A 72,089-nucleotide genomic window follows, 5' to 3' on the forward strand; every position below is an offset into this window, starting at 1 on the left:
GTTTGTAAATATTTTTTTATTTTTTGTAACTTAGTTCTTTTTTATTTTTTGTACTTTAGTTAGTTTATTTCATTGTATTTATTTGTAGGTATTGTATTTAATTAATTTATTGATAGTGTAGTGTTAGGTTTAATTGTAACTTAGGTTAGGATTTATTTTACAGGTAATTTTGTAATTATTTTAACTAGGTAGAAGGGAGGATGGGAGTGGGGTTGCCCCAAGGCCAGGCACACTTAGAAGAGGGATAGAGGGTGCACATGGGGATAGAAGGGGGGAGGAGGGAGAGGATAGGGAGGAACCCACACCAGGGACATCCCAGGGAGGGAGCCAGGCGGGCCAGGACGAGGAGCGTATGAGGTGTCCTAACTTCAGTTTTGCAGAAAACCTCGCTCTAGTCCAGGCTGTCCTGGAGAACCATAATGCCCTCTTTGGACAAGAGAAGGGCAAAGGAGTTGCCCGTAGGCGTAAAGATGCTTGGCAGAAGGTGGTGGAGGCCGTCAATGGTGTGTCCAAACAGAGGAGGAATGTGGATGGCCTAAAGAAGAGATGGAATGATTGTAAGAGGAGAGTCAAGGAGAAGATGGGCCAGGAAGCAATGTCCCAGAGGGCAACAGGAGGTGGGCCTCACTATGAGGCGGAATACAACGAGTGGCAGGAGCTGATTCGTAGGTCCCTGAGCGTCACAGCAGTCCGTGGACTTCCAGGGGCTCGTGACTCAGGGGCTGCAACATCAGCACAGCATGCTGGTGAGTAACATCCCACACACCAGTATTATATGTATTTGAGTTATAACATCCTATATTGTCACACATTCATGTACACAATGATGAGCATGGTATTTTGCTTACTAACAACAAAATATACAATGAGATTTAACATTAAAGGTACATGAAACCCAAATAATTTTATTTCATTATTCAGATAGAGAATACAGTTTTCAACAACATCCCAATTTACTTCTATTATCTATTTGTCATCATTATTTTCATAATCTTAGTTTATTAAATATCAATGCATATGGGTGAGGCAATCACACGAGGCATTGATGTGCAGCCACCAATCATCAGCTTATGAGCCTATCTAGAAATGCTTTTCAGCTAAGAATATCAAGAGAATGAAGCAAATTAGCTAATGGAAGTAAATTACAAAGTTGTTTAAAATTCCATGCTTGGCTAGCTGAATCATGAAAGAATAAATATGGGTTGCATGTCCATTTAATGCTACTTAACACATTGAAAATCATGATATGAGGTGGAATAGTGAAATACTAACATGTCTCAGAGTAACACAGGCCACAAGCCACATGTAGACTTTTCAGTAAATGGACACTATAGTCATCACAACCATAGTGTCACTTAAAGAACACATTACACAGAACTATTGTATGAAGCACATACATGTATACTTTGCATATTAAAACCCATCATATCACAAATCTCAATGTGCACATGCATGTTATAGAGTTTGACATGAGAATGTGGATAGGCCCTAGCATGTACATTGTATGCCCACATGGATATATATCTGACTGTACTAATCCCTCTCATCATTTGACTCCTCCACAGAACCTCCAGTCACCAGGGTGCCAACGCCCATGCATCCCCCTCCAACACCGGATCAAAGTATATCTCCACCTCGACCACCGGTCCAGAGAGTCCAGCAGGAGTATGCCAGGCATGACATGGGTTGGACTGCCTCAATTGAGAATCCCAATGTTATGCCGCCTGCTTTACAGGAGGATACCTGGCAGGAGCCCTGGCCGGAGGAATATTCCTTTGGCTTGGAGGGGGAGCCACGCCAGCCCCGAAGGGTAGATGTCTTTACCCCCCCACAAGAATATCATGCCACTCAGGGATTCTACCAGCAGGCTGAGTGGATGCACACCAGCAGCCAATGGGACTATCAGTCCATCCAGACATCTGCACCATCGGCAGCAGTTGGAAGAGCTCCACCAACTGAAATTCCTCACCCTGCACCCCCAGCTGAGATTCCGGGGCCTGCACCCCCAGCTGAAATTCCTCGCCCTGCACCCCCAGCTGAGATTCCGGGGCCTGCACCCCCAGCTGAAATTCCTCGCCCTGCAACCCCAGCTGAGATTCCGGGGCCTGCACCCCCAGCTGAAATTCCTCGCCCTGCACCCCCAGCTGAGATTCCGGGGCCTGCACCCCCAGCTGAAATTCCTCAACCTGCACCCCCAGCTGAGATTCCGGGGCCTGCACCCCCAGCTGAGGATCAAGAAATGGAACCAATGCCTATAGTCCCTGCTGGGGAAGAGCCCATGGATCCACTGACTTCCATGGGTGAAGAATACATTTCCCTACAGAGGAGGCAAACATTGACCTGTGAGAGTCTAACGTCAACCTGCGAGAGAATGCAGAGGGACCAACGCAGGTTCCATAGGAGCCAACAGCGATTACAACAGCGTTCCATGGAGCTGCAAAGTGACATGGCAGCATCTGTAACTGCTATGGTACAAAACCAATCACAAATGCTGAGAGTCATTTCGGACATGCAAATCCAGAGTGACCACAGATGGAGGGAACAGAACCAACTGTTGGGTGTGTTGGTGGAGCATTTCACCCACCAGCAGGACATCGCCTCAAGCATCTCATCTGTGACCAGCACTCCTACTGGATCCACACAACCCAGGAGAGGCAGGAGACCCACTCCAGGCCCCTCAGCCCCCCCATCTAAGAGGCCTAAAAGAAAATAAATCTTGTTCTATTTCATCCTAAATCTTGTCCTTGTTATTTACCATATAATTGTCATCCACATCCATGTGAGGTGTGTTTTAGTACAGTAATATTGTTAAAATAATACCTGTGTTGAAATGGGCAAAAAAGGTATTATTATCATGTTTCTGACATATTCCTGTTCGATAAACCACATCACATAGTTGTGTATGAACGGTACATATAGTAATATTCACTTCTAAGATGTAAATCAAGGTTTCTCACATCCAATATAAATTGACACGTTGGTATATATAACTAATAATGTATTTAAAGAAGGTGTGAACATAAGGTATAAATATCCATTATCCTCATTCTTAATAATAGTGAACTAAACATGAATGAAACAAATGAGAAATATACAGTAATTAGGGTTGTTAAAGGGACATGAAAGCAAAATGTTTTCCTTCATGATTTGTAAAGAGCAGACAATTATAAACAACTTAATAATTTGCTTCTATTATTTATGTTGCTTCATTCTATTGATATTCTTTGCTGAAAAGCATATCTAGATATGCTTGGTAGCTGCTGATTAGTAGCTGTATATAGATGCCTCCTGTGATTGTTTCACTGTGTGCATTGCTATGTCTTCATTAAAGTATATCTAAAGAATAACTGAAAATAGGTAATCGAAGTAAATTTTAAGGTTTTTTTAAATTATATTCTCTATCCTTAATCATGAAAGAATATGTTTGGGTATAGTGTCCCTTTAAGGGAAGGGGGTTGGGATGTAGTAGTTTCACTTACATGCAGTGGAAATCCAAAGTTTGAAATTCTGCAAGACATGATATATACACATGCAATGGTTGGTGAGGTACTGTCAAACATCATAATACATGTGAATGTTACAGTTTACTGTACTTATGAATAAGTAACTTACAGGTGAAGTATTCCCGAATGACATAATCCCTCACTTCATTCCCCCTCAGTGTCCCCCTGTCCACATCCTCAGGTACAGGAACCAGCTGCTGCTGCTGCTCTGGTCAATGTCCCCCAACAAACGTGTGTCCACAGCAATGTTGTGTAGAATACAGCAAGCATTGACAATGGAACACACTTTGTTGGGGTTATACTGTAGTGCTCCGCCTGTAACATCCAGACACCTGAACCTGGTTTTTCATAGGCCAAAGCTCCTTTCAATGACATTCCTTGTTCTTATGTGTGCCTCCTGGTACCTGAGTTGTGGCTCTGTAATGGGGTGCACCAAGGGGGTTAATAGCCATGGTCTGCAGCCATACCCTGCGTCACCTGTCATGTAACATATGTGTTTGGATTACTACAGGTACATCATGTGCTTTAAAGGGACACAACATGAATTTCATATAAAAGATAGATTTAATAAAAACATTACATTTGTGCATTATAAGCAATCTACTTTTATGCCAGTATTAGTCTAGACCAAAAATCTATTTTAAAGGACCAGTCAACACAGTAGATTTTCATTATCAAAAAATGCAAGATAACAAGACAATGCAATAGCACTTAGTCTAATATCAAAGTTATTTTTTATGACAATTTAAAGTGTTATGTATTTTGAAACTCCCCCTGTACCATGTGACATCCATCAGCCATTCACAAATGCATACACACTTATTCTTGCACATGGTCAGTAGGAGCTGGTGACTCAAAAATATAAAAGATACAAATACTGTGCACATTTTGTTAATGGAAGTAATTTGGAGAGTTTATTAAAATTAAAAGTCCTATTTGAATAATGAAAGTGCAATTTATACTAGACTGTCCATTTAATAAGAACCTGCAATTGTTATCAGCTTTATAATTTACTTAGATTAGATCCTTTTCTCCATTCTATAGATAACTTTTGATGACAAGCATATTAGATATGCTCAATAGCTGCTGATTGGTGGTTGCACATAGAAGCCTCAAATGATTGGCTCATATATGTGAATTGCTATTTTAAAAAAAATAAGATATCTAAAGAATAAATACAATGAGATAATAGAAGTGAATTGTAATGCTGTTTAACATTGTATTCTCTATCTGAAACATGAGATTAAAATTTGTGTTTAGTGTCCCTTTAGTAGAAATATACAGACAGAATGAAGGTACTCACCAAGCAGCCATCCTCCCGAGAGTGTTCCATTTTCAAACATATTGAATAAGGAGGTCTGGCGCAGGATGTAGGAATCATGTGCACTCCCCGGGAAGCCTGCATACACATGTAAGAATTTCAGATTGGTATCGCAGACCATCTGGCAATTCAATGAGTGAAACCCTTTCCTGTTAATATAGAGGATTGTCTCCTCATGTGGGGCCACGATACGCACATGTGTGCAATCAATTGCCCCCATGACATTGGGAATACCCCCCAGTCGATAGAAGCCTTGTTTAAGACGGTTCCATTCCTGGGGGGTACGGGGGAAATGAATGTATTGTTGTGTCTGGTTATCTAGAGCAGTCAGAACCTCCCCTAGAATCCTGGAGAAGGTAGACTGCGCTAGGCCAGACACAAGCCCCTCTGTTGACTGGTATGAGCCGGTTGCCAGGAAGTGTACAACACACAACAGCTTCTGCATACCAGTCAGAGCTCGGTTCCTATACGCTTGAGGGTCAATATCATCCTTCAAGACCTCATATAGCTTAATGAGGCTTGCAGAAGTCAAGCGATACTTTTCCCTGACCTCCACTTCTGTCATCCCAAACAGGGTGACCCTAACCCTGTGTACCCTTGGTGCTCTTCCCCTCTGCTGATGCCTTCGTCTTATAGGCCCTGCTGGCCTATGGGCAGCTGCAGCAACAGCAGCATGGGGAGCACCAGGAACAGGGACAACAGCAGGAGGAGCAGGGAGGGCAGCAGCAGCAGCTGGAGCAGGGACAGCTACAGCACCATGACCAGGGACCTCAGCAGCAGGGATACCATCCAAAACAGGGGCTTGTAGGGGTTCCAGCACTGTCTCACTCTAAATGCAATATACTGCAAGGGAAACATGGTGGCTAATGAGGGTGTGCATTTGCAGGTGTTTTAAGGCTGCAGGTGAGAGGTTGTGCTGTTTGTGATTGGTTTGACACACTTGCAGGGGCAGGAATAATAAATGCTTTTAAGAGGTTAACTATTTGTGAACAAGTTGCTGCTATGTATATTGTTAAGCATGCATTTGTTAGGCCTTCAGAGAGTTACGTTGGTTTCTAAGTCAGTGCAAGGGTTCCTGCACCTTCAATTTGTGGCGAGCTGAGAATGGAGTAGATTTTGTGAAATCTGCGCGCGTAAGTCCTTACGCCGTATATTGGATAGCAAATTGCGCGTGTTTTGTATGTCAGTCTATGGGCCAAAAAACTACGGGCGACGCCAGAAATCTACGCGCGTAACTTCTAGCTTACGCCGTATATAGGATACCAAACCCGCGCAAATATTGGCGTCGCCAACTTTTGCGGGCAACGATTTTTATCGGATCGACACCCTAGCCGTTAGTTTTTGTTATATTTTGTTTCTGTACTATATTTTCAACACTATTTTTTTCCCTCCTTGATTTGGACTAGCTCTGTTTCTGGCTATTTCTAGTGTGGATCCCCAGCGCTAGATTTGTGCACAAGGTTAACCCTGTATTATTCCCACATCCTGCTTGTTTTTAAAGGGGCACTAAACTTAAAATTAGACTCTCCTAATTCAGAGCATACAATTAATAAAACAAGTTCCAATCTACTTCCATCAACAAAATGTACACAATTTTTTTATATACACAATTTCTGAGGACCCAGTTCCTACTGAGCTTGTGTAAGAGTTCACAACATATACATATGTTTTTCAGAAACAAATCTACTTCTCATTTGAAATTCAGTTTTATTGCATTGTCTTTTTTTTATCATACATTTGTTGATTACTCAATTGTATTGTTTTTTATGGTCGTTTAAAACTTTGCATTGACAGCTGATATTCTGTAGGCACATATGTCTATGAAAAAAGAAGAAGAGAAGAGGCGCCAAATAGTGTGTACCGTTATGCTACAAGAGGCCAAGACCTCATATGAATCTTACTTACAAGATTTTCAGCACTTGAGAAGTGCCACATAAGCCTTCTGAACAATTAGCAGCCGTCCAGCTAGCTGTGCTAACATATATACCTCCAGTTACGGGCTGTATGAAAAAAAAAAACCCACAGAAGCGCCACAATAGTGTGTATCAGTGAGAACAATAACTGGTGCGCAAAGTATAAAATGTACTCACAAGATAAAAAGCACTTGATAAGTGCCACAAAGACCTCCTGGACACTTTACAGCTGTATATTTTATAATATTAAAAACATAAAATGATCATTGTTGGTAAATATATGCTTTTAGGCAATAGAATGTTCCCTTTGCCCTGTATTTGGCACTTGTAGACCATGGACCATGTGATAACCCATCTCTGTATGCTTGATACGTGTTGATTCATTGCGTTAATATTTCATGTCACGTTGCTATAATATGTTAATTCCATTTCTCTATTATTTATCACCAATTAACCACATTGAATGTTTTTTCTTTAATTCTTACATCTATGTAGTTTCATTATGCTTCTGCATATGAGATATTCATTTTATAAATGCTTGTATGCACTGTGTGAATCCTCAGCATATTGCATGCCTGATAGTACTACCAAGTTAAAATAATTATCACTTGCCTGTCTTTTTAAAACTGGTCAGCTGCCCTTTGTTATTACTAAGCAACAACAGCTTAATATTTAAATATTCCTGTTTCCAGATGAATTATCTATCTATTTATCATCTATCGGTCTGTCTTCCTGCATGTCTGTCTGTCCATCATCTATCTATCTATCATCTATCTGTCTGTCTGCCTGTCTGCCTGCCTGTCTGTCTATCTATCTATCTATCTATCTATCTATCTATCTATCTATCTATCTATCTATCATCTATCTATCTATCTACCTGTCTGTCTGTCTGTCTGTCTGTCTATCTATCTATCTATCTATCTATCTATCTATCTATCTATCTATCTATCTATCTATCTATATGCAGTTCTATGTGAGGAGACAAATAACTTCATGACCATGCTAATAAAAAAGGCTGCCTGCTTGAGGTTCTACGCAGTTTCCAGCTTAGCTTGGTTTTTATTTACATTCATCCACTTTCCATGCTGTTCTAGTTTCCACTGCACTCATATTTTATACTACTTCATGGCAGTGAAGTGCTCCTATTTATTCTCTCTATACATGCTCACATATGATATAACTGGGTTACTTGACCTCAGTGTGTAGGTCTTCAAATTGCTATATTCTTGCACAATGATGTGTACTACTGAAATTCACAATGTCATACTTCTACTAATACAGGTAACCATATACTCAATATGTATATATTTATTTTAATATTTTCTAACTTCTTTGATTAAACAAAATAAAACAGTTACAGTTAATGAGAGACACCTGCTCTGTTACATGAATGAGCTGTTATCAATAACATACTTATTTATATATATATATATATATATATATATATATACTAGTCCTAAAGCCCATTCAAACGGGCCATTTTGTGCAGAACAGCGGTCCCACCCCTTGCTCTCTCTCTCTCCCCGTCTCTTTTGTGCTCTCTCCCCCTCTCTTTTGTGCTCTCTCCCCCTCTCTTTTGCGCTCTCTCTCTCCCTTTCTTTTGCGCTCTCTCTCGCTCCACCTCTCTTTTGCTCTCACTCTCCCCCTCTCTTTTGCGCTCTCTCTCCCCCCTCTCTTTTGCTCTCTCTCCCCCTCTCTTTTGCACTCTCTCCCCCTCTCTTTTGCACTCTCTCCCCCTCTCTTTTGGTGCTCTCTCCCCCTCTCTTTTGTGCTCTCTCTCGCTCCACCTCTCTTTTGCTCTCTCTCTCTCTCCCCCCTGTCTTTTGCTCCCTCCCCCCTCTCTTTTTCTTTCTCTCCAACCTCTCTTTTGCTCTCTCTCCCCCTCTCTTTTACGCTCTCTCTCCCCCTCTCTTTTATGCACTCTCCCCCTCTCTTTTGCTCTCTCTCCCCCTCTCTTTTGCGTGCTCTCTCTCCCCCTCTCATTTGTGCTCTCTCTCCCCCTCTTTTGCATGCTCTCTCTCCCCCTCTCTTTTGCGCTCTCTCTCTCCCCCTCTCTTTTGCATTCTCTCTCTCTCCCCCTCTTTTACACTCTCTCACCCTCTCTTTTGCGCTCTCTCTTTCCTCCTCTCTTTTCGCTCTCTCTCTCCCCCTCTTTCTTTTGCGCTCTCTCCCCCCCCTCTCTTTTGCGCTCTCTCTCCACCCTCTCTTTTGCTCTGTCTCTCTGTCCTTTTTTTACTCTCTCTCTCATCCCTCTCTTTTGCTCTTTCTCTCCATTCCTCTCTTTTGCTTTCTCCACTCCCCCTCTCTTTTGCTCTCTCTCTCCCCCCTCTCTCCCCCTCTCTTTTATGCTCTCCCTCTCCCCCTCTCTTTTTATTTCTCTCCAACCTCTCTTTTGCTCTCTCTCCCCCTCTCTTTTGCGCTCTCTCTCCCCCTCTCTTTTATGCTCTCTCTCTCCCCCTCTCTTTTGTGCTCTCTCCCCCTCTCTTTTGCTCTCTCTCTCCCCCCTCTCTCCCCCTCTCTTTTATGCTCTCCCTCTCCCCCTCTCTTTTTATTTCTCTCCAACCTCTCTTTTGCTCTCTCTCCCCCTCTCTTTTGCGCTCTCTCTCCCCCTCTCTTTTATGCTCTCTCTCTCCCCCTCTCTTTTGTGCTCTCTCCCCCTCTCTTTTGCGCTCTCTCTCTCTCGCTCCACCTCTCTTTTGCTTTCTCTCCCCCCTCTCTTTTGCTCCCTCTCCCCCTCTCTTTTTCTTTCTCTCCAACCTCTCTTTTGCTCTCTCTCCCCCTCTCTTTTGCGCTCTCTCTCCCCCTCTCTTTTATGCTCTCTCCCCCTCTCTTTTGTGTTCTCTCTCTTTTTCTCTCTCTCCCCCTCTCTTTTGCGTGCTCTCTCTCCCCCTCTCATTTGCGCTCTCTCTCCCCCTCTTTTGCATGCTCTCTCTCCCCCTCTCTTTTGCATTCTCTCTCTCTCCCCCTCTTTTGCACTCTCTCCCCCTCTCTTTTGCGCTCGCTCTTTCCTCCTCTCTTTTGCGCTCTCTCTCTCCCCCTTTTTTGTGCTCTCTCTCTCCCCCTCTCTTTTGCGCTCTCTCCCCCTCTCTTTTGCGCTCTCTCCCCCTCTTTCTTTTGCGCTCTCTTCCCCCCCTCTCTTTTGCGCTCTCTCTCCACCATCTCTTTTGATCTGTCTCTATGTCCTTTTTTTTGCTCTCTCATCCCTCTCTTTTGCTCTTTCTCTCCATTCCTCTCTTTTGCTTTCTCTCTCCCCCCTCTCTTTTGCTCTCTCTCTCTCCCCTCTCTCTCCCCCTCTCTTTTATGCTCTCCCACTCCCCCTCTCTTTTTCTTTCTCTCCAACCTCTCTTTTGCTCTCTCTCCCCCTCTCTTTTGCGCTCTCTCTCTCCCTCTCTTTTATGATCTCTCCCCCTCTCTTTTGTGTTCTCTCTCTTTTGCTCTCTCTCCCCCTCTCTTTTGCGTGCTCTCTCTCCCCCTCTCATTTGCACTCTCTCTCTCCCCCTCTTTTGCATGCTCTCTCTCCCCCTCTCTTTTGCGTTCTCTCTCTCTCCCCCTCTTTTGCACTCTCTCCCCCTCTCTTTTGCGCTCTCTCTTTCCCCCTCTCTTTTGCGCTCTCTCTCTCACCCTTTTTTGTGCTCTCTCTCCCCCTCTCTTTTGCGCTCTCTCCCCCTCTTTCTTTTGCGCTCTCTCCCCCCTCTCTTTTGCGCTCTCTCTCCACCCTTTCTTTTGCTCTGTCTCTCTGTCCTTTTTTTTGCTCTCTCTCTCATCCCTCTCTTTTGCTCTTTCTCTCCATTCCTCTCTTTTGCTTTCTCTCTCCCCCCTCTCTTTTGCTCTCTCTCTCCCCTCTCTCTCCCCTCTCTCTCCCCCTCTCTTTTATGCTCTCTCCCCCTCTCTTTTGTGCTCTCTCCCCCTCTCTTTTTCTTTCTCTCCAACCTCTCTTTTGCTCTCTCCCCCTCTCTTTTGCGCTCTATCTCCCCCTCTCTTTTATGCTCTCTCTCTCCCCCTCTCTTTTGCGTTCTCTTTCTTTTGCTCTCTCTCCCCCTCTTTTGTGCGCTCTCTCTCCCCCTCTCTTTTGCGCTCTCTCTCCCCCTCTTTTGCATGCTCTCTCTCCCCCTCTCTTTTGCGCTCTCTCTCTCCCCCCCTCTCTTTTGCGTTCTCTCTCTCTCCCCCTCTTTTGCACTCTCTTCCCCTCTCTTTTGTGCTCTCTCTTTCCCCCTCTCTTTTGCGCTCTCTCTCTCCCCCTTTTTTTGTGCTCTCTCTCTCCCCCTCTCTTTTGTGCTCTCTCCCCCTCTTTCTTTTGCGCTCTCTCTCCCCCCTCTCTTTTGCGCCTATCTCTCCACCCTCTCTTTTGCTCTGTCTCTCTCTCCTTTTTTTTGCTCTCTCTCTCATCCCTCTCTTTTGCTCTTTCTCTCCATTCCTCTCTTTTGCTCTCCCCCCTCTCTTTTGCTCTCTCTCTCCCCTCTCTCCCCCTCTCTTTTGCTTTCTCTCTCCCCCTCTCTTTTGCTCTCTCTCTCCCCCCTCTCTTTTGCTCTGTCTCTCTCCCCTCTCTTTTGCTCTTTCTCGCCCCTCTCTTCTGCACTTTCCCTTCTCTTCTGCTCTTCCCCCTCTCTTTAGCTCTTTCCTATCTCTTTTTGTCTCTCCCCCTCTCTTTCTATTTCTCTACCCTCTCTTTCATGCCGACCGTACCCGGCCACGCCCCCAGGTGTGTTTGTCCTTGTGCTGTCTCTACTGCGCATGACAGCTTCGGACAAACACACTTGGCCTTTTATATAATAGGATATGATGCTCCATTAAATGTATAAGGGAGGATTAGTATCACTTGTCTTATCTATATTTTTGAGATTTGATTGGCAAGTAATTTTTTATAAATATAAATTAATCATCATGGAAATTATCATGAAATTGCTTTGTAGATGATATATGACCCCTTCAGTTAATATAAATCAAATATTAATATAAATCAAATGCACATATTTTGAGTCAGTCTACTCTGATTAGATCGTACTGGGTCTCATTAATAAAAGATATGGAACATGTGGTCTCTGCTGAGATGTTACTGGTCTTCTTGATACTACGTTTAAAGGGACAGACAACACCAGAATTGTTGTTGCTTTAAAAGATAGATAATCTCTTTATTACCCATTCCCCAGTTTTGCATAACCAACACAGTTATACACGTTTTACCTCTGTAATTACCTTGTATCTAAGCCTCTGCAGACTGCCCCACTTATTTCAGTTCTTTTGACCAACTTGTATTTTAGCCAATCAGTGCTCACTCCTCGGTAAATTCACGTGCATGAGCTCAATGTTATCTAAATGAAACACATGAACTAATGCCATCTAGTGGTGAAAAACTGTCAAAATGCATTTTGATTAGCGCGGCCTTCAAGGTCTAAGAAATTAGCATATGAACCTCCTAGGTTTAGCTTTCAACTAAGAATACCAAGAGAACAAAGCAAAATTGGTGATAAAAGTAAATTGGAAAGATGTTTAAAATTACATGCCCTATTTGAACCATGAACGTTTTTTTTATTTGATTGTCCCTTTAAAAAGCCCATTCCATTAAAATATGCTTTGTATTCAAGATAATAGTGTGTTATATTAAATTGTGCTAAACAATTACTTCTAGGTTACAAATGAAGGTTGCAGCACCATCTCTTGATAAATAGAAAAATCAGGTCACTATTATTTAAAATCTGTAGAAAGGCCATTGTTTCTCAATAAAACACCTGGCAATTTTCATTTAAAACAAAGTATATTTTGTCTTTATAATTGTATTATACAAAAAATGATTAGCCATCGTTTTTAAGATGACTTGTGATTTCCTACATATAGTATTTTGGATTTGTTAGGATGAGGTTAAATTACTGGTGTGTGGAATCATTTTTTATATCACAAGACTACATTATCTGGTGTTTACATTATTTTGTTCTATCTGATTATTTTATTATGTACAAAGCAATTGTCTTAATGCTGATATGGCTGTGTCAGATTTATTGAATTGTTTGAAATGTAAAAAAAAAATAATGAACACAAAAAAAAATTGATATTTAAGCCTAACCTTAAAGGGACATAAAACAGGTTGAGATCTGTGCATATCCTAAAAGGGCTAATTAATTAAAAATAGTTTGCATATAAAATGTTTAACAATTGCAAGTATTTTAAAATAATTTTCAAAAATAAGCAAAATGAATTACATAGCTAAGCTGCATGGAACAGCCAACTCCACCCACCCTTATCAGTGTTTAGACAAAGGCATTCGAATTTAACTGAGTTCACAGCTTCTATGCATGCTCCAGCAGATAATCCCTATGCACTTTTGCATTCTATCAAAACAACAATATAGATACAGCCATAGAAGGAAATGTGTGGGGGGAGTTAGAGTTTTTCAATTCAGAAACTAAAAAGAAAGGGTTAATGGCGAGGCACTGCAGTATAAATTTGCAGGTAAAGTAATTAAGGTACATATTATTATATTTTGTCTCTATCCCAACTTGCTTTCTGTCCCTTTAAGTATAGCTTCAGAGACATTTTGTTTTGCTTTTTACATTTATGTATACACAAACACACTAATATGGTGTTTCTCTCGGATAATGTAACTGACGTGTGATGAAAAGTGCTCAGTGCCTGTTATCTTGTAAGACTGTGACTTAGCATGAACAACAATAAGTTATTATTTGTTTAAATGTGAACTTTAGTAGCTACAGGGGACACAGACAGTCATGCCTCAGCTATAGCTACATCCATTACAACCAAAGTATTATTTATTGCTATAAACACTTCTACACTTCAGAAGAGATAAATGATACACAGCGAAGTGATCTGGACAGAACAGCTATGTGTGACCATAGACTATGACAAATATGTTTTGAAGGGAGAGGGGGGGATGGATCGCTATACATGATGATCGACAATACATAGAAATTGGTATCTAAGATGGCTGTCACTAAACTACAGCAAATATTAACCTTACAAGCTAACTGACTATTCCCTTCACTGCCAAGAATTTCAGGCATGTGGTACGCAGCTGCAGTTAGCGGCCTTCTAATTACCAAAAAGCAATGGTAAATCCATGCATGTCTACTAATTATGATCAAAGGGGATCCCAGAGAAGCTTTGCTTGTTGTATATCTGACCCTAATTTCCTCGGCAGAAGAATTGTTTCACCATATCAATTCCTTATGTTGTTTAGCAGCAAAAAAGGTGCACGAAGCAGCAGGAAATGGAGCAAAAGAGCTATAACCTAGCATACAGAGGTCGGAAACTAGCGTCTGAGTAACTGAACGCTACACGCCACAGGTATTCCCCATTTGTAGGAGGTCGCCCGGCAAGTGGAACGCTCGATCCGCGGTGGTGGACAGGCTGGAGCCTGGGAGAGCGTGTTACCAACAGCCGGTGAGATATAATTAGCTTCTTCTATTTTTGATCTGGGGTATAGTGAAGCCGAGAAGTGGTGTTGGAGTACAAATACCTAAGTGTATGACATACAAAGATTGTGCATAAGGAAGGGCTTTTATATATGAATACTTTCGAATAAGTCTTTGTTTTTCTAATCACCTGGCGGTTGTTTGATATTAAGACTAAGATATAAAAAACTGTACAAAGGATATGTTGGTCAGGCATTGGTTGAAAAAGGGTGAATCGTCTATCAGCACATTTATTTCAACAGTGCAGCAATTGGATTAATATATATTAAGATGAATCCTAAGGCATAACTTCTTGATATAGTCCAGAGGTCTACATTTAAAGTCTGTGTTCCGGTTCAAACCACAGTGGGGCTTTCTAAACAGACTAGTTGGGACCTCTCCTTTTGTTTTGCCTATTTTGGGTGGCAGGTGGTAAGCCACTTGAGCCAACTAGTTATTTCATTATGCAGCAAGCTCAAGAAGAAGCAGTGATGGTATTTTATTCTCTCAAAAAAGCGGATGAAAGAGATGGGGATAATAGAGAGATTGATCAAATATTTTCACAGGACAGAAACAATTTTGATTTGCCTATGCTATTTGATGATATGGAACGTTTGTTAATTAAAGAGAAAAAACTGAAATGGGAGATATGGACTCTGGAGAAATACTCGGCCCTTAATATGATACCAAGGGGGCTTAACAAGTTCCCTACTTTTGAGACAGAGGACTCTGAGTTCATAGAAATGTGGAACACTGTGCTTAATGATTGTTCTTTCAGGTTGATGAAATTGTTGATTACTTATAAGTCTAAAATGTTAACATCTGTAAGATCTGAGATTGTGGAAGTACATCTGTTATTGAATACCTATTCTTGCACAGTAGATTATCCCAATTTTGATAAAGTATTACAGCGAACCATATTAGAAGTGAAAAGTGAGATAGTTAACATCAAACATACTAAATTTATCAGAGATAAGGCAGATTAAGACAGCAACAAGATTTATATTTGGAACAAGAGCCAAAGATCTCAATTTAGGAGATCTCAGAATTTCACAAGAGGGGGTAGACGCAGCAGGGGGAGAAGATCCAGGGTCAGAAGAACTGTTACATTCTCTGAAAGTGAGGCAGATTCTGGTGGTGATAGCACACAATCAGAGAATGAGGATGGCAATTTTTCTCAAGAGGTTGTTAACATGAATACTGAATTTAATAGGAATGGGGGTCATATATATCATCAGAATAGGATTGGTAGTAGAGCAGGGTCTGGGAGAGGTAGAGTAATATACAATTCCTCTCGCTCCAGGGGCCAACAGAGTCAACAAAGAAGATATCAGTCCACATCTGACCATTCCTATCCCCCTGCCCAACCTGTTACCAATACAGTTCAGAATAGGGATGATGAGCTATTACAGTTGGAGCAGGTTTTTCAGGTAGGCCACCACCCCTGGGAAGGGGGAGGTACGACTTTGCAGGGACCCCAACAGGGGAGGTATCCATCTCGCCAGACGAGAGCCCCGTCAAAATACATACCGTCATAAATCTATCTAACCACATCCTTACTAACTACGAGGAAAGGGTGCTATCGCTTGGTCTGGGTTTTGTGCCAACAGTTAATTTTAATCTGTTTAAGACAATGTTGGACTTAAACAAGTTTATTCGCAATTTAACGTTGCGTAAACATTTTTCAGGGACAAACACAGACCAAGAACTAGCAACCAATGTGACAATAACCCAGGGAGGTCCCCTTCAGGAATTAGATTTTTTTTGGAGACATGTGATCTTATTACCCTGAGGGAATTGGAGAGAGAGGGAATACCAGGTTCTGAACAGCCAAACCCTGATAGGGTTATAAGATATAGGAATCCCTCTACCTTCTACCCTATCCAAAGTAGGGGTAACATCATAGAGACCTTCTATAGAAGGGTGGAATCAGATTTAAGGCAGTTAACCTTGTCCCAGGTAAACCCTACAAGGAATATGTCATTAAATGAAAGGAAAGCCCTCAAATCCTTGGAAGAGAATCCGGATGTGGTCATTAAGCAGGCGGATAAGGGGGGATCAGTGGTCCTCCTTAATAGATCGGATTACATCATGGAAGCTCTGAGGCAATTAGAAAATGTGGAAAATTATGAACATCTAAAACAAGACCCCACGCACAGCTTTCAGAGAGAACTTGTGCACCTTCTTGATGGAGCAGTGGAGGATGGACTGTTAGATGAGAAGACTTCCAAATATCTTTTTGTGGAACATCCGGTCATCCCCCTGTTCCATCACCTTCCGAAGGTGCACAAGTCACTAGAGAATTTCCAGGGTAGACCCATAGTGAATGGCATAAGATACCCCATGAGTGGGGCATACAAGCAGTAGCACATTTTTTGGAGAAGGGAACAACCCACAGTGAGTCATTAATTTCCTTTGTACTTGATGTCACCAAATTCCTGCTATCCCATAACTATTTTCGATTTGAGGGGGAATTCTACCTGCAGAGACATGGGACCGCTATGGGGGCGAAGTTCGCCCCCACTTACGCCAACCTGTTTATGGGTTGGTGGGAGCGGTCCCACGTCTATGCTGCTGGAAACCCTTTCAGATCGAAAATTAGATTATATATCCGCTATATAGATGATCTTTTGTTTATATGGAGGGGAAGCATGGAACAAGCACAAGACTTTGTTGACTACCTGGGCCTCAATGAAGTGAATCTAAGATTCACATTTGAGTATAGCCCGACCTGGGTACACTATTTGGATTTGGAGCTAAGGGGCTGGCCATCTGGGAGGGTTTCCTCACAGGTGTACAGGAAGCCCATTTCAGGGAATAGCCTTTTACACGCCAAAAGTTGCCATCCCAAACACATGCCCTACTCAGTGGCCAAAGGCCAATTTGTGCGTATCAAACACAATTGTACTTTACCCCAAAGCTATGAAACACATGCTGACGACTTGGAAAGACGTCTGCAACAACGGGGGTACAGTAGAAAAGTTATCAAGAGAGCCAGAAATGAAGTGAATAGCATTTCACGAGAAACTCTCCTTCAGGATAAACATATTTCAACAAAGAAACCAAATAACACACTGACCTTTGTGACAGACTACTTAGCCCAATATCCACAGATTTGTGTTATAATCCGCAATCATTTTCGGTTATTGGTGGCTGATGATGCCCTCACAGAGACGGTAAAGAAAGGCTGTAGGTTTTCCTACAGAAGAAATAAAACAATAGGTAATCTTGTTTTCCCTTCTCAACTAAAAAGACCCACCTCAGAGACAGGTGCATCTTTTTCTTGGCTCAGCCATAGGGGAACATATATATGCGGGTATTCACAATGCAAAGCATGTGAATACGTTCAAGTGGGCACCTCATTTTCCTCAATGGTCACAGGGGAAACTTTTGATATCTCCTCATGTGTGAATTGCAAATCTACATATTGCGTTTACCTCCTTTGGTGTGAGGAGTGTAATCTGCAATATGTGGGTTTGACCACCAGGGATGTCCGTTCTAGGATACGTGAACATTTGTCCACTATCCGGGTGGGCAAGAGTAGTACCACATTGGTGACCCATTTTGTACAAAAGCATGACAAGGATTGCCATTCATTAAAGTGGATGATTATTGAAAAAGTCCAGCCCCAGAAGAGAGGTGGAGACCGTTTCAAGGTCCTTTCAAGGCAGGAAATGTATTGGATCTTCAGGCTCCAAACCAAGAGACCTTGGGGCCTGAACTCGGAATACCATTTTATTAATTATTGGTCTTGATGTAATTACAACAAGATACCTGTCTAGATTCCTGTGAGCGTATCTGCAAGGTTCAGTATTGGTTGTTTGGCTTTAAACAACAATTTGTTATTTAGTTTCTAGTCATAGGCTTAGTTACAGATACAAATATGTATATATTTTTTCTTTTATTTTTGAGTACCAGTACCGTATAGTCAGGAGCACTTATGTGAGTGTAGATTTCCCCTTATGTATTTATTTATCTTTACATACACTAGTATTGGGAATGTATATATTTTTCTGGGGGCTTTTTACTCATTTTATGTGCCCTTAGCAGAATGTCACCTTCTCTTGTTATAGGCTAGGATGGATTTGTACCCTAATGTTTTGGACAATCTTTGTTCAAATGTAGTATCTCATGTCATAAGCTCATTTTTCATTTTCTTCATTTTTTAGTCACTTTTTGAGGCATAGTAGGATGCATTATGATTTATGAGACAGTATATATAAAAAAGTTTTTTATTACTAATAACTTTTATTTGGTATATCTATTATTCATTTTTGATAGAAATGATTTGTTATTTGTTTCAGTATAAATGTATACATTCCTATTGCAAGGTTTAACTTTTTTGTATGTTCATCCCTTGTAACAAAAATAATTTTATATATATGTGATTAATCTAAGCCCCCAATTGGACACTTAATGAAATTATTAAAGATATTTTTGCCATTCTTTAACATGTTGAGCAGAACACAATATAGCTTGAAGCCATGGAAGTCAATATACCTTTAAATTTCAATTAACTGTCTAACCTATTACAATGGAACACTGGGTATTTTAGTCAGTGTGTTTTCAGTGGTTTTAGGGACTATGAGTACGGCTCTCCTAGCCGAAACGCGTTAGTCTGTTTTTTTGGGGGTTACCCCACATTCTCTACCGCTTTATACTCTTTTTTAAATGTTATAATACTAATAAAGTACAAAGTTTTATTTTTTACCTATACGGTGCTTGGCTTGTTTCATGATTTTTTGATATATGCCAATTTACCACTAGCCAGCACCATCTGCATAGCCCACCGGAGCTACCATCTGTGAGGAGGAAGAAGAAAGTTTTGCCCTCTTCGGAAGGTTCAGTCTATGGTAACCCGAAACCTTTGCCTATACAACCTTGCCAGTACATGACTTTTTGAGCCTTCCGTTTATGCCTTTCTTTACGCTAACGAAAGCTTTCACACCTTTGGGGATCATTTCCAGCTTATGGGGTACTGCAGGATACTTTCAGTATGCCCCTGATACTTCCAGTATGCCCCTGGCTTACGCCGGTAGTGACACGCAGGATACGTCACTTTACTGGGTACCCATTGGACCGGAGCTGGGTGTGACACGCTGGATACGTCACGACACCGGTCCGTCTGAGTAACTGAACGCTACACACCACAGGTATTCCCCATTTGTAGGAGGTCGCCCGGCAAGTGGAACGCTCGATCCGCAGTGGTGGACAGGCTGGAGCCTGGGAGAGCGTGTTACCAACAGCTGGTGAGATATAATTAGCTTCTCCTATTTTTGATCTGGGGTATAGTGAAGCCGAGAAGTGGTGTTGGAGTACAAATACCTAAGTGTATGACATACAAAGATTGTGCATAAGGAAGGGCTTTTATATTTGAATACTTTCGAATAAGTCTTTGTTTTTCTAATCACCTGGCGGTTGTTTGATATTAAGACTAAGATATAAAAAACTGTACAAAGGATATGTTGGTCAGGCATTGGTTGAAAAAGGGTGAATCGTCTATCAGCACATTTATTTCAACAGTGCAGCAATTGGATTAATATATATTAAGATGAATCCTAAGGCATAACTTCTTGATATAGTCCAGAGGTCTACATTTAAAGTCTGTGTTCCGGTTCAAACCACAGTGGGGCTTTCTAAACAGACTAGTTGGGACCTCTCCTTTTGTTTAAACTAGGGGAAGCTCAACCATTTTCAATCACTTGAAAATGCATTTGTGTGAGTTTAGTGCCTCTTTGAGTCATTGGGGCCAATTTATCAAAGTCTGGCGGATATGATCAGCTGTAATAAATCGTGTCCGCCAGACATTGCTGATTGCCGACAGCATACGCTGTCGGCATTTAACATTGCACATGCAGTTCTATTGAAGGGGTGTCAATCAACCCGATCGTATATGATCGGGCAGATTGATGTCCACAGCCTCAGAGGCAACGGACAAGTTAAGGAGCAGCGGTCTTAAGACCACTGCTTCTTAACTCCTGTTTCCAGGGAGTCTGAAGGCTTGCTCTGTAACAGTTACATTAGGGGCAATACGGGCCTTGTTAAATCGGCCCCATTGATTCAAATGCAATCACCAAGTTATATGTTCTATTAGTATCTTGTAATTGTTTGAATTCTATAATGTAAGATTTTTGTAGGATTTTTGTTAAAATTAGTTGTATATAATTGCTTTTCCTATTGAAATTAACTGTAACAAATCCAAAAAAAGTATTCAGCCATAAAACATACGCACAAGAACTAAATTCAGCTGAATTTCTTTCTTGTTCACACCCTTAATAGAAACTAAACTTTTACACTTTCATTTTCAATATTTAAGCAACTAATAAAAATAAATCTACACACTATTCTCATGCTAATCTTTGCTTTGAATACATTATTTTGTTCAACATAAATTTACTGTTTAATATCCCTTTAAGGAAACTGGATGGGAGGAGTAGCTATTCAAACCCCTCAATCTTTGCGTCCTTAAGGCTTAGAAACTACCAAGACCCTCCGCTTGAAAATCAGTCACCTGCTCTTTCAAACGGTGTGTTTGTTTGGGAGGTATAAAGTATATGCAAAAAGTTAAAAAAAAATAAAGTTTAAAAAACACATTTGTTTTTCAAATGAGGGGGTCTCTAATTAGGGGACTTGCCTATTTATTTGAACAAAGGCTTATGGGTGCCCCTATGTGCAGATCAAATTTACGTAACTATACCAAATGACCCACATTTATACGAGGATAACCCCTTCTATTCATAGAGTTTAGGGGAAAAAACACACACTATTTTTCTATCCTTGTTTATTAAAATTTTAATTAAAAATACCTTTTTCATACCTTTTGTTGCAGATTGGTTGTATATATACACACATATAAAATAATGATATAGGGGCCTATTTATCAAGCCGTCAACTTACTTGCATTCGACGGCACCAATACGCTCACCTAAGATCGCCTAACATCGCTGCCGCGGACCTGAATACGCTCCCCAAAGTTACCAAAAAAGCTGTCAAAAAGCTGCGCACCAAGTATGGGGCGATTGAGCAGCGGACTGTTGTTAACTAACAGTCATCGATCTCGCTGCTCTTAGGCTTTTTCCCAGCTTTATTGGTATACTGTCACTAAACACCGCCACAATACTATACTGTTTTACCCCTAACTGCCGCTCCTGGAGCCCACCACAACTCGAATAAAGTTATTAACCCCTAAACCACCGCTCCTGGACCACAACGCAACAAAATAAACTTATTAACCCTTAAACCGCTGCTCCCGGACCCCACCGCAACAAAATAAACTTATTAACCCCTAAACCGCCACTCCCGGAGCCCACCGCCACCTAAACTATGTTATTAACCCCTAATCTGCCGCCCCCTACACCGCCGCCATCTACATTACATTTATTAACCCCTAATCTGCCGCCCCCAACGTCGCCGCCACTATTCTAAATGTATTAAACCCTAAACCTAAGTCAAACCCTAACCCTAACATCCCCTAACCTAAATATTATTTAAATAAATCTAAATAAAAATTCATATTATTAACTAAATTATTCCTATTTAAAACTAAATACTTACCTTTAAAATAAACCCTAAGCTAGCTACAATATAACTAATAGTTACATTATATCTAGCTTAGGGTTTATTTTTATTTCACAGGCAAGTTTGTATTTATTTTAATTATGTAGAAAAGTTACTAAATAGTTATTAACTATTTAATAACTACTTAGCTAAAATAAATACAAAAGTACCTGTAAAATAAACCCAAACTTAAGTTACAATAACACCTAACACTACACTACAATTAAATAAATTAACTAAATTAACAACAATTAAATAAATTAAATACAATTAGCTAAAGTACAAAAAACAAACACTAAATTACAGAAAATAAAAAACAAATTACAGATATTTAAACTAATTACGCCTAATCTAATAGCCCTATCAAAATAAAAAAAAGCCCCCCAAAATAAAAAAACCCTAGCCTAAACTAAACTACCAATAGCCCTTAAAAGGGCCTTTTGTGGGGCATTGCCCCAAAGTAATTAGCTCTTTTACCTGGAAAAAAAATGCAAACAACCCCCCCCCAACAGTAAAACCTACCACCCACACAACCAACCCCCCAAATAAATTACTAACTAAAAAAACCTAAGCTCCCCATTGCTCTGAAAAGGGCATTTGGATGGGCATTGCCCTTAAAAGGGCAGTTAGTTATTTTGCAGGCCCAAAACCCTAACCTAAAAAATAAACCCACCCAATACACCCTTAAATAAATCCTAAAACTAACCCCATGAAGATTCACTTACCGGGAGACGTCTTCATCCAAGCAGCAAGATGTCCTCAATGAATCCGGCAGAAGTTGTCCTCCAGATGGGCAGAATTCCAGACGGGCAAAAGTGGTCCTCCAGACGAGCAGAAGTCTTCATCCAGACGGCATCTTCTATCTTCATCCTTCCGACGTGGAGTGGCTCCATCTTCAAGACATCCGGCGCGGAGCATCCTCTTCCAACGACATCTTTTTGCTGAATGAATATCACTTTAACCCCTTAACGACTGAGGACGTGCAGGGTACGTCCTCAGAAAAAAGGCAGTTAATGCCTGAGAACGTACCCTGCACGTCCTCAGTGTGGAAAGCAGCTGGAAGCGATCCTGCTCGCTTCCAGCTGCTTTCCGGTTATTGCAGTGATGCCTCGATATGGAGGCATCCTGCAATAACGTTTTTAAGTCATCCGGTGCAGAGAGAGCCACTCTGTGGCCCTCTCCGCACTGGAGATCGGTGGCTACCTGCGTTGGTGGGTGGGAGCCGGACCGGGAGGCGGGTGGCGGCCATCGATGGCCATGTGGATGTGAAGGGGGGCGGGATCGTGGGCGGGGGTGGCTGGGGGCGCGCACGGGCGCGCGCGCGTGCACGGGAGGGTGGGGGCGGGCGCGTGCACGGGGAGGGAGCGGGTGGGAACCGCTACACTACAGAAAATGGGAAATAAAAAATATATAAAAAATAAAATGTTAAACAATAAGCAAGGTGGTGGGGGTTAGTCTGTGGGGGGTGGGGGGAAGCTACACTACAGAAAAAAAACAAAAAAAACAAAAAAAAAGCATTTTTTTATTGTAAACTGGGTACTGGCAGACAGCTGCCAGTACCCAAGATGGCCCCCAATAAGGCAGAGGGGAGGGTTAGAGAGCGGTTTTGGGGGGGATCAGGGAGGTTGGGGGCTAAGGGGGGGATCCTACACAGTAGCATATGTAAATATGCTAAAAAAAAATTCATTTTTTTTTAAAAACCCTTTTATTTTAGTACTGGCAGACTTTCTGCCAGTACTTAAGATGGCGGGGACAATTGTGGGGTGGGGGAGGGAAGGGAGCTGTTTGGGAGGGATCAGGGGGTGGGATGTGTCAGATGGGAGGCTGATCTCTACACTAAAGCTAAAATTAACCCTGCAAGCTCACTACAAACTCCCTAATTAACCCTTTCACTGCTAGCCATAATACACGTGTGAGGCGCAACAGGATTTAGTGGCCTTCTAATTACCAGAAAGCAACGCCAAAGTCATATATGTCTGCTATTTCTGAACAAAGGGGATCCCAGACAAGCATTTACAACCATTTGTGCCATAATTGCACAAGCTGTTTGTAAATGATTTCAGTGAGAAACCTAAAATTGTGAAAAATTTTACGTTTTTTTTAATTTGATCGCATTTGGCGGTGAAATGGTGGCATGAAATATACCAAAATGTGCCTAGATCAATACTTGGGGTTGTCTACTACACTACACTAAAGCTAAAATTAACCCTACAAGCTCCCTAAAAGCTCCCTAATTAACCCCTTAACTGCTGGGCATGATACACTTGTGGTGCGCAGTGGCATTTAGCGGCCTTCTAATTACCAAAAAGCAACGCCAAAGCCATATATGTGTGCTATTTCTGAACAAAGGGGATCCCAGAGAAGAATTTACAACCATTTATGCCATAATTACACAAGCTGTTTGTAAATGATTTCAGTGAGAAACCTAAAGTTTGTGAAAAAATTTGTGAAAAAGTGAACAATTTTTTGTATTTGATCGCATTTGGCGGTGAAATGGTGGTATGAAATATACCAAAATTGGCCTAGATCAATACTTTGGGATGTCTACAAAAAAAAAATATATACATGTCAAGGGATATTCAGGGATTCCTGAAAGATATCAGTGTTCTAATGTAACTAGCGCTAATTTTGGAAAAAAATGGTTTGGAAATAGCAAAGTGCTACTTATATTTATGGCCCTATAACTTGCAAAAAAAGCAAAGAACATGTAAACATTGGGTATTTCTAAACTCAGGACAAAATTTAGAAACTATTTAGCATGGGCGTTTTTTGGTGGTTTTAGATATGTAACAGATTTTGGGGGTCAAAGTTAGAAAAAGTGTGTTTTTTTCCATTTTTCCTCATATTTTATCATTTTTTTTATAGTAAATTATAAGATATGATGAAAATAATGGTATCTTTAGAAAGTCCATTTAATGGCGAGAAAAACGGTATATAATATGTGTGGGTACAGTAAATGAGTAAGAAGAAAATTACAGCTAAACACAAACACCGCAAAAATGTAAAAATAGCCTTGGTCCCAAACGGACAGAAAATGGAAAAGTGCTCTGGTCACTAAGGGGTTAAGTGACGTCATCCAAGATGGCGTCCCTTCGATTCCGATTGGCTGATAGAATTCTATCAGCCAATGGAATTAAGGTAGAAAAAATCCTATTGGCTGATGCAATCAGCCAATAGGATTGAGCTGGCATTCTATTGGCTGCAAGCTCAATCCTATTGGCTGATTGGATCAGCCAATAGAATTGAAGTTCAATCCTATTGGCTGATTGCATCAGCCAATAGGATTTTTTTTACCTTAATTCTGATTGGCTGATAGAATACTATCAGCCAATCGGAATCTAAGGGACGCCATCTTGGATGACGTCACTTAACCCCTTAATGACCACAGCACTTTTCCATTTTCTGTCCGTTTGGGACCAAGGCTATTTTTACATTTTTGCGGTGTTTGTGTTTAGCTGTAATTTTCTTCTTACTCATTTACTGTACCCACACATATTATATACCGTTTTTCTCGCCACTAAATGGACTTTCTAAAGATACCATTATTTTCATCATATCTTATAATTTACTATAAAAATAAATATAAAATATGAGGAAAAATTGAAAAAAACACACTTTTTCTAACTTTGACCCCCAAAATCTGTTACATATCTACAACCACCAAAAAACACCCATGCTAAATAGTTTCAAAATTTTGTCCTGAGTTTAGAAATACCCAATGTTTACATGTTCTTTGCTTTTTGTGCAAGTTATAGGGCCATAAATACAAGTAGCACTTTGCTATTTCCAAACCACTTTTTTCCAAAATTAGCGCTAGTTACATTAGAACACTAATATCTTTCAGGAATCCCTGAATATCCCTTGACATGTATATATTTTTTTTTAGTAGACATCCCAAAGTATTGATCTAGGACAATTTTGGTATATTTCATACCACCATTTCACCGCCAAATGCGATCAAATACAAAAAATCGTTCACTTTTTCACAAATTTTTTCACAAACTTTTGGTTTCTCACTGAAATTATTTACAAACAACTTGTGCAATTATGGCATACATGGTTGTAAATTCTTCTCTGGGATCCCCTTTGTTCAGAAATAGCAGACATATATGGCTTTGGCGTTGCTTTTTGGTAATTAGAAGGCCGCTAAATGCCACTGCGCACCACAAGTGTATTATGCCCAGCAGTTAAGGGGTTAATTAGGGAGCTTTTAGGGAGCTTGTAGGGTTAATTTTAGCTTTAGTGTAGTATAGTAGACAACCCCAAGTATTGATCTAGGCACATTTTGGTATATTTCATGCCACCATTTCACCGCCAAATGCGATCAAATTGAAAAAAAAGTTAAATTTTTCACAATTTTAGGTTTCTCACTGAAATAATTTACAAACAGCTTGTGCAATTATGGCACAAATGGTTGTAAATACTTGTCTGGGATCCCCTTTGTTCAGAAATAGCAGACATATATGACTTTGGCGTTGCTTTCTGGTAATTAGAAGGCCGCTAAATCCTGCTGCGCCTCACACGTGTATTATGGCTAGCAGTGAAGGGGTTAATTAGGGAGTTTGTAGGGAGCTTGCAGGGTTAATTTTAGCTTTAGTGTAGAGATCAGCCTCCCACCTGACACATCCCACCCCCTGATCCCTCCCAAACAGCTCCCTTCCCTCCCCCACCCCACAATTGTCCCCGCCATCTTAAGTACTGGCAGAAAGTCTGCCAGTACTAAAATAAAAGGGTTTTTAAAAAAAAATGAATTTTTTTTTTAGCATATTTACATATGCTACTGTGTAGGATCCCCCCCTTAGCCCCCAACCTCCCTGATCCCCCCCAAAACCGCTCTCTAACCCTCCCCTCTGCCTCATTGGGGGCCATCTTGGGTACTGGCAGCTGTCTGCCAGTACCCAGTTTGTAAAAAAAAGTGCTTTTTTTATTTTTTTGGGGCTTTTTTCTGTAGTGTAGCTTCCCCCCCCCACACAGACAAACCCCCACCACCTTGCTGATCTTTTTTTTTTTAAATATTTCGAAATTTATAAATTTTTTATTAAATCATTTTCTGTAGTGTAGCGGTTCCCACCCGCTCCCTCCCCGTGCACGCGCCCGCCCCCGCCCTCCCGTGCACGCGCGCGCGTCCGTGCGCGCCCCTGCTCGTCCCCGCCCACGATCCCGCCCCCCCTGCACATAACCAGGGCCATCGATGGCCGCCACCCGCCTCCCGGTCCGGCTCCCACCCACCAACGCAGGTAGCCACCGATCTCCGGTGCAGAGAGGGCCACAGAGTGGCTCTCTCTACACCGGATGGCTACCAAAGGTTATTGCAGGATGCCTCCATATCGAGGCATCACTGCAATAACCGGAAAGCAGCTGGAAGCGAGCAGGATCGCTTCCAGCTGCTTTCCAAACCGAGGACGTGCAGGGTACGTTCTCAGGCATTAACTGCCTTTTTTTTGAGGACGTACCCTGCACGTCCTCGGTCGTTAAGGGGTTAAAGTGATATTCATTCAGAAAATAAATGTGTTCAGAGCGCCTCAAATGGGCTAGGTGTTGTACAATGTGTAGAGTGTGTATTTAGAAATATTTTAATTGTAAATCTGGTACTTTACACAAGAATAAAACATGCCACTATGGGTACAGTGGTAATAAATGACAATAAAAACAATAAGATGTGGATCCACTCTTGTACAAATTAAATATTGAATATATCTATATAAAAACACTGAATATAAAATGATACAGAGGCAATAATAATGGTAACCCCAATAAAAATATGAGAAAGTTAAAATTCCAAACAATGTCTGAAAGAAATCAATCCAATGTGTGGATTAATAAAATGCAGTAAATCAAATGAATGGATTGCTGATAAGTCAGTGATCAAAGAAAAAAAAAAAAAAAAAAAGGAAAAAAGAGAACAAAGTCAGTGATTGTAATCCAAGAAACAAAATCCTAAAAAAGGCTAAATGTGAAGATCCAAATAAAAGTCAAAAGTTAATAATGTGAAGAAAAGGAAACCTTATTTTCCTAGTTGGGAGAGTCCGTCTGAGGTTCCTGATGGTGAGAATAAAGTCAAGGGTCTTTTAGGTCAAACCCAATTAATGGGCTAGTGTTCCTGTTCCTGATAGTGAGAACCTTGGGAGAAACTCCAATCCAAAAAAAAAAAAATTCTTTTTAAATCATAAATTAAACCTAAAAGCAAATAAAAACAACAATAGTGTAGATGGTACTAAAAACTTATATAAAATCAGAATAGTGCTTACCAGCTGTGGTCAACACATTTCGGCCTCCTCTAGGCCTTTCTCAAGACTCATATTCATTCAGCAAGAAGACGTCGTTGGAAGAGGATGTTCCGTGCCGGATGTCTTGAAGATGGAGCCGCTCTGCGTCGGATGGATGAAGATAGAAGATGCCGCCTGGATGAAGACTCCTGCCCATCTGGAGGACCACTTCTGCCCGTCTGGAGGACCACTTCTGCCAGATTTGTTGAGGACATCATGCCGCTTGGATGAAGACGTCTCCCGGTAAGTGAATCTTCATGGGGTTAGTGTTAGGATTTTTTTAAGGGTGTATTGGTGCCCATCCAAATGCCTTTTTCAGGGCAATGGGGATCTTAGGTTTTTTTTGTTAGTAATTTATTTGGGGGGTTGGTTGTGTGGGTGGTGGGTTTTACTGTTGGGGGTTTTTTGTATTTTTTTTTTCCAGGTAAAAGAGCTGATTTCTTTGGGGCAATGCCCCACAAAAGGCCCTTTTAAGGGCTATTGCTAGTTTAGTTTAGGCTAGGGGTTTTTTTTTATCTTGGGGGGGCTTTTTTTATATTGATAGGGCTATTAGATTAGGTGTAATTAGTTTAAATATCTTGTAATTTGTTTATTATTTTCTGTAATTTAGTGGAGGGGTTTTGTACTTTAGCTAATTGTATTTAATTGATTTAATTGTTGTTAATTTAGTTAATTTATTTAATTGTAGTGTAGTGTTAGGTGTTATTGTAACTTAGGTTAGGTTTTTTTACAGGTACTTTTGTATTTATTTTAGCTAGGTAGTTATTAAATAGTTAATAACTATTTAGTAACTATTCTACCTAGTTAAAATAAATACAAACTTGCCTGTAAAATAAAAATAAACCCTAAGCTAGCTACAATGTAACTATTAGTTATATTGTAGCCAGCTTAGGGTTTATTTTACAGGTAAGTATTTAGTTTTAAATAGGAATAATTTAGTTAATGATAGGAATTTTATTTAGATTTATTTAAATAATATTTAAGGTAGGGGGTGTTAGGGTTAGGGTTAGACTTAGGTTTAGGGGTTAATAACTTTAATATAGTGGCGGCGACGTTGGGGCGACAGATTAGGGGTTAATAAATGTAGGTAGGTGGCGGCGATGTTAGGGGCGACAGATTAGGGGTTAATAAGTATAAAGTAGGTGGCGGCGGTATCGGGGCGGCAGATTAGGGGTTAATAAGTATAAAGTTGGTGGTGGCGGTGTAGGGGGCGGCAGATTAGGGGTGTTTAGACTCGGGGCTTATGTTAGGGTGTTAGGTGTAAACATAACTCCCATAGAAATTCTCCCATAGAAATCAATGGGATATAGGGCAGCAGCGAACATAAGCTTTGTTGCTTTCAGACTCCCATTGATTCGTATGGCATCCGCCGCCTCTAGGGCGGCGGATTGAAAACCAGGTACGCTGGGCCGGAATAGTGCTGAGCGTACCTGGTAGAAATTTGCTAATTTGCAAAAGTAGTCAGATAGTGCCGAATTTGCATTCAGAACATCTGTAATGACGTAAGCATCAATCTGTGTCGGACTAAGACCGGCGGATCGTATGTTACGTCACAAAATTCTAGTTTTGCTGATCTGTAGGCTTTGATAAATAAGGGGAATCAGGCTCTCCAAAATTACGCTGCGGAATTCCAGCGTATTTGCGGTTGACAGCTTGATAAATAGGCCCCATAGTATCTGCTGAGTCTCCTGAATAAAATATAAATATATGTGGGTTTCTCACTGACAAATTGCCTGCAGTAGGTCTTAGAGTAGCACCTAAAAACTGAAAAACAGCTCAGTATAGGAGTGGAAATGGCTCAGCAGTTAAGGGGTTATATTAAACAGATAGTAAAGTCCAAATTGAACTTTCATAATTCAAATAGGGCATGCAATTTTAAACAACTTTCTAATTTACTTTTATCATCAAATTTACTTTGTTCTCTTGTTATTCTTAGTTGAAAGCTAAACCTAGGTAGACTCATATGCTAATTTCTAAGCCCTTGAAGGCCGCCTCTGCATTTGACATTTTTTCACAGATAGATGGCATTAGTTCATGTGTTTCATATAGATAACACTGTGCTCATGCACATGAGGTTATTTAAGAGTCAGCACTAATTGCCTGAAATGCAAGTCTGTCAAAAGATCTGCGATAAGGAGGCAGTCAGCAGAAGCTTAGATACAAGGTAATCACAGAGGTAAAAAGTATATTTCTAAAACAGTGTTGGTTATGGAAAACGGAGGGATGGTAAATAAAGGGATTATCTATCTTTTTAAACAATAACATACATACGGCCAGATTACGAGTTGTGCGTTAAGGTAAAAAAGCAGCATTAACAAGTCCTAACGCTGCTTTTTTACGCCTGCTGCTATTACGAGTCTTGCAGGTATAGGTGTACCGCACACTTTTTTGGCCTTAACGCAAAGCAACTTACGTAAATTTCGTAAAGACTTTTTTCTATGGGACTTCCATAGTGCCGGTATTACGAGTCTGCCTGGGAGGCCAAAAAGTGAGCGGTACACCCTCTACCGCCAAGATTCCTAACGCATTCTAAAGTCAGTAGTTATGAGATTTACACTACAAAGCTGTAGCATAAAACTCATAACTAAAGTGCTAAAAAGTACACTAACACCCATAAACTACCTATTAACCCCTAAACCGAGGCCCTCCCGCATTGCAAACACAAAAATAAAATTATTAACCCCTAATCTGCCGCTCCGGACATCGCCGCCACTAGAATAAACATATTAACCCCTAAACCGCCGCACTCCCGCATAGCAAACACTAGTTAAATAGTTTTAACCCCTAATCTGCCGTCCCTAACATCACTACCACCTACCTACATTTATTAATCCCTAATCTGCAGCCCCCAACGTCGCTGCCACTATATTATATTTATTAACCCCTAAATCTAAGTCTAACCCTAAACCTAACACCCCCTAACTTAAATATAATTAAAATAAATATAAAGAAAAATTCCTATCATTAACTAAATAATTCTTATTTAAAACTAAATACTTACCTATAAAATAAACCCCAAGCTAGCTACAATATAACTAATAGTTACATTGTAGCTAGTTTAGGGGTTATTTTTATTTTACAGGCAAGTATGTATTTATTTTAACTAAGTAGAATAGTTACTAAATAGTTATTAACTATTTACTAACTACCTAGCTAAAATAAATACAAATTGACCTGTAAAATAAAACCTAACCTATGTTACAATAACACCTAACTCTACACTACAATTAAATAAATTCCCTACATTAAAAACAATTAAATAAATTAAATACAATTAGCTAAATTACAAAAACAAACAAACACTAAATTACAGAAAATAAAAAAGAAATTACAAGATCTTTAAACTAATTACACCTAATCTAATAGCCCTATCAAAATAATAATAAAAAAAGCCCCCCCCCAAAATAAAAAAAACCCTAGCCTAAACTAAACTACCAATAGCCCTTAAAAGAGCCTTTTGCGGGGCATTTCCCCAAAGAAATCAGCTCTGTAAAAAAAATACAAACAACCCCCCAACAGTAAAACCCACCACCCACACAACAAACCCCCCAAATAAAAGCCTAACTAAAAAAAACTAAGGTCCCCATTGCCCTGAAAAGGGCATTTGGATGGCATTGCCCTTAAAAGGGCATTTAGCTCTATTGCTGCCTAAAGCCCTAACTTAAAAATAAAACCCACCCAATACACCCTAAAAAAATCCTAACACTAACCCCTGAAGATTCACTTACCCGAAGAAGTCTTCATCCAAGCGGCAAGATGTCCTCAACGAAGCCGGCAGAAGTGGTCCTCCAGACGGGCAGAAGTCTTCATCCAGACGGCATCTTCTATCTTCATCCATCCCGCGCGGAGCGGCTCCATCTTCAAGACATCCGGCGCAGAGCATTCTCTTCCAACGACGTCTTGTTGATGAATGAAGGTACCTTTAAGTGACATCATCCAAGATGGCGTCCCTTAGATTTTGATTGGCTGATAGAATTCTATCAGCCAATTGGAATTAAGGATGAAAAAATCCTATTGGCTGATGCAATCAGCCAATAGGATTGAACTTCAATCCTATTCGCTGATCCAATCAGTCAATAGGATTGAGCCAATAGAATGCGAGCTCAAACCTATTGGCTGATTGGATCAGCCAATAGGATTGAAGTTCAATCCTATTGGCTGATTGCATCAGCCAATAGGATTATTTCAACCTTAATTCCGATTGGCTGATATAATTCTATCAGCCAATCGTAATCGAAGGGACGCCATTTTGGATGACTTCACTTAAAGGTACCGTCATTCCAGAAGAAGACGTCGGAAGAAGAGAATGCTCTGCGCCGGATGTCTTTAAGATGGAGCCGCTCCGCCCCGGATGGATGAAGATAGAAGATGCCGTCTGGATGAAGACTTCTGCCCGTCTGGAGGACCACTTCTGCCCGTCTGGAGGACCACTTCTGCCGGCTTCGTTGAGGACATCTTGCCGCGTGGATGAAGACTTCTCCCGGTAAGTGAATCTTCGGGGGTTAGTGTTAGGATTTTTTAAGGGTGTATTGGGTGGGTTTATTTTTAGGTTAGGGCAGCAATAGAGCTAAATGCCCTTTTTTAGCTAGGCTTTTATTTGGGGGGTTGGTTGTGTGGGTGGTGGGTTTTACTGTTGGGGGGGTTGTTTGTATTTTTTTTTACAGGTAAAAGAGCTGATTTCTTTGGGGCAATGTCCCGCAAAAGACCCTTTTAAGGGCTATTGGTAGTTTAGTTTAGGCTAGGGTTTTTTTTATTTTGGGGGGCTTTTTTTATTTTGATAGGGCTATTAGATTAGGTGTAATTAGTTTAAAGATCTTGTCATTTGTTTTTTATTTTCTGTAATTTAGTGTTTGTTTGTTTTTTGTAATTTAGCTAAGTAAAATAAATACAAACTTGCCTGTAAAATAAAAATAAACCCTAAGTTAGCTACAATGTAACTATTAGTTATATTGTAGCTAGCTTAGGGTTTATTTTATAGGTAAGTATTTAGTTTTAAATAGGAATAATTTAGGTAATAATAGGAATTTTATTTAGATTTATTTAAATTATATTTAAGTTAGGGGGTGTTAGGGTTAGACTGAGATTTAGGGGTTAATACATTTAATATAGTGGCAGCGACGTTGGGGAGGTAGATTAGGGGTTAATAAGTGTAGGTAGGTTGCAGCGAAATTAGGGGCGGGAGATTAGGGGTTAATAAATATAATGTAGGTGTCAGCGATGTCCCGAGCAGCAGATTAGGGGTTAATAAGTGTAAGGTTAGGGGTATTTAGACTCGGGGTTCATGTTAGGGTGTTAGGTGTAAACATAAAATGTGTTTCCCCATAGGAATCAATGGGGCTGCGTTACAGAGCTTTACGCTGCTTTTTTGCAGGTGTTCAACTTTTTCTCAGCTGGCTCTCCCCATTAATGTCTATGGGGAAATCGCGCACGAGCATGTACAACCAGCTCCCCGCTGACTTAAGCAGTGCTGGTATTGGAGTGCGGTATGGAGCACAATTTTGCTCTACGCTCACTTCTTGCCTTTTAACGTTGGGTTTCTGAAAACCTGTAATACCAGCGCTGTAGGAAAGTGAGCGGTGAGAATAACGTGCAAGTTAGTAACGCACCCCTCATAACGCACAACTCTTAATCTAGCCATTGGTGTTTAATATCCCTTTAATAACTTCTCAATTTTCTAAAAAAATATATAAATTTTCCCTTTTGTTTCATTTTTATTTATTTTTTACCATTTTTGTGCTTTCCCATCGACACCATTTATATTCTTTAGCATTAAGTGTATTTGAATTTGTTAGCTCGCCAAGATTTCTATAGGACAAACAAATTGATTATTTTGATTACTGCCTGTGTGTGTTTAATTACAGTATCTGCAATATTTTAAAAGCTAAATTAATTATTTGTGCAGTTTTTTTAACAGTTTTGAATACAATGTTTTGAACTCAACATGCATTAGATTGACTGCCACCGTTCCCTCTAAGGTGTGCGCATGTTAAAGCCATTCACCTAGATTACGAGTTTTGCATTAGAGGCTGTGCGGTGCTAACGAGCTGTTTATGCTCACCACTCACTTACAGACAGCGCTGGTATTACAGGTTTTTACAAACCAGACAAGAAGTGAGCGTTGAGCAAAATTTTGCTCATTACCGCACTCCAATACCAGCGCTGCTTAAGTTAGTGGTGAGCTGGTGTAACATGCTCATGCACGATTTCCCCATAGGAATCAACGGGGAGAGCCGGCTGAAAAAAAGTCTAACACCTGCAAAAAAGCAGCGTAAAACTCCTTAACGCAGCCCCATTGATTAATATGGGGAAATAAAATTTATGTCTACACCTAACACCCTAACATGAACCCTGAGTCTAAACACCCCTAATCTTACACTTATTAACCCTAATCTGCTGCCCCCGACATCACCGCAACCTACATTATATTATTAACCCCTAATCTGCCGCTCCGGACACCGCCACCACCTACATTATATTTATGAACCCCTAATCTGCTGCCCCCAACATCTCGACACCTATATTATATTTATTAACCCCTAATCTGCCGCCCCAATGTCGCTGCCACCTATCTACATTTATTAACCCCTAATCTGCTGCCCCCAACGTCGCCGCCAGTATAATAAACATATTAACCCCTAAACCGCCGCACTCCTGCCTCGCAAACTTTAGGTAAATATTATTAACCACTAATCTGCCGGCCCTAACATCGCCGCCACCTACCTACATTTATTAAGCCCTAATCTGCCACCCCCAACGTCACCTCCACTATATTAAAGTTATTACTTAAAATTTAAAGTTATTAACTAAATTATTCCTATTTAAAACTAAATACCTATAAAATAAACCCTAAGCTAGCTACAATATAACTAATAGTTACATTGTATATATTGTAGGGTTTATTTTTATTTTACAGGCAAGTTTGTATTTATTTTAACTAGGTACAATAGTTATTAAATAGTTATTAACTATTTAATAACCACCTAGCTAAAATAAATACAAAAGTACCTGTAAAATAAAACCTAACCTAAGTAACAATTACACCTAACACTACACTATAATTAAATTATTTCCCTAAATTAAATATAATTAAATACAATTAAATTTAATTATCTAAAGTACAAAAAAAAAACACTACATTACAGAAAATAATAAACAAATTACAAGATTTTTAAACTTATTACACCTAATCTAATCCCCCTAACAAAATAAAAAAGCCGCCCCAAAATAAAAAAAGCCCTACCCTACACTAAATTACAAAAAGCCCTTAAAAGGGCCTTTTGCGGGGCATTGCCCCAAAATAATCAGCTCTTTTACCTGTAAAAAAAAATTACAAATCCCCCAACATTAAAACCCACCACCCACACAACCAACCCTACTCTAAAACCCACCCAATACCCCCTTAAAAAGACCTAACACTAACCCCTTGAAGATCACCTTACCGGGAGAAGTCTTCATCCAACCGGGCCGAAGTCCTCAACGAAGCCGGGAGAAGTCTTCATCCAAGCGGGGCGAAGTGGTCCTCCAGACGGGCAGAAGTCTTCATCCAGACGGCATCTTCTATCTTCATCCATCCGGCACGGAGCGGGTCCATCTTCAAGACATCCGACGCGGAGCATCCTCTTCTGCCGACGGCTAAGACTGAATGAAGGTTCCTTTAAATGACATCATCCAAGATGGTGTCCCTTCAATTCCGATTTGCTGATAGAATTCTATCAGCCAATCGGAATTAAGGTAGAAAAAATCCTATTGTCTGATGCAATCAGGGGGGATTTGTAATTATTTTTACAGGTAAAAAAGCTAATTACTTTGGGGCAATGCCCCGCAAAAGGCCCTTTTAAGGGCTATTTGTAATTTAGGGTAGGGTAGGGCTTTTTTATTTTGGGGGGGGGGCTTTTTATGTTGTTAGGGGGATTAGATTAGGTGTAATTAGTTTAAAAATCTTGTAATTTGTTTATTATTTTCTGTACTTTAGCTAATTTTGTTTAATTGTATTTAATTGTATTTAATTTAGGGAAATATTTTAATTATAGTGTAGTGTTAGGTGTAATTGTAACTTAGGTTAGGTTTTATTTTACAGGTACTTTTGTATTTATTTTAACTAGGTAGTTATTAAATAGTTAATAACTATTTAATAACTATTGTACCTAGTAAAAATAAATACAAACTTGCCTGTAAAATAAAAATAAACCCTAAGCTAGATACAATGTAACTATTAGTTATATTGTAGCTAGCTTAGGATTTATTTTATAGGTAAGTATTTAGTTTTAAATAGGAATAATTTAGTGAATTATAGTCATTTTTATTTATATTTATTTTAATTATATTTAAGTTAGGGGTGTTAAGGTTAGACTTAGGTTTAGGGGTTAATAACTTTAATATAGTGGCGGCGACGTTAGGGACGGCAGATTAGGGGTTAATAATATTTAACTAATGTTTGCGATGCGGGAGTGCAGCGGTTTAGGGGTTAATATATTTATTATAGTGGCGGCGATGTCCGGTTCAGCAGATTAGGGGTTAAAAATGTTATTTTAGTGTTTGCGGTGTGGGGGGCCTCGGTCTAGGGGTTAATAGGTAGTTTATGGGTCTTAGTGTACTTTTTAGCACTTTAACTACTGACTTTAAAATGCGGTACCAGTCTTGACAGGAGAGGGTCTACCACTCATTTTTTGGTAGACTCATAATACCTTCGCTATGCAAGTCCCATTGAAAAAAGAGTATACGCAATTTACGTAAGTGGATTTGGGGTATTTCCAAGTCTTGCCAAAAAAGTGAGCGGTACACCTGTACCTGCAAGACTCGTAATACCAGCGGGCGTTAAAAAAGCAGCGTTAGGACCTCTTAATGCTGCTTTTTAAGCCTAACGCACAACTCGTAATCTAGTCGATAGTTTTCTATCGAAAATTTATGTGCAAGGACATTCTTATTTTAAACTTCCGCCTCTCCTTTACCAAGCAGCTCTAATATATGATATTTAGAAGGGCCTTATAAATAGTTGTCAAATTCTTCAGGTATGTCCACTTACTGTTAAGACTTTTCTCTTCAACATCTGCTTAGATTTTAAGCTCATTATGTAGCAGGGTCCTCTGATCCATTTGTCAAAGTCTTCCTATACTTATCCTGTCTTTATTTTGGTGCCCTCTATATAGTACTGCTGAATCTGTTGCTACATAATAAATCAATATAGAGGTCTGTTCATAGATGTATGCACGAGCAGCAATTATGAACCACGTTATAAGAAAACTTAGGTTAAAGGGACATGAAAACCAAAGATTTTCTTTCATTATTCAGGTAGAGCACACAAACATCTTTCCAATGTACTTCTGCTGTCAATTTTGCTTTGTTGTTTTGGTATGCTTTGTTGAAGGAGCAGCAATGCACTACTGGGATATATCTGAACACAATATAAACAACTGGGGGAATATAGTGGCCAGTATATGAATGTCAACAAGTCCCCATTTAGAAATGTGTTGAAAAATGGGGATAAAGTGCTGGTAACTCATAAACAAGATGATGCGGTGTGTGCTAAGATGAATGCTGGACAAATGAAAATCTGCAGTTAAGCAATATCGCCTTGTTCCATCTTCTGTGTCCTGCCTGTATGTGTGTGCCGCTGTGAGCTTGGATGTACCATGCAAGTGACGATAAAGTCAGATAACATATAAATGTATAAATGTTCCAAGGCTGGAACTGCTCTCACGCAGTACAATAATATGCTTACAGCCTAATGGCAAAAGTTCCATGTACTCACAGTTAATTGTAGTAATGAAAGATATGGACGACTACGGTGATCCTGGGCTGCCTCGCCCCCTCTCACTCAGGGGTAAACTGTGGATCCGCCTAACACCGCTCGTCTCAGTCTCCTTTCAGTATTTCCGGCTTGGCTACACACATGGTGAGGACACTGACGTCACTCATCTCTCCGATCTGATCCGATGCGTGAGTGGCTCAGTAGCACACACCCTCCTCTTCCTATTGGGTGTTAGGTCCCAGCACTCGCTCCTTGATTATGACTCCCAGAAATGGCAGTTAAATATCACAAAAATAGATAGCAAATCCGGGGGTCAAATTAAAAATAAAACTTTAATCCAAAAATAGTTAAAAGTCAGGATCAACATGGGAACACCAAAATTGGTTTAGAAAACGCCTAATACTGTAGTTTACGCGTTTCGGCCGTAGCCTTACTCATAGCTCATGTTACACATACTCAGCTGTAAAGTTTAAAAGACCTCCCTGGGCTGTCATTGGTGTAAAACTTAATAGGCGTTATTTAACCCTATACTGTCAAACAGTATGTCTATAGTAAACATGTCTACTACATTGCTAATCTACCTGGATACTGCAATGATTTATAAACAAACTGAAAGTTTAATAATGCTAAACTTAGTAATTGATTGATATCAAAATAGAAAGAAACAAAAAATATTATTATTATTATTTCTATGAAAAAGCCTGTATAGCTTTGTGCCTGGACAACCCCATTTGGGGGATACAAAACATGTATCAATCGATACTTATATGTTTTAAAGGCACCTAGGAATAACATAATATTATTTTATTTTACTTTTTTCCCAGAGATAAGGAACACTCTTCATATGAATGGCTTGTTATATTAATGAGATGTTAAATGTGTTGTATATATCTATAAAGATCATATTATATAATATAATGTAATATATACATATGCATAAGTATAAGTACAATAAAGATACATGGTAAAATTAGAAAATGCAAGAGGGATACTTAAAGGGACAGTAAACCTTAAAATTAATGTTATATAATTCTGCACATAGTGCAGAATTATATAACATTATATTAGCCAAACTTTATAACACATAATATTCCCTTGTCATTTTTAACAAAAAACGCCATTTTACAGCTGCACTTAGTCTTATGGCGCGGTCGGGCCGGGCTGTGACTATACAGCTGGCCCGATGCGCTGTGTAAAAAAAGCAGACCCGCTCAGCAGAGCGCAGAGAACGGGTCTGTAAAACGGCTTTTTTTGTTAAAAATTAAAAGGGAATATTATGTGTTATAAAGTTTGGCTAATATAATGTTATATAATTCTGCACTATGTGCAGAATTATATAACATTAATTTTAAGGTTTACTGACCCTTTAAATAGACATTTAAATCATAGGTCTTAATAAATGTGTGAAGAAATAATTAATTGATATATATATCACTGTATAAGCTATTCCCAATAATTGATCAAATCATACTGGGAATTTAGACCACCTGGATGTCTGGTTTCCAAGTGGAAGATCCAAAACATTTCTCTTTTGTTTAAGAGTTTTTCTTTGTCTCCTCCTATTTTGGGGGTGACAACCTGTTCTATTGCATTCCACCTGAATGTTGATAGGCTCTTTTTGTGTTTGGTCCCAAAATGTTGCACAATTGGAGTGGTAGCTTTGTATACATTAATGGAACTAAAATGCTCCCTAATGCGTGATCTTATGTCTCTGGTAGTGAGGCCTATGTATTGGACCTGACACTGTATGCACTCTATCATATAAACAACATTGCTGGATGAGCAATTCAGACACCTTTCAATATCATAGATGTTTCCATTGACTGTAGACGAAAAGGTAGAGGTTATTTCGATGTAGTCACAAGGTTTGCACTTGTTGTGCCCACACTTAAACATGCCCTTATGTGTCAGCCAAGAGCTGATGATCTTTTTTCTCTGGTTTTAATTTGGAGGGGGACAAAATGTTGCCCAATGTACATGCCCTCCTATATGAACATCTCAGACCATTGTCTATGGTCTTAACCAATTTGTCATCGGCTTTCAACATGCCAAAATGTTTCCGCACTATACCACAGACCTGTTTATATTGGGCACTAAAGGTGGTTACGAAAGTAACCCCTTTGTATTCAGTGGTACTGTGTTTGACCTTCCTCCCAGTGAGTAAAGTACTCCTGTCAATTTGTTTTACTTCATTCAGGGCCTTATTGACATCTGAATTTTTGTAGCCCCTTTGTTTGAGACGTGCCACTAAGTCCTTAGACTGACTCTCATACAGTACTGAGTCTGAGCAATTCCGTTTCAAACGTATTTGTTGACCTTTGGCTATCGCATAAGGGACATGGTTAGGGTGGCAGCTTTTGCCATGCAACAAAGTGTTGCCCGAAAATGGCTTTTTGTAATTGTTTGTAATAATGCTGCCATCCTCCATGCCCTTTATCGTTATGTCAAGAAAGTTTGTCTCATGAGATTGAGTCTCAAACGTGAATACTAAATTCAGATCATTCTCATTGATCCAATTTATGAAATTCGAAACCAAATCAGTGCCCCCTTTCCAGATCAATAAGAGGTCATCAATGAAACGTTTATAAAAAACATATGGATTCGTTTGAGCATAGACGTGGGACAGCTCCCACCATCCCAAGTATAGGTTGGCATAGGATGGTGCAAACTTTGCACCCATAGCTGTCCCACATCTCTGCAAAAAGAAGTAATAATAATAATAATTTGTGTTCCTTTCTTTTTTGATATCACAGAGTCAATTACTAAGTTTAGCATTATTAAACTTTACAGCTGAGTATGTGTAACATGAGCTATGAGTAAGGCTACGGCCGAAACGCGTAAGCTACAGTATTAGGCGTTTTCTAAACCAATTTTGTTGTTCCCATGTTGATCCTGACTTTTAACTATTTTTGGATTAAAGTTTTATTTTTAATTTGACCCCCGGATTTGCTCTCTATTTTTGTGATATATCTGAACACCTCAGATAAGACAATGATAAGCGGAATCAGCAGCTAGCTCCCAGTAGTGCTTTGCTGCTCCTGAGCCTACCTAGGTATTTTTTAACAAAAGATAGCAAGAGAACAAAGCAAATTAGATAATAGACGTTTATTATTAGAAAAGATCTAGGGCTGAGGGTCGGGAATCCCTGCTGGAGACCTTTCTTCTGTTACTACACATGGAGAAGGCCTTTGACAGGGTGGATTGGCCCCATTTATTTAAAACCTTACAAGAATTTGGGTTGTCAGGTAGCTTTATTAATCTAGGGCTAGATTACAAGCGTTCAAGAAAGCGATATTTGCTCTCCACTTAGTAATATGTGAGTAATACAAATGACAAATTAGCCACAATGCAAATTCAACCTTGAGTTCACATTGCATGGAAGCATTGCGCTCACAAGAGTGCGCTTCCATAGGCTCCAATGGGAGCCTCGTTCTCATGCCATGAGACATGGCTGAGAACCTAGTGCAGCAAAGGGGGTAAGTTGCGCAGCGATGGGCAGCAAATGTTAAATATATACAGTGGGTATTGAAAAGAATCACCCCCCTTGAAAATAATCACATTTTGTTGCTTTGTAGCTTGAAATACAGACACAGATTTTGTTTATCTGGTTGTAATTAATCAGTGTAACTTATAACATCCAAGTGAAAGATATAACACCAACATGTCAGGCAAAAATAAAGACAATTCTAAAACAGAATCACTGAGTTGCAAAAAGGATCACCCCCTTGTGTCAGTATTTTGTTGAACCACCTTTTGCTTCAATTACAGCCTTTAGTCTGTTGGGATATGTCTCTACTAACTTTGCCCTCTCTTCTTTGCAGAACTGCTCCAGTTCCGTTAAATATGATGACGACCGTTTGTGGACTGCAGTTTTCAAAGTCATGCCACAGATATTCAATCGGGTTAAAGTATGGGCTCTGATAAGGTCATGCAAGGACATTCACCTATTTCTCCTTCAACCACTGTGTGGTAATTTTTTCTGTGTGCTTTGGGTCATTGTCATGTTGGAAGGTAAACCTTCTTCCCATCGACAACTTGCTGGCAGAGGGCAGCAGATTTTCCTCAAGAATTTGACTGTATGTTGCACCATCCATTATTCATTCTATCCTAAAAAGGGTTCCAGTGCCTGTTGCAGAGAAACACCCCCATAACAGGATATTACCACATCCATGCTTTTCTGTAGGTATGGTGTTATTTGGATGGTGAGCTGTATTTGATTTTGCTACAGACACGTTTGGTGTTGAGGCCAAATAATTAAATGTTAGTCTCATCTGACCATAGTATATGTTTCCATATAGCCTCAGAATCTCCTAAGTGTTTTATGGCAAAGCTCAGTCATTACTTCATGTGGCCTTTCTTGAGGAGTGGCTTTTTTCTTGCAACCTTTCCATACAAGCCACATTTGTGGAGAATTTGTGATATTGTAGTCACATGCACACAATGACCACTCTTTGTCATAAATTCCTGCAACTGCTTCAGAGTTGCTATCGGCCTCTTGGTAGCCTCTCTGACCAGTTTCATCCTGGCTCTTTCATCCAGTTTGGAGCGACGTCCTGATCCAGAGAGTTTCTGTGTTGTACCAAATACCTTCCACTTCTTAATAATATACTTCACTATGCTTCTAGGCATTGATAAAGCCTTTGATAGTTTCTTGTATCCATCTCCTGACTTATGCCTGTCAACAACATTATCCCGGAGATCTTTTGACAGTGCCCTGCCACCCATAGTTGATTGTTTGCTTCAGTTGCACTACCAGGGACTGAGATGCCCCAGGAAAGCTATTTTCATTCTGAGCTAATCAATATGCCCACAGCTGATCACAGTTAAAGGTCAAATGGCTTTGTGTGTCCTGTTGAGAAGGTGATTAGCTACACCTGATTGAGTTTACAAGTAATTTTAGGAGGGGGTGATCCTTTTTCCAACTCAGTGATTCTGTTTTTGAATTGTCTTTATTTTTTCCTGACATGTTGGTGTTATAACTTTCACTTGGATGTTATAAGTTGCACTGAGTAATTTAACTGGGTAAACAAAAACTGTGTCTGTCTTTATGTCATGCTGCAAAGCAACAAAATGTGATTATTTTCAAGGGGGGTGATTTTTTTCAATACCCACTGTATGTATATGATTATATACATATGTATGTATGTGTTAATATGTGTATATACACATATTAACACAAAAATATATATGCATATAAGTATATAGATATATATTTATTGGGAACACACAGTTCCCCATAGACCACAATGTAAAGACCCTGTTCAGTGCCGTTTTGTTTCTAACAACCCACACCATCCACTTTTAATCCCTAAACACTGCTTCGAACAGTTGTTTTTTACTAAACAACTGCAAGACTCTTAAATTTGGGGCCAATTGGGGGACATTTAAAAATTAAGTTAATTTTCTGCGCACTACTTGATACTGTGAGCTTGCGGCAGCAATAATCAGCCACTTGTAATCGTTGGCTATTTATCGCACGCCTCTAAATATGTGAATTTACGGGTGCGCAATAAAATAGTGCTCCACTTGTAATCTAGCCCCTAGTGGGTAAAATATATTCTAACCCATGCTCAGTTTTTATAGTTAATAATATACGATCGACTAGAATTGAGCAAGGTAGGGGTACACGTCAAGCATGTACCTCATCTCCATTATTATTTAACATCTCTTTAGAGCCGGCCCGTTAGCTATCAAAATTAAGATAACTAAAAACCCAGATAAGTGGTATAATCTGAACCTTTCTTCACAATGTTAACAAATGTGTTTAGATTTAAAAAGATAGATGCAGCTACCTCTCTCGCTTTCAGGGAGAATTCAGCTGGTGAAAATTATGTGCCTACTGCGAATATTATTTCAAATGCAAATGCTACCTTTCTTACTACATAACAAGGAAATAAACCTTATGAATAAAGCGATTAGAGGGTTTTTGTGGAGAGGGAGAAAGCCTTGCATTCCCCTAAACAGATTCTACCCTGCCTTTGAAAAGGGAGGTTTGTCCTTGCCCAGCTTTCAGTATTAGAATTGGTTAATATTGATTAGATTGGTAGTTGATTTGAAGCTGGGACAGGAACATCTATATACGGAAAAAGCAGCAGAGATTTATTTAGATTTAATAAAATTCCAATATATTCCGCATATGAAGAAGAAAAAAAATAACAAAAGAGATTAGAAATAATATTATGTTTAAGGTTGTATTAATGGCATGGGATATGGTACATAAATTGGTAAAATGGGATAATGGCTGGGTGAGACTTATCCCAATTAGTCAAAATTTTGAATTTAAGCCAGGGAATGAAAATTAAGCTTTTTAAGATTTTGCCAGGAAGAGGTATTACTGGACTTTAAGAATAAAAGAATTTAGATAATAAACATTTATTTACTTATCTACAAATCCAGCATTACCTAGAGATACTGAAAAAGGAAAAGGGAATCAGATCTGGCAAGAACATCTGTTAAAGGTAATTTTTCCTACACCATTTTTTTTCGCGGTGCTTGATGCAAAGAAAGATGTCGGAAATTTAGGATTCGTTCTTTGCCCCTCTTAAAATGTGTTTCTTGTAGATATATTATATCACAATGCAGTCTAGTAACGTCTCGGATTAAATGTGATCTTTTCTCAGGTATGTTAAGGCCTTTTGCATTTATTGTCATCACTGTCAAGTTATGGGTACTTTGGGTCGTCATTTTACTATGTGAGTGGGATGTTGAAAAAGGTAGGGAGAGAAAAAAAAGGGAGGGAGGTGAAAGGGGAGGAGAAAGGGGAGTTAAAAGAGCTTATAAGGCGAAAAAACAAAGGAATTGGAGAGTAGAGATAAGAACGGGCAAAGAAGACAGATATCTGTGATATTAAGCCCAGGTATTAGATAGTGTCTAGTATCTTCTAGATGAGGTTAAATGGGAGTGTAGTAGTTTTGGGAGAAAATACAACCTATCTTGGTTGTAATAGAAAGAAAGAATAAGAACATGTGGGGTCAGTATCCTCACACCCGATTTGGTTGTTATATTTTAGTGTTTTCCGGGTTAGGGCTAAATAAACCTGAGCCAGTCAGGTACTGTTAATATCCGGAGGTTTGTCCAGAATAAGAAGGAGCTTGTGTGCGTGAGTCTGTCATATTAGACACAGAATCATTATGTGGTGCACAACAGTAATTTAAACAATACAAAAACTTACATTAACAACATATCTCTATGCTTTTGTCAAACTTTTCTTAATATATTGTTACATTTGAACATTTGCTTAGAAGTAATTTTTGAAGCAAAATAAAGGTGCTATTAGATACATTTTCCTTTCTGGCAGGGGATGATTATACTTACAAACCTCTTAGCAGGAGTACTATATTATAAGCATAAACTAACAAATTGTAATATGAGTATATTCATCCTATCATAAACAAGTGCTTCTTAGAGACTACAACTGTAGCTTAAACATTGTAAAGACAGGTAATAATTAGATATACCTATATTTTCTTCATTCTTTCCCCCATACGTTGCTATATACAGGCAACATTCATCAGAAACATATGAATATTCTTTTACCCAGATTGTCTGGATATATTACAGCCTTTGAGAGTGTACCTGTAATAGACACACTAGGTCATAGTAAAGTTCTTATTATCTGTGTTACTTTTCTTGACAAATATAAGTGTGTCTGTCAACAACATATTAGGAATACTGTGCTATGCAAGTAAGTCAATAAAACAGTAGTTAAGCATAGTGATGTTGCGAACCTAAAAATTTAGGTTCGCGAACGGCGGACTCGAACTTCCGCAAATGTTCGTGAACCGGCGAACTGGGCGAACCGCCATTGACTTCAATAGGCAGGCGAACTTTAAAACCCACAAGGACTCTTTCTGGCCACAATAGTGATGGAAAAGTTGTTTCAAGGGGACTAGCACCTGGACTGTGGCATGCCGGAGGGGGATCCATGGCAAAACTCCCACGGAAAATTACATAGTTGATGCAGAGTCTGGTTTTAACCCATAAAGGGCCTAAATCACCTAACATTCCTAAATTGTTTGGAATAACGTGCTTTAAAACATCAGGTATGATGTTGTATCGATCAGGTAGTGTAAGGGTTACGCCCGCTTCACAGTGACAGACCAAACTCCCCATGTAACGCACCGCAAACAACCGCAAACAGTCCATATGCACAACCACGAGATAGATAGATTTGATAGATAGATACATTGAAGGCAACTTCAATTAGATTACACTAGCAGACTGATGTTTCACAGTCAAAAAATATTTTTTTTAAATATTTACTCTACTGTTATAACAAATATGATTGGTGGCACTAGTTGGCAAGTGGGCCTGGCACACACGCTGGGAGGAAGGCAACTGCAATTAGATTACACTAGATGACTGATGTTTCTCAGTCAAAAAAGTTTTTATTTTAAATATTTACAATACTGTTATAACAAATATGATTGGTGGCACTAGTTGGCAAGTGGGCCTGGCACACACGCTGGCAGGCAGGCAACTGCAATTCAATTGCACTAGCAGACTGATGATTCACAGTCAAAAAAGTTTTTATTTTAAATATTTACACTACTGTTATAACAAATATGATTCGTGGCACTAGTTGGAAAGTGGGCCTGGCACACACGCTGGCAGACAGGCAACTGCAATTAAATAACAATAGCAGACTGATGTAAAAGTTTTTTTTAAAAAAAGTTACACTAATGTTACAACAGATAGGAGTGATGGCACTCAGGATAGAAGTAGGCACAGTATGTGCTGGCAGCCTGACACACAGGCTGGAACTAGTGGCAGGCTGGCCTGGCAACTAAAATTAAATAACACTAGAAGACTGATGTAAAAGTTTTTTACAAAATTTAAACTAATGTTACACCAGATAGGAGTGGTGGACTGGCACTGAGGATGGAAGTAGGCACAGTATATGCTGGCAGCCTGACACACAGGCTGGCACTAATGGTAGCCAGGCTGGCCTGGCAACTAAAATTAAATAACACTAGAAGAGGACTGATGTAAAAAAAAATTTTAAAAAATATTTACACTAATGTTACACCAGATATAAGTGGTGGAAAAAAAGCTATTAATCACACTATATGATGTGGGCCTGACACACAGGCCTGATGGAAAATGAAATTAGATTACACTAGCAAAATGATTTAAAAGTTGTTTTTTTAAATTTACAATAATGTTAAGCAGATATGAGTGGTGGCTGGCACAGCAATTAACCACAGTATATGCTGTGTAAGCCTGACACACAGGCTGGCACTAGTGGCAGGCTGGCCTGGCAACTAAAATTAAATAACACTAGAAGACTGATGTAAAAGTTTTTTACAAAATTTAAACTAATGTTACACCAGATAGGAGTGGTGGACTGGCACTGAGGATGGAAGTAGGCACAGTATATGCTGGCAGCCTGACACACAGGCTGGCACTAATGGTAGCCAGGCTGGCCTGGCAACTAAAATTAAATAACACTAGAAGAGGACTGATGTAAAAAAAAATTTTAAAAAATATTTACACTAATGTTACACCAGATATAAGTGGTGGAAAAAAAGCTATTAATCACACTATATGATGTGGGCCTGACACACAGGCCTGATGGAAAATGAAATTAGATTACACTAGCAAAATGATTTAAAAGTTTTGTTGTTTAAATTTACACTAATGTTAAGCAGATATGAGTGGTGGCTGGCACAGAGCAATTATCCACAGTATATGCTGTGTGAGCCTGAGACACAGGCCTGATAGAAAATGAAATTAGATTACACTAGCAAAATGATTTAAAAGTTTTGTTGGTTAAATTTACACTAATGTTAAGCAGATATCAGTGGTGGCACTAATCACAGTATATGCTGTGAGCCTCACACACAGGCTGAAAGCCAGGCAAATGCAAATAAAATTACAAATAAAAAAAAAAAAACGACTGAAGTTATAGCCCTAAAAAGGGCTTTTTGGGGTGCTGTCCTTACAGCAGAGATTAGATGAGTCCTTCAGGACTGTAGTGGACACTAAATACACTAGCCTAGCTATCTATTTCCTTATAATGTCAGCAGCAGCAACACTAAAGCTCCTCTCACTAAGAAAGCAAGATCGTAATGAATCTAAAATGGCTGCTGCCAAGGAGCTGGGAGGGTCTGTGAGGGAGTGCCTGCTGCTGATTGGCTCAAATGTGTCAGAAGGCTGTGAGATACAGGGTCAAAGTTTCCTCAATGATGACACATAGGGGGCGGATCGAACATTGCATATGTTCGCCGGAAACTGTTCTCCGGCAAACAGTTCGCGACATCACTAGTTAAGCATTGTATGAACAGTTAATGATGACTTACAAGTATTACAACTAGCATATATGACAGTGTGCAAGTGCAGTCTCATTTAAGTAAACAACTTATCAGATTCCTCGTGATAAATCATATGTCCAGTAAATTAGAGCATTGAGAGCCTCTCATGTGTTGGATGTCTGTCCATTGATGCCATTTTCCTGTAAATTGTGCTCTTGCTGAGAAGCTTTCATCTGTTTGGGTGATTGAATTTCAATCTCAAGTGCTTTGCAAAATTCGCATAGCTCTGCTGGTGTTCTGTATACCACTTGTGTTCCGTTCTTTGTGGCGATGACGCATACTGGAAAGACCCATTTATATTGGCTTTTATGTGCCTGGAGCTCTGTAGTAATATATTTAAGATCTCTCCTCTTCTGCAAGGGGATCTGACTTAGATCCAAAATAATTTGTAGGGGTATACCCGCGTGTGTCACATTCTTGATACTACTTGCTTTTTGAGATATTGTATCTTTGTCCTTATAGCTGAGGAATTTGACTATTATATCTCTCGGTGGGGCCTTAGGAGAAGGTCTAGGTCTCAAGGCCCTATGAGCCCTTTTATGGGGACATCTGCTGAGCTTGGTGTTCTTTTCAGTGTTCTAAACAGGTCCTGTAGATATCCTTCTAGTGATGTGTTAGTGATAGTTTCTGGGGCCCCCCTGATTCATATATATTTTTTCTCCTTTCTCTGTTATCCTGGACAACAAAAATTGAATACTCTGTTCATGGTCTTGAATATGTTGCAAGTTGGTTTTTACTTTATTTTGAAGGGTTTCATGCTTGTTTTCAAGTATCTGAACTTGTTGGTTAACTTGGTTAATGTCCTTTTTCAGATCTCCAAAAAGTGTTCTCATTTCAGATAAGACATTATTAATGTCCTCTTTAGAGGACATGATATTAAGATCCTCTCTAGTTAGGTAGTCCTGTTGCTGCAGGTCTGGTGTAGCAACTGAAGCAGTTGCTAATGGGGTCAGAGGAGGTGGTTCAGAGCTCATTGTGTCTGTATTTGGTGCTGTCACTTTAAGGTAATTAGTTAGGTTTGTGTTTCTTGTTACCTTGACCATCTTGTTGTTTTTCCTATTGGACATAGCTCAACTGTTCTTAATAGGAAAATAGTTTTTTTTTCGATGTTACAACTCGGAATCAGATAATGTTGTTCTATTACTGTTAGAGAACTGTGCACTTGCAACCAGCAGTTGGTATATCCTTCTATAGAAAGGGAATAGTTATTAAAGGATACCTTAACTCAATTTCAAAGTTGGTGGATGGTGGGGTCAGAACATGGGCTCCTGTAGTGTATGTCAACAATTACTGTGTCTTAGTTCTGACATGTGCGTAGCGCCCAAGATGGCCATTAGAGTTATAGGCCTTTATGTTTTCAATATGTTGCGGCTCTGTTTAAAGCTATTTACTTTGATGCTCTATGATGGAGTAAATGTCTTGTGTAGGTTGTGTGGCCGTTCCCTATGCGTTTTCAGTTTTGAGGCAATGAACCTGTGTCCGGTGGGGGGTTTGTGTATTTACACTTCACCTACAGCTCTCCGGTCACTGCTATACCTTGTTGTGTCACAGGAATATGGTATATTACCTCCCACTTGATGATTTGTCAAGTCGGTCTGTTATTCAGAGCTTCAGTGAGCGTCAAGAGCTTTATTTTCCTCTGTGGGCCGTCTGCTTTGCCTCTGTTCCATCCCCCAGGGCCGATTGGTGCGCAGGTCGTTTGAGGGCCGGGTAATATCTTTGCCAGCTGGTCGTGGATGTCTGCGGTGATCTCCTCACAGGATCAGTGGTTAGAGGTGTGTTGGTCTCAGGTGATCTTCTCCTCTGCTATTACTTGCTCTCTTGCCAGTCACGTGGTTGTTTAGCGGCGTTACGTAGTAGGTTCAGGCTAGGCCCCGGGATCTAAACAGACGGTAGGAAGTGGTAATCTGTCAGAACTTCGCAATTTTTCCTCTCATTGTTTGCTGTGTAGGTTGATAAATCTTGACCCACGTTTTCAATCAAGACTTTTAGGTATTAACCCAGTTATTCAATTACAAATCGGGTGTGAGGCATAAGAGCAAGGAATTAAGCAGCTATCACCCTGCGTGGCTAGGCTTCGCCCCCCTAAAGGTAATTTTTTAACTTTTTGGGAAACAATGATCTACTCTGAACTTATGGAGTTTATGGAGAGCAATTAGAGAATTTTCAAATCAAGTGGATAAAATAATAAATATTGGATAATTTTAAAAGAGTGAAGGAATAAACAATATCAGCTGAATTATTAGAATCTTAAAACAGGGTTTCAAAACGGAACACACCTTGCCCAAACTGCTGCATAAAATGTAGATATCCCAATCCAGACATGATCCATTATTTTTGGAATGTCCCCAAAATTTTCCAATTTTGGAAAAAGGTACAATGTTGGGTGTCCTTTATTGTTAAGTCCTCTATTAGCTTGAAGAACAGGGTTTTTTTGTGTGCTTTTGAGAAAATGCTTATGGGGGAAAGATGGTTTTTATCCACCACTATTTTATTAGCAAGAAGAGTTATCCTTTGACAAACTTTAAAGTCATTAATGATACAGCAGATGATAATAGAGAAATATGATGCTTTGGATGATATACACAATAGAGCTGATACATTTCTATTCAAAATTGGATTGTTTCATGTTGCAGAAAGATATACAAAAGCAAATTAGATATGCTATATAAGCAAAAAAAAATATAAGCAATATTATTGGAGGAAAGACAATACATAATTTTTATTATGGTATTTAAAAGTAATGATAACTCTCGATTTCTCATGCAGATGTGTGATAACTTAGATACGTATAACATATATAATTGAATTGGTGATTTGATTATGTTTATAATATTTATGCTTTTGTCATCTGTGTATTTGCTTATGGTGTTTTTTTTGTTTGTTTATTTTTTTGGTGAATTTTTTATTTTTTATTAATAGAATAAATTGGAAAGTTGTTTAAAATGAAATGCTCTATGTGAATCATGAAAGAAAAATGTTGTGTTTCATGTCCCTTTAAGTAGCTACGTTTGAAACTGACTTTACTTGAGTATAGAAACAGTCTATTCTACAAGCTGCACAAGCCAGCCTTTCAAAATTTAAGACCCCCAACCGTTGGCTGTCATTTGAGTCATAAATATTTGTGTCTTATTAGAATGCATCTTAATGAATTCATCTTTAAATTAAAGCAGCCTCATTTGAGCGACTTGACTCAACATTTCTAGTCTACTTGTTCTTTAAGTGAGAGTATACAGTGATTTTTTGTCTCCTCTTTATAACTTTCCAACGATTAATTTTTCCTACTAGAATGTATTACGTTATTTACAAATAGCTCATTTTACTTTTATTTTTCATTTGAAATAACTGTTTGTGCCTGTTATATCGCTACCTATACTCAAACTTTCAGTACATAACTACTGATTATATTAAAATTAACAAGAAGGTGCAGAAGAAATCACACTCTAAGTGGGGGGCAGAGAGGTACTAAAATGTAAATTTTCCATTGTTCTCTTTAAAGGCTTAACCATCAAAAACTCTCCAGTAGGGAGAGAAATCTCATAAAATCTTTGAAGGCTTTTTTAATAATTATAATTTAATTTAGGTGCCTCTCTTTCACGTCAGGAACTCTCCATAGCAAGATCAACATCTCTCAAGCTAACATTTGCCTTTTTAAAATTTTCTGAGGGACCTTGCAGTACTTCTTAGATATTCTTACTAGACCAGAAGCTTTAGATCATCAGGCCCTAAGTATTGGTTGCACTGTGGATACAATGAAAGATAAAATAAGAAGATATTTGTGTATACACAAATAAGCAAGATATACTCTACCTGCAAGCTCAGCCCATTTGACTGGGTTGCTTTTTAAATTATGACACAGCTTTTTTGTATACAAAAATAAACATAAAGGAGACGTTTCCCACATATTTTAAATTATGCAGCTGGTATATTAAGTAATTGGAAACATATTAATGGGAAACCAATTGTTCACTACACTATGGGCTAGGTGCTAAGTGGAGCACTAAATTATTGCGTGCCCGCAAACGGGCAAATTTGCCCGTTTGTGGGCGTGCAATATTTAATCAGCCATTACAAGTGGCTGGGTATTGCTACCGTGAGCTCACAATAGCAATTAGCGCTTGTAAAATTAATCATAGATCAGATCTCTGATCAGATGCCTTAAATGGCCCCAAAATATTGTCTAGTGTAGTTAATTTAAAAATAAAGATGGCAGCATCTATATGGGAACTGTGTGTTCCCAGTAAATATATAAATGCTTATAAACATATACATATATGTGTTTAATGTGTATATACATATATTAACACACAAATATATATAAATATATATACTGTAAATATATATATAAATATATATATATATATATAAAAGCATATATATATATATATATATATATATATATATATATATATATATATATATATATATATATATATATATATATATATATATATATATATATATATATGTAATGTAAGACACGACAAGAGAGCTCATCCGGGAAAGTAGCCAGGATGAAAAAAAGACAGGGATAACCTCTCACAGGGGTGCTGTGTGCAGCTGGGTGTAGGAAGTGTGACAGGTCTCACTATAGCCAACACTGCATTTTGCTGTATCTATATTTCTGGGCAATTTGTATCGCACATCCCCTGACCGGTCAGGTTTTCTCTATTGGACTCGATAGGTCCAATAGCATTATATATTCTATGTAATATATTTCTGTTGCAAATTGATGATGAATCTTTTCACATTGTGAATTCTGCCTTTCTTTGTAGTGTAAGGGCGGAGGGAAGGTCCCGTATGCCATCTCCTTTGCAATCTATGTATATAATATTGTGCTAGTAAATATTGATCATTTTCAAAAGAGTGCTGAAATCCCTGTCTTTTTTTCATCCTGGCTACTTTCCCGGATGAGCTCTCTTGTCGTGTCTTACATTACATTACTATTTAAGGGTCTGCACCACAGTTATCTATAACTAAGGTAGAGCCGATTGCGGCATCCTTTGTATTACTAGCCCTTAGCAATTGCTTCTCTCCCGTATTTATTTCTTGATATTTCTTATAATATACCAGGACACTTAGGCTTACGCCTCATTTCCCTGGTCTCCGGTGAGATAGACTCCCCAGCTAAAAATTAAAGGCCAATCACCCATTGTCCTTTTAGATTACAGGAGTACCCCTGGCATATTGGACCCCTCACCTCTTGCCCTGCACTGTGAGGCTTTGGCATACGTACTATTTTACAAGACGCTATTAAAATGGCATTTACATTCTCAGATGAAAATTGGGAGGCTGAATTAACAGCTTCCCTTTCTGTATCTAATTTGGAAGAGAGCCAGGATACTGGCAGCAACACACCGGTTAACATTTACGGTGCATTTAAAAGCTATAAAAAACAACTTGTTAAACAAGTTAAACTCAGGGCTGAAACATCTAGCCTCGAGAACTATATTAAAATGAACATCATCCCGAGGGGTTTACGTCTTCGACTTGACCCTGGAACTAATTTGAGGGAAGACGAGGGAGGTGAAGAATTTATGGAAGGCTGGAATTCCAGCCTCTCAGACTGTTCCATCATTCTGATGAAAAAAATGGTAATCCGTAATAAAGAAAGGTTAGAGAAAACCATTACACAGGCTGAGGAATCACTAAAACTGGTCAATACTTTTTCAACCAACACGAACTTTGCAAAACTAAATGAGGAAATAAAGGAACAGATATCAAGGTTACAAAATGACATCAAACTTAGAAAAGGTAGGAAATTCTCGCGAGATAATGATGATTATAAAAATAAAAAAGTATATAACTATTTGCCAGTGAGAAGTACCTATGATTCGGGTACTGATGGGTCAGACATAGAATCTGAACATCGCAGATCTACCCGCAGGAACTCACAGTCTTTTTTAGGAGAAGGAGGAGAGGGGGAAGAAAAAGGAGGAGGGAAGATAGCAGGTACACACTTAGAAGAGAGGAGGTATCCCTCCAGACAACGACGGCAACGGAGTTACGACCAGAACCAAGCGAACTACCCTCGGGGCAGATCGCGAAGGTTTCAGGGTCGAAGGGGCTATTAAATACATCTGAAGAGGGTCTTCAGATAATCAATTTATCCTCCTTCAAGTTGAACCTAATGCATATAGAGGTTCTAAAGAAAGGACTAACATTTTGTCCCACTAATTCACTCAATAAGTTTAAGTTTATTAAAGACTTACATCTATTTGCACGTCGGGTCGTACTGTCACAGATTATGAAAGGCAAAAGCAGACACTTGGTGGATGATGTCTCTCTAAGTAAAGAAGACTCATCCAGCATATACAACCTTCAAAGTCTATTGGCAGATAGCGAGGGTAGTCAATATGTCCCCTCACAGATGGAGGACTCCATTCAGTATGAGAGGTTTCATTCGAATTTTAAGGCAAAATCCAAATACATGCCACAGCTATCTATGGTACCTGCTGTGAACATCTTTGTCAGAGAAGTTGAAAAACAAATATCAGGACTACCCTTTACAGGATTGGTCAATGACAATCTAACAAAATCTGAAAGAAAGGCGCTAAATCAGCTCATGAGTGCCAAGGGCTTTGTAATAAAACCCGCGGATAAGGGTGGGAACCTGGTTCTCTGGGATGAGAACATGTATGTATTGGAGGTCAAACGCCAACTCTTGGACAAAACATTTTACAAGAGCCTGACGTTTAACCCTATTCCTGCATTACAATTTGCACTCTTTAATATTTTGAAAGAGGCAAAGAGTAAAGACATCATAACCTCTACTGAATTGAAATACTTGTATCCAGAACATCCGGTGATGCCTGTATTTTACTGCATCCCGAAGATCCACAAAAATGCCAACCATCCACCAGGCAGACCAATCGTGGCAGGCATTGGCAGCCTCACTGAGAATCTGGGCAATTATGTGGACTCCTTTTTAAGACCTTCCCTCAATAATTTACCATCCTTCATCATGGATACCGCGGACTTCCTAAGAAAGATTGATAGATTGGTGATTCCAGACAATGCCATTTTGGTTACTCTCGACGTGGAGGGACTGTATTCATCAATCCCCCACGAGGTGGGCCTTAGGGCCTGCAAGCACTTTCTATCAATGAGAGGTACGAGCGCAATGCAACATACAGATTTTGTAATCGAACTGTTAAAATTTACACTCACTAATAATGTATTCATGTTTGATAACAAGATATATTCCCAACAACAGGGAACAGCAATGGGAGCAACATGTGCTCCCACTTATGCGTGCCTCCATCTAGGCATCTGGGAGATGGAAGAAGTGTACCAGAACCCCCTCTTCGAAGAGAACATCCACATATGGTTACGGTATGTGGATGATGTCTTCCTTGTTTGGGAAGGCTCGGAGTATGATTTGAAAGAATTTGTAAACTCCTTAAACAACAATAAGAGTAACATCTCACTCACCTTACAGTATAGTAAGGAAGAAATATCCTTTTTGGATATTAACGTGAAGATTAACGATGGCTACTTGGTGACAGAAAACTTTCGTAAAAGTACTGCCACCAATAGCCTACTCCACGCTTCAAGTCATCATCCGAGCCACCTAAAAAGAGGTATTCCCAAGGGCCAATTTCTCAGGCTACGCCGGAATTGTTCCACGAAAGGGAAATATTATCAACACGCGGCTGAAATGGAAAAACGATTCCTGAGTAGAGGATATTCCAAGAGGATAGTTAAACAAGCTCTGAATGGTGCGGCCCACTCAAATAGAGACAGGCTCCTTGTGCCTAAAGACAAGGTCGGCGACTCAAAAATTAGATTGGTCACTGAATATAATTGCCACTGGACATCACTGAAACAAATTCTGGCACAAAATTGGCACACTCTACTTAGTGATGAAGCAGTATCTCGTGATGTTGGGGATTTCCCAAACATCACAGCCAAAAGGGCACCAAATTTAAAAGACAAATTGGTAAAAAGCCAATATATGTCAGTCTCTAAACAACAAAATTGGCTTTCTAAACATAGATCATATGGCAATCATCCCTGTGGTAAATGTGTTGCATGTAAGTTTATGATCAAGACTAAACATTTTGCAACACATACAGGTAAAACTTACACTTTAAAACATTTTGTGAATTGCAATACGGAAGGGGTTGTTTACCTCCTTTCGTGTAGCTGCCCGCGTTATTACGTGGGGAAAACGAGAAGGGCCATAAAAGACCGGATAACAGAGCACCGGGATGATGTAAAGTACAAAAACCAGAAAAGCAATGTTGCTAAACATTATGAACTTATGCATGCCAGTAATCCTGACTCCCTCTCTTTTATTGGAATAGATAGGGGTATTACCAATAATAGAGGAGGGGACAATGATAAAATACTCCTCCAGAAGGAATGCAGGTGGATCTCCATTTTGGGTACACAGCTTCCTGCAGGCCTTAATGATAAATTGGACATGGCCTGTTTTTTGTAAATATTTACATTTTTTAGGGTCTTGTTTACCATACAATCAAACTAAGTAAACTTACGTAAAATTGAAGATTGCAACATTAATATAGCCAATTTTTATTGGTGTTTGTAAATATGTAACATATAGTAAAGTAAGTCTGCTTGTTACTCAAATTCAAGTATAGATATTTTGTTTTTAAGTTTGGATACTTTATATCTACCTGCAATATTTTCACCTGTCAGTAGAGGCGCTAACTATACTCTGTATAAATATGGAGACAATGATACCATGGATATTACGCCCTGACGAAGCCCGTTAAGCAACTTGGACGCACGGGTGAAACGCGCGTCGGCATAGGTCCAGCCGACCGGATCACGTGATGTGCGTGTGAGGACCGCGGAGAAAGTAACTTTCAACAAGCCTTGCTGCTACGAGATAGACATCTTTCAAACAAAGTCCGGATCAACATTTGGCATCAACTGTCATGGACTTACAGCTACCTGACACGGCCTACAAATTACTGAATCAATCAGGTCGTATGGTTCCATATTGTCATTAGATTCCTTGCCGCTAACTGTACTAATCAACGCTGGTTTCTGTGCGTTAACTTTGCACTTGGCAAGCACCGCTCTGTCGAGAGGGTGCACAGCTTTCCTTAGGAACTTTCAAGGATCACAGCTTATCTAATAACAAATGGATGGATGCATGCTTAGCACTAACATATCTTTTTGCTTGCCTGTATAGCATGTATCTACGCTATTGCTTTAATGTGTCTACTGGTTATTTCAGGCATCTACCTATGCCTTGATATTAAGTTTATTTATGCCATTTTTCACATGAAGATTTAAATGTTTGGCTTATAAACCTATGTACATATCCTGAGGGCGTGTCGCCATTGATCACTTAGATCCCATTTTCACTACCTGCCCGACCGTTCATACCTCCTGGGTGAGGTGTCGGATGCAGCAGGGTGTAGTTGATCTTTGTAACACACTCTCCCTCTGTATATACTAAAAATATTGTACATATTGCAAGGTATGCCTGATAAAATTATATACCGCTTGTCGTAAGGCTGTCATCACTTTCTTAGATCCCATATACCGTTCAACCTGCCCAGCGATAACCTCTCACAGGGGTGCTGTGTGCAGCTGGGTGTAGGAAGTGTGACAGGTCTCACTATAGCCAACACTGCATTTTGCTGTATCTATATTTCTGGGCAATTTGTATCGCACATCCCCTGACCGGTCAGGTTTTCTCTATTGGACTCGATAGGTCCAATAGCATTATATATTCTATGTAATATATTTCTGTTGCAAATTGATGATGAATCTTTTCACATTGTGAATTCTGCCTTTCTTTGTAGTGTAAGGGCGGAGGGAAGGTCCCGTATGCCATCTCCTTTGCAATCTATGTATATAATATTGTGCTAGTAAATATTGATCATTTTCAAAAGAGTGCTGAAATCCCTGTCTTTTTTTCATCCTGGCTACTTTCCCGGATGAGCTCTCTTGTCGTGTCTTACATTACATTACTATTTAAGGGTCTGCACCACAGTTATCTATAACTAAGGTAGAGCCGATTGCGGCATCCTTTGTATTACTAGCCCTTAGCAATTGCTTCTCTCCCGTATTTATTTCTTGATATAATATATATATATATATATATATATATATATATATATATATATATATATATATATATATATATATATATATATATATATATATATAAAAGCATATATATTTATATTTGCTGCAATCGCTGCACTACTTACCCCCTTCAATGGTGGTGAAGCTCTGATGCCGTCTCTCCCAGCATCAGAACAAGGCACATTATCGTGCGCTGGTATTACACAGTGAAGCGCAAATATCGCTTTCATCAAAGTGATATTTAGCTCTGCATTTGTAATCTAGCCCTATAACTTTAAGAAATAGATCCAAGAATAATATTTCTAATGAGGTCTGAAGAGAATCACGCGTCCCTATTTAAAGTCAACTACTAATCCACTTTCTTATTTACATATTTATACCAGTTCATCATAAGTTGAAGCATACAATTCTGTGTCATGAAATCAGATTTTCAAATGAAATAGCTCAGTAGTATTTACATAAGTATGTGGCATATAATCACAGGAGCTCACAAAATATCAACGTACATTAAACAAATGTAATCAACATTTTGATTTGGAGTAAATGAGATTATTAATCTCAGACATGAATTTTGTTCAAAACGTAAATATGCTCTTCTTGCACTTAAAAGCTTTTGGAAAAAAACTGCTATTATATGTTTAACATTAAATATCCATAAATATACTGTATATATATATTAACAAGATTGTTCATTTCTACTATGTGCAGTTTAAAATTTTACAGTTTTCCTGAATTATAATTAGACTGTTAAAAAAAAGTCCCTTACAAAATGCCATTAAAGTAATTTTTCTTACAAGGATATAAAACACACTACTTTCTGGTAATAAATGTAACTGTACTGAGAAAAAAACAACTGTACTGGGAGGGTTATCAAATAAAACGCTGACAAATACACAAAAAATGCAAAAAGAGAACTATGCACCCTATTGAAAATTTTAATTTGACACGTAGCACAAGTGAATATGTGCTGATAAGGCTTATGTAAACACTGAACACCACATATACGTGTACTGTGCTGATCTCTATGCTTACTTTACTGTTGATTAACACTGTAAAGGAACAGTGTTTTAATTGTTTTACCGTTACATACGGCTAGATTACGATATGTGCGTTAGGCTGAAAAAGCAGCGTTAACAGGTCCTAACAGGTCCACTACCGCTGCTATTACGAGTCTTGCAGGTTTAGGGGCTCCGCACACTTTTTTGGCCTTATCGCAAAACGACTTACGTAAACTTCGTAAAGTCTTTCTTCTATGGGACTTCCATAGCGCCGGTATTACGAGTCTGTCCTGGGAGGCCAAAAAGTGAGCGGTACACCCTCTACCTCCAAGATCCCTAACGCATTCTAAAGTCAGTAGTTAAGAGTTTTATGGTACAACGCCGTAGCATAAAACTCATAACTAAAGTGCTAAAAAGTACATTAACACACATAAACTACCTATTAACCCCTAAAGCGAGGCCCTCCTGCATCGCAAACACTAAAATACAATTTTTAACCCCTAATCTGCTGCTCCGTACATCGCCGCAACTATAATAAACATATTAACCCCTAAACCGCCGCACTCCAGCCTCACAACCACTAGTTAAATATTATTAACCCCTAATCTGCCACCCCTAACATCGTCGCCACCTATATTATACTTATTAACCCCTAATCTGCCGCTCCGGACATCGCCGCCACCTACATTATACTTATTAACCCCTAATTTGCTGCTCCCAACATCGCCAACACCTACATTATTTTTATTAACCCCTAATCTGCCACTCCCAATGTCGCCACAACCTACCTATACTTATTAACCCTTAATCTGCCGCCCCCAACATCGCCGCCACTATTCTAAATTTATTAACCCCTAAACCTAAGTCTAACCCTGACACCCCCTAACTTAAATATAATTTAAATAAATATAAAAAAAAATTCCTATCATTAACTAAATTATTCCTATTTAAAACTAAATACTTACCTGTAAAATAAACCCTAAGCTAGCTACAATATAACTAATAGTTACATTGTATCTAGCTTAGGGTTTATTTTTATTTTACAGGCAAGTTTGTATTTATTTTAACTAGGTAGAATGGTTACTAAATAGTTATTAACTATTTAATAACTACCTAGCTAAAATAAATACACATTGACCTGTAAAATAAAACCTAACCTAAGTTACACTAACACCTAACCTAACCCTACAATTAAATAAATTAACTAAATTAAAAACAATTAAATAAATGAAATAAAATTAGCTAAATCACAAAAAAAAAAAGTCATTCAGTAAGAAGACTCCGGATGAAGAGGATGCTCTGCGTCTGATGTCTTGAAGATGGAGCCACTCCACGTCGGATGGATGAAGATAGAAGATGCCGTCTGCATGAAGACTTCTGCCCGTCTTGAGGACCACTTCGCCCGGCTTGGATGAAGACTTTTCCCGGCTTAGTTGAGGACTTCGGCCCGGGTGGATGAAGACTTCTGCCGCTTCCTTGAGGATGGATGTCCGGTCTTCAGAACAGTAAGTCGATCTTTAGGGGGTTAGTGTTAGGTTTTTTAAGGGTGTATTGGGTGGGTTTTATTTTTTAGATTAGGGTTTGGGCCGCAAAAGAGCTAAATGCCCTTTTAAGGGCAATACCCATCCAAATGCCCTTTTAGGGCAGCTCACCGCTGACTTAAGCAGCGCTGGTATTGGAGTGCGGTAAGCAGCACAATTTTGCTCAACGCTCACTTCTTGCCTTTTAACGCCGGGTTTGTAAAAACCCATAATACCAGCGCTGCAGGTAAGTGAGCAGTGAGAAAAAACTGCTCGTTAGCACTGCATAGCCTCTAACGCAAAACTCGTAATCTGACCGTTAGTTTCCAATGACTTGCTATACTAACTGCAGAGCATAAAATGGATGCAAAATTGCTCCTTTAGTTTTATTTTTGTATACAAAACAGCTGGAATCTTGCAGGACAATCGGATCTCCTTATCTTATAGCTTTCTATACACACATGCTTCCTTAACTTATCTTTTTCTGTTTACCAAAGTCCAATACTTAGAGAATGTTATTGAAAATTAACATTTTATTACTTATTACTGGGAGTGTAATTTCTTCTACTGGCTATGTTTGCATAGGTTTTCTGTAGCCAATATTTAAAAGGACATTAAATACTAAGGGCTAGATTACAAGTGTAGCGGTACTTTGCACTTTCGCTAGAGTGATAACTCCGCTATAATTAAGATTTTTGCGCTAGTCGGATTGCGCTGGTATTACAGGTTGAAAGTAAAATGTTTTTGCTCTAGTGGTAACCCGACTAGCGCAAAAATCCGAATTTAGAATATCGCGTGCACGTTCACGTATTCCCCCATAAAAGTTAATAGAGAAAAAAAGTGGAAAGAAAACCTAACGTGCAAACACCATCACATATTCTCATTATCGCTAACCCAACATGAAAATATGAATATTTCATATTACAATGTTCTTTACGTAACTGAATATATTCTATTTATTCATAAATAAATATTTCTACTGTACATACATCTGATGGTTTGTTAAATAAATACATATATATACTGTATATATAGTAAATATCCGTAAGGCACTGCACACACTTACAAAAGACCCAAATGCCCGGGGTGCATTCAAGAGCAAACATACAAGTAGAAAATAAGAGCGCACTCTCCGGGTCTTAATTATATGTCATTTAATCAAGTGACGTTTTGGGGTTGTTAGCCCCGTCCTCAGACCATTACATACATTAGAATACATATCAAACATTTATACATTACCCTCCACCATCACCACGTACTACCGGAAGTGCCTCCGGCGTCCTGCAAGCCTCATTGCGCAGGTCCGCTGGTTGTCCTAGCAACCAGTATAAATAATCTGTAAAACGGAACTACAGTTATTAAAATAAATGTCAACAAGGCTATATAACCAATACTAATAGCAATATCTCAGAACTATAGTAGTGTTTACTCTAATAATGTGTATAGTTCAAGTCACGCTATACAAGTCTTAACCGCAATACAAACTTACCAGGTTGTCATGCCAACCATTGTAATGGTACAACGTCAATAAGTAAGTACAGCTAGAACGCTACAGCACTTAGAAATGAGGTAAAATATACTTGAGGTCCTTTTTATAGCAATAGCCCTGTTTTAGTCCCATATTATTTAACATGCATGTTATAGTCTAAGGGAATATCTAAATATAGGGACTGTCTATAGTTACTTTGTTTATACACTATTATGTGTACATAGATTACAGTCCAGCTACACTAGTGCCCGCTGTGTTTTTTCAATGCGGGCTATCTGAGTCTCCACTGACGTTGTATCATTACAATGGTTGGCATGACAACCTGGTAAGTTTGTATTGCGGTTGAGACTCGTATTTCCGTGACAAATATTTACAATATCACACGTGCAATGCGGTGTCAGTGTTTACATAACAAATAAGCCTAAACCATAGCAATGTCAGACGACAATTAAAACAGCCAGTAAGAATATACCAACAACCATTTTTATATGTAAGAAAAAAACGGACAATACAACAGTAAGTTAATGCTCAGAGGATCGGCAGCATGGTCACATCTCTTAATCCACGTATATAATGCTTTTTACAAGGGGGGTTTGGCGCATGTCTATATATATATATACATCATTATTTGTTACAGATAGTAATTAATATGTCACATTAACACCCATCATTATATATTTTATTGGCAACGGTGCATACCTTGTAATACCATTTCACTGTCATGTGTTAGAGTCACCTATAAGGGTGGGGGACACAATACTGGTCTAGGGGGTACCGTGGTGATAGCGCAAATTATCGCTAATCTGCATCTTCTCCCACACCTACCATAGACAATGGCTGGTGGTGCATCCCTCGTCCAAAGGCGCGAGGAGCACCCCCAGTCAGTCCCCATCCACAACCATCCAGTGCCCCATCCCAATGGTGACATATTACAAAGATATAGTATGTTAATGCACCGAAATCAGGCACAGAGTTCAGTCCCTTAGGATTTATGGTATCCAGCCTGTACATCCATTCCGCCTCCCTTTTGAGAAGCAGCTTATTTCTGTCTTCACCTCGTGATAGTTTAGGGATATGATCAATGAGAATCACTTTGATTGACTATACAGGATGTTTGGCCACCAATCAGTGGCGTGCCACAGGTTGGTCGGATTCTCCTTTCTTTATAGCCTGCCTTATAGCCATTTGATGGTTGTCCATTCTTTCTCTGATCGTCCCCTGGATCTTCCCAACGTAGTCTATATGTTGATATTGCCATGTGGTTTACATGGCAATATCAACATATAGACAACGTGGGTAGTTGTGCACGTTATGGAGTGATTGATGGTGTACTTCACGATTACCATGTGGGTGGTTAATTATTTTGAAGAAAACCTGGTTTGCCTCTGATTTTGTTGAAGCTTGCTATATATATATATATATATATATATATATATATATATATATATATATATATATATATATATGTATATATATATATATATATATATATATATATATATATATATATATATATATATATATAGTGTATATATATATATATATATATATATGTGTGTGTTTTTATGTGTATATACGTCTGTAAATGCATTATGTATATGTATATATATATATATATATATATATTTGTGTTTATATGTGTGTATAGGTCTGTAAATACATATGTATATGTATATATATATATATATATATATATATATATATTTGTGTTTATATGTGTATATATGTCTGTAAATACATATATATATACTGTATATATATATAAATTTGAGTTATATGTGTATATATGTCTGTAAATACGTATATATATATGTATACATATATACATTATATACAGTATATATATATATATATATATATATATATATATATATGTGTGTGTGTGTGTGTTGATATATGTACAGTATCTATATATTTGTGTTTATATGTGTAGTCACTTTGATTGGAGTAGCCGTGTTAGTCCAGAGATTTAGATATCAAAATAACAAGAGTATTGCATTGAGCAATGATACTTTTTTATTGGACTAACTTTACATTTATAAGTTGACAAGCTTTCCAAGAGTTCCTTCCTTTATCAAGTCTAAAGCAATACTGACCAATTCAATGGAATTTACAGATTATATCTTAAAACACAGAATAGCTAAGAAGACAGAAAGTGCAGGGAGAGTAGGAGGTGTCGTAAAAATCATGAGGGGGGCTTAGGTAACAGGCAGACAGTGTCCAGTGTAGGAGAACAGACAGGGGAAATATATAGCTATACATAGAGCATATACTGACATAAAGTTATATATCAACATTGAATCAATATCTATAAAGATGTGAAATTGTATATACAGGGGGAATACAAAAGTTAAAAAAAAGACAAAAGTGTGGACATGGGCTTACATGTGTACCTATGTATAAAGAATGTGGAATATACAATGTAATTGACTAAATGAAAGTACATTACAAACAATTTTGATAATGTGTTAAGAATCCAGAATCCACATTTAGTCCAGAATTAAACAAGTTGAAGTGCATTATCATTTTCATTTCAAAGGTTTTTCTTTCCATGGTGTTTTTGAAGTTGCCTCTGAGAATTTTGATTTTGAGGATTTGGATGGAGTGGTCAGGTTGGGTGAAATGGTGACCAACAGGGGTGCAGTATTTTGTTTCACAGTGGTTTTTGATTGAGTGTCTGTGTAAGTTCATTCGAAGGTGCAGTTTTTGGCTTGTTTCTCCAATATAGCATCCCACTTCACATGCAGTGCAATGTATCATGCATACCACATTTGCAGATAAACATGAATATGCCCCTTTAATGTTATAGGATTTATTATTGTGATTTGCTGTGCTGCACAAAAAAAAGCAGCACAGCAAATCACAATAATAAATCCTATAACATTAAAGGGGCATATTCATTAAAGGTTTTTGTGGGTGGGTGCTGGCTTCATTTGGGTATTGGTGCAGCAACCCCAAGCCTCGCATCTTGATGATACGAGTACCTCTCCCACGATCTAGCCCCTTAGCGGTTAGTACCCTTAGTGTATGTTGTCGTTAGTGACGGTATGACGCCCATGGTGATTTGTATACAGTAGGTGCGTTACGCGCAATATTATAGTTAAATGGATTGACACTAATTTTCACAGCATGATTTAGCTCCGTTCATGCCGGGAATGCGAGATATTATGTTATTACTTTTCTACTACATGCCATCTATACACTGTATACTCGTTTGCTAGGTTGCTATTAGCACATTATTTGGGGGCCTAACCAACAATCATCAGCATAGACAAAGGCCTACAAAATAGGGGGGATATATGCTGACCCCACTCATACAATAGATTCCTTGTCCTATGTTTCACTTTGCGCACATTTTATACCTGACACAATTACTAAAGGTCAGATTTTACCTTCTCATATACACATATGTTGTCCGGGGTTAGGATTGTATTGTTGACACACATTTAGTACTATGATTCCCATGGGCTCATATGTTGATTTTTAGTGGCAAAGGTTATACAATGTTACTCTTTGTGATTTTCCTAGTATCAATATCAGCTAAATATTACTTTAAAGACATTATGTTTTACTGCAAGTATGTGGCTTATTATTTTAATTCTATGTTTACTACATTTTATTTTGTGCTCACTACAATTAGGTGTTCATTTGCATAATTGTTTACCTGCCAGGTATACGTTGCCTAGCAACTACCCTTGGCGGTTTTTTGTTTCACAGAGGGAGGGGTTGTATATGTGTATAAATGTTTGGCTCACTGCATTAGTCTTTGGTCTGAGGAAGGGGAGCATTCCCCAAAACGTCACCGCAACACATTTTCATTGGCATTGAAGTCCAGAGAGTGCTGTCTTCTATTCAAGATATTACTAAACCACATTCTAGCATCCTGGCATTTGTGATACTGTGTGTGAGAGTGCACCTGACCTTGTATCCTATATATATATATATATACATATATATATATATATATATATATATATATATATATATATATATATATATATATATATATATATATATATATATATATTTGTGTTTATATGTGTATATAAAAAATTGGAGAAACTTTCAAAGCTGCAAGAATAATAAATTATTAAAATTAAGAAGTGAAAACTTAAGAATGCCTTTGAATCATTGAATATAGGGGATTCTGATACAAACATAAATGTAGTACCCAGTGATAATGTTGTTATGGAAATAGGGGATAGAGCTAGGAGGTTCCATATCAATGGTCAACCTAGGTCTTACCCCAAGAATAAAAAGAAAGGGGTCCCTCAATACTAATAAAAATAAATACAGAAATATAAATGATAAAGATACATACGGCTAGATTATGAGTTGTGCGTTAAGGTAAAAAAGCAGCGTTAACAGGTCCTAACGCTGCTTTTTTTACGCCCACTGGTATTACGAGTCTTGCAGGTATAGGAGTACCGCACACTTTTTTGGCCTTACCACAAATCAACTTACGTAAATTTTGTAAAGGCTTTTTTCTATGGGACGTCCATAGCTAACCCTAACACCCCTAACTTAAACATAATTTAAATAAATCTAAATACAAATTCCTATCATTACCTAAATTATTCCTATTTAAAACTAAATACTTACCTATAAAATAAACCCTAAGATAGCTACAAGCTAGCTTAGGGTTTATTTTTATTTTACAGGCAAGTTTGTATTTATTTTAACTAGGTAGAATAGTTACTATATAGTTATTAACTATGTAATAACTACCTAGCTAAAATAAATACAAATTTACCTGTAAAATAAAACCTAACCTAAGTTACTATAACACCTAACACTACACTACAATTAAATAAATTCCCTACATTAAATACAATTAAATAAATTAAATACAATTAGCTAAATTACCAAAAAACAAACACTAAATTACAGGAAATAAAAAACAAATGACAAGATATTTAAACTAATTACACCTAATCTAATAGCCCTATCAAAATAAAAAAGCCCACCCAAAATAAAAAAAAAACCTAGCCTAAACTAAACTACCAATAGCCCTTAAAAGGGCCTTTTGCGGGGCATTGCCCCAAAGAAATCAGCTCTTTTACCTGTAAAAAAAAATACAAACAACCCCCCATTGGAACAACCAATAGAATGCGAGCTCAATCCTATTGGCTGATTGGATCAGCCAGTACGATTGAACTTGAATCTGATTGGTTGATTCAATCAGCCAATCAGATTTTTTCCTACCTTAATTCTGATTGGCTGATAGAATCCTATCAGCCAATCGGAAATTCGAGGGACGCCATCTAGGATGACGTCCCTTAAAGGAACCTTCATTCGGCGAGTAGGCGTTGGTGAAGAAGGATGGATCCACGTCGGCTGGAAGAAGATGGCTCCACTCCGCTCCGGATGGATGAAGATAGAAGTTGCCGCTTGGATGAAGATGTCTGCCGGTCCGGATGTCCTGTTCTGCCCGGATAGGATGAAGACTTCTGCCGCTCCGGATGTCCTCTTTTGGTCCATCGGTGCCCAGCTGGGTGAAGACGACTCAAGGTAGGGAGATCTTCAGGTGGGTAGTGTTAGGTTTATTTAAGGGGGGTTTGGGTTAAAGTAGGGGTATGTGGGTTGTGGGTTATAATGTTGGGGGGTGGTATTGTGTTTTTTTTTACAGGCAAAAGAGCTGATTTCTTTGGGGCATGCCGCACAAAAAGCCCTTTTAAGGGCTGGTAAAAGAGCTGGTTACTTTTTAATTTAGAATAGGGTAGGGACCTTATTATTTTGGGGGGGCTTTGTTATTTTATTAGGGGGCTTAGAGTAGGTGTAATTAGCTTAAAATTCTTGTAATCTTTTTTTTGTTTGTAATTTAGTGTTTGTTTGTTTTTTGTAATTTAGTTTAGTTTATTTAATTGTATGTAATTGAAGGTAATTTATTTAATTAATTTATTGATAGTGTAGTGTTAGGTTTAATTGTAACTTAGGTTAGGATTTATTTTACAGGTAATTTTGTAATTATTTTAACTAGGTAGCTATTAAATAGTTAATAACTATTTAATAGTTATTGTACCTAGTTAAAATAAATACAAAGTTGCCTGTAAAATAAATATAAATCCTAAAATAGCTACAATATAATTATCCGTTATATTGTAGCTATATTAGGGTTTATTTTACAGGTAAATATTTAGCTTTAAATAGTAATACTTTAGGTAATAATATTTAATTTATTTCGTTAGATTAAAATTATATTTAATTTAGGGGGGTGTTAGGGTTAGGGTTAGACTTAGCTTTAGGGGTTAATACATTTATTATAGTAGTGGCGATGTCCGGTCGGCAGATTAGGGGTTAATACTTGAAGTTAGGTGACAACGATGTTAGGGAGGGCAGATTAAGGGTTAATACTATTTATTATAGGGTTTGCGAGGCGGGAGTGCGGCGGTTTAGGGTTTAATACATTTATTAGAGTAGCGGAGAGGTCCGGTCAGCAGATTAGGGGTTAATAAGTGTAGGTAGGTAGCGACGACATTGGGGGGGCAGATTAGGGGTTAATAAATATTATGTAGTTGTCGGCGATGTTAGGGGCAGCAGATTAGGGGTTCATAGGGATAATTTAGTTGGCGGCGGTGTGCGGTCGGCAGATTAGGGGTTAAAAATATTTTTATATTGGCGGCGATGTGGGGGGACCTCGGTTTAGGGGTACATAGGTAGTTTATGGGTGTTAGTGTACTTTAGAGCACAGTAGTTAAGAGCTTTATAAACCAGCGTTAGCCCAGAAAGCTCTTAACTACTGACTTTTTTTCTGTGGCTGGAGTCTTGTCGGTAGAGGGTCTACTGCTCACTTCAGCCAAGACTCTAAATACCAGCATTAGGAAGATCCCATTGAAAAGATAGGATACGCAATTGGCGTAAGGGGATCTGCGTTATGGAAAAGTTGCGGCTTGAAAGTGAGCGTTAGACCCTTTCCTGACTGACTCAAAATACCAGCGGGCAGCCAAAAGCAGCGTTAGTACCCCTTAATGCTGCTTTTGACGGCTACCGCAGAACTCTAAATCTAGACGATAGTGGGCAGCCTCTGACGAAGTAGGGAGTTCCCTATGAAACGCATAAGGGCACGCCCACCGTCTTGACCTCACATCTGATCAGCTGTATTCAAGGCGGTTCTTTCAGATGGAACTCCATCTCATATGTGATGATCTTTTGTGATTGTGGGAGATTTCCAAGGACGCTTGCATTTGTTTTGCACATCGCTGTGGGACTGTATTGGTCATTTTATGCTTCTAACATACCTCACAGTGTTTCAGGTTTGAAAGTGTGAGTGTATATTCATTGTAATAAAATTTTATTATTTTAAATGAATTACACTTAGAGGAGTTTGCGCCCTTCTGTTTGTTTTATCGTCCATACAGCTATATCCAGCATCCAGTACTGTGTTCCTTTGAAGTGGCAGCAATCAACACAAGCCTCTGGGCTAATATATAAGCCATATAACCTTTTATTTGTATTATCAATGGGGCGCTCTTGAGTTTTGTGTATATATGTGTATATATGTATATGTATACATATGTATATGTACATATATATATATATATATATATATATATATACACATGCACCTGTCATGGTTGATTAATTACCTGTTCTATGTTAAATTTTGTATATATTGTGTATTAATATTGTTTTTGTATTTTATTGTACCCTATTGTATCAATGCAATGTCTTGTGGACCCAGGACATACTTGAAAACGAGAGAAATCTCAATTTATCCTTCCTGGTAAAATATTTTATAAATAAATAAATAAATAAATATATGAATATGTATACGTATATTTATATGTATACATGTATATGTATATGTATACATATATATGTATATGTATATATGTATATTTATATATATATATATATATATATATATATTAATTATAAAATAATTAAAACTGTTATATTATATAAAACTATTAATTGCACACATCATAAATTCTGGTAAACAGCTGCATTCAAACATATTAGGCAGCAATCATCATTATTGAATTTGTTATATATGATATTTTACTTTTACTTTGGCCCCAAACATTAGACATGTGCACCGCTAAAAAATTTGGTTCGTTTTCGGTTCGGATCGATTCGGACTTTTAGAATTTCGTTTCGGATCGAATCTGATTCGGCAAAATTTGAATAAATTAGTTTCGGATTTATTCGGATCCGAATAAATTCGTTTCGGATTTATTCGGATTCGGCTGAATTCGGTTCTATTCCGTTCCGAAATTCGGTATGTTTTTACTACACTAACACCCATTTAGTACACTAAGTCACTAACACCCATAAACTACCTATGAACCACTAAACCGAGGCCCCCCCCACATCGCAAACCCTATAATAACATTATTTAACCCCTAATCTGCCGATCGGATATCGCCGCCGCCTACATTATAGCTATTAACCCCTAATCTGCTGTCCCTAACACCGCCGACCCCTACATTATAGTTATTAACCCCTAATCTGCCTCCCCCAACGTCGCCGCAATCTAACTATAAGTATTAACCCCTAATCTGCCGACCCGATATCGCCGCCGCCTACATTATAGCTATTAACCCCTAATCTGCCTCCCCCCAACGTCGCCGCAATCTAACTACAAGTATTAACCCCTAATCTGCCGACCCGATATCGCCGCCGCCTACATTATAGCTATTAACCCCTAATCTGCTGTCCCTAACACCGCCGACCCCTACATTATAGTTATTAACCCCTAATCTGCCTCCCCCCAACGTCGCCGCAATCTAACTACAAGTATTAACCCCTAATCTGCCGACCGCAAATCGCCGCCACTATAATAAATGTATTAACCCCTAAACCGCCGCACTTCTGCCTCGCAAACACTATAATACATTTTATTAACCCCTAATCTGCCCTCCCTAACATCGCCGCCACCTACCTACAATTATTAACCCCTAATCTCCCGCCCCCATCGTCGCCGCTACTATAATAAGGTTATTAACCCCTAAACCTAAGTCTAACCCTAACCCTAACACCCCCTAACTTAAATATAATTTAAATAAAACGAAATAAATTTACTATAGTTAAATAAATGAATCCTATTTAAAACTAAAGACTTACCTGTAAAATAAACCCTAAGATAACTGCAATATAACTAATAGTTACATTGTAGCTATTTTAGGATTTATTTTTATTTTACAGGCAACTTTGTATTTATTTTAACTAGGTACAATAGTTATTAAATAGTTAATAACTATTTAATAACTACCTAGCTAAAATAAATACAAATTTACCTGTAAAATAAATCCTAACCTAAGTTACACTAACACCTAACACTACACTATCATTAAATTAACTAAATAAATGAATCATATTTAAAACAAAATACTTACCTGTAAAATAAACCCTAATATAGCTGCAATATAACTAATAGTTACATTGTAGCTATTTTAGCATTTATATTTATTTTACAGGCAACTTTGTATTTATTTTAACTAGGTACAAAAGCTATTAAATAGTTATTGACTAATTAATAGCTACCTAGTTAAAATAATTACAAAATTACCTGTAAAATAAATCCTAACCTAAGTTACAATTAAACCTAATTAACTACAAGTACCTACAATTATCTACAATTAAATAAACTAAAGTACAAAACCCCCCCACTAAATTACAAAAAAAAAACAAACACTAAATTACAAAAAATAAAAAAATATTACAAGAATTTTAAACTAATTACACCTAATCTAAGCCCCCTAATAAAATAACAAAGCCCCCCAAAATAAAAAAAAATGCCCTACCCTATACTAAATTACAAAAGTTAACAGCTATATTACCTTACCAGCCCTGAACAGGGCCCTTTGCGGGGCATGCCCCAAAGAAAACAGCTCTTTTGCCTGTAAAAAAAAAAACACAATCCCCCCCCCACATTACAACCCACCACCCACATACCCCTACTCTAACCCAAACCCCCCTTAAATAAACCTAACACTACCCCCCTGAAGATCTCCCTACCTTGAGTCGTGTTCACCCAGCCGGGCC

Source organism: Bombina bombina, chromosome 6, assembly GCF_027579735.1.
Source record: "Bombina bombina isolate aBomBom1 chromosome 6, aBomBom1.pri, whole genome shotgun sequence".
NCBI lineage: Eukaryota > Metazoa > Chordata > Amphibia > Anura > Bombinatoridae > Bombina > Bombina bombina.